At 48.1% G+C, this 70,713-nt stretch overlaps 3 protein-coding genes across 4 annotated transcripts in view; 1 reads left to right on the forward strand and 2 right to left on the reverse strand.

Moving 5' to 3' along the window:
* Positions 1-3,485, forward strand: part of EFR3A (EFR3 homolog A) — a 106,288-nt gene extending 102,803 nt beyond the window's left edge. For both annotated transcript variants that reach the window (XM_055314063.1, XM_055314064.1), the window contains one exon: positions 1,072-3,485. In XM_055314063.1, coding sequence (XP_055170038.1) covers positions 1,072-1,177 — 106 coding nt within the window. In that variant the 3' untranslated portion in view covers positions 1,178-3,485. The remainder of the gene's footprint in view (positions 1-1,071) is intronic.
* Positions 3,486-8,327: 4,842 nt separating this feature from the next.
* On the reverse strand, positions 8,328-37,975 carry OC90 (otoconin 90). Its single transcript, XM_055313907.1, has 15 exons — positions 37,778-37,975; positions 35,999-36,092; positions 30,957-31,022; positions 29,572-29,628; positions 27,382-27,556; positions 24,726-24,838; positions 22,330-22,458; positions 22,138-22,179; positions 20,873-20,923; positions 18,884-18,931; positions 16,947-17,000; positions 13,691-13,807; positions 12,629-12,800; positions 11,198-11,304; positions 8,328-8,629 (listed from the first exon to the last, which is right to left on the reverse strand). Exons 1-15 carry the CDS (start codon positions 37,973-37,975, stop codon positions 8,328-8,330), a joined length of 1,725 nt encoding a protein of 574 aa, XP_055169882.1.
* A 6,614-nt stretch (positions 37,976-44,589) lies between these two features.
* Positions 44,590-70,713, reverse strand: part of HHLA1 (HERV-H LTR-associating 1) — a 33,992-nt gene continuing 7,868 nt past the window's right edge. The window contains exons 7-16 of the mRNA XM_055313908.1: positions 65,054-65,137; positions 63,170-63,226; positions 62,973-63,065; positions 60,322-60,561; positions 57,862-58,080; positions 55,163-55,231; positions 54,742-54,816; positions 49,330-49,486; positions 45,930-46,012; positions 44,590-44,633 (exon numbers count right to left, since the gene is read on the reverse strand). Of these exons, the coding sequence (XP_055169883.1) occupies positions 44,590-44,633; positions 45,930-46,012; positions 49,330-49,486; positions 54,742-54,816; positions 55,163-55,231; positions 57,862-58,080; positions 60,322-60,561; positions 62,973-63,065; positions 63,170-63,226; positions 65,054-65,137 (1,121 nt within the window). The remainder of the gene's footprint in view (positions 44,634-45,929; positions 46,013-49,329; positions 49,487-54,741; positions 54,817-55,162; positions 55,232-57,861; positions 58,081-60,321; positions 60,562-62,972; positions 63,066-63,169; positions 63,227-65,053; positions 65,138-70,713) is intronic.

Consider the following 70,713-nt stretch of genomic DNA (forward strand, 5'->3'; position numbering starts at 1 on the left):
TGTCCATGGTTTTCAGGGAAAAGAGCAGGTATTATGTTCAGTAAATCTTGTTTGGACAACTACTAAAGACTGTTGACAAAGGAGGGAGGGTGGAGGATTCTTCACTATTTTTACCAAAATAGAAAATTTTAACTCTGTTTAGGAAACCGTGGAAATACTAGAATTTATATAGGAATATTTTTTGTGATTTTAGTCTAAGGAAAGTTTTCCTTAGCATATTACAAAGCTGAAAGTCATAAGAAAATGGTATGGATTTTTTGGTACAGTTTTTTTCGGCAAGACAAAACTCAAAATACAAGGTTCAGATTCAAATAGTACAGTTGTGGAAAAGCATTTGTATCATACAAAAAAAAATTAGTTTCCCATACTGATAAGATAAAAACATCGGAGTACAAATATAGGAAGTGGACTCAAATAGACAATTTGCTTTAAAAGAAACAGAGTGGATACTAAATCTTTTGTAGATATCTTAGTGATATATACTACTAGTGGTAACCCCAAAATTAAAAATGAGTGGTTCCCCTTTTGCCTGCCAGATTGGCAAAGATTAAAGAAAAAAAGAGAACAAGTGCACTCCGGTGTTGAAAGTATAAATTGCTAGTAATCTGGCAATATGTATCAAAGTCAAAATTGTGAGTATACTTCAAGAAATTCTGTTTGTAAGACTATAAACCTAGAGACAATAAGGATAAAAATGATGTGTGCATATATCCAGTGGACTAGATCAATGAACAGTATGAAATACTATGCTACTATGCTGTCAGCAAAAGGGATAATATATGTACACATGAAAGATATCTCTGCTAATGAAACAGAGCAAGCTTACCTGAATGGATGTAGTGTAATCCTACTATAAGAAATTGTACACACACATATTCAAAAGAAAATGTCTGGTTTAGACTTATGAACAGCTTGAGTACTACAGTCCTTTCCTCCATAGCCTTGTAGCTAACCAGCAACGATAACGATGCAAGGTGTGTCTCACTCTGCTGTGTGCAGGTAGGTAAGAGAATTCTCTGTGAAATGAACGACTCCCAGTGTACCTGTTGACAGTGACTTGTTCTCTTACAGCCCTCCTCCCAGTCCATCAGGAACGCTGACCATTACTTCTGGGCATGCCCAGTACCAGTCTGTCCCAGTCTATGAGATGAAGTTTCCAGATCTGTGTGTGTACTGAGTGGCTGGCTCATGAAGACCTCAGCATAGGAGCCTAAAAATTAAGGCCACACCGAGTTTTCAGGGTTTACTTAATGCGTGTTAACATACTTCTGGAGAATAATGGTGAGACTTCTCTTTAACCACATGCTTGGCGCATACCACATTAGAAATGGTGGAACCGAATGTGATGTGGAGTGCTTTTGAAGATGGATTTCTGCCCTGATAATTTCTGTTGCAGTTCCTGTTGGCTTTTGAAGTTCGACATGTATTGATCTCCCATTATTCCATAGTTAAACAGTGTATTTTAAACTTTTCACAAACATGTAATTTTTAAAAATTTGCCTTCAGAGGGTTGAAGATGTATGAAGTGTCTACTGTATTTCTTCAACATCTACACAACTGCTTAGAAATAGAAGTGCTTTTGTGTTCAGTTATCTGCAAAAGCAAATACATACAAATATATTGCTAATCTTGGGGCTGCAAAAGTGTTCTGTGGCTTGTTGTCCCCATGTTTTAGATGTTGTAAATATATAACAACATGTGATAGGCATTCCTCAACTTGTTTATGGTAATACTCCTAGAATATGACCAACCCTACAATCGCCATACTTAAAAGTGTCTAGTTCTTGTAATACTGTGTTTTCTGCCAAGGGTTTAAGCATTCTACTTGAGAGAAGCTTAGAGCTTACTCTTGGCATACCAAACTGTGCAATATTTTTTTACATCATGAGATGTATTAGTTTACAAACTATACTTTGAAATTATAGTAGTATTTTGCTGTGGCTCCATTAATTAAATGAGATCTATATTTAGTGTAGGGAAAAAAAAGACATTTAAAACAGCTACTAGTTCACCTGTGAAGAGTGTGTATGTTTTGATTTCTATCAGAAGCACATTATTTACATTTTTATATTGTGCATTGTTTAAAATCATAGTCAAAAAATTCTCCAAATGGACTTTTTAATTTGTAAATTTCAACTGTTAACCCATATGCATCTGTTTAGGATTTGTTCTATTACATTTGAAAAGAGTGCCTATGGCTTTAGCAGGCAAGCTAAGGATCCTCAGTGTAAGCTTCTGTTGATTTAAGCTATCAAGGTTACATGTGTTCTCTACACGTGTGCTCACAGGCCCTTAGTGTTTTCTTAAAATTATGTGCATTTTAGTGAATTCCATCACACAGCAAAAATGAACAACTTTCTTTGCAACTCTTAGAAAATTCTCGTAGGACATTTTTATAGAATAACCTGTTTATAATTATATTGCCTTTTCAGATTCAATTTCTTTTTACAAAGAACAAATATACATATCAAAATTTGTAGTTCAAAAACTTTTGTTTTTGTTTGAAAAATTACAGTGAGAATGGCAGGTTATAAGTGTGTTTATGATTATTGGGTACCTTTACAACAGAAAAAAGTCAGGAAGTGAGAAAAGAAAGAACAAGCGTACCCCGTATGTTTTGAATAAACAAGTACAGTATCTTGAAAAATCTTGCAGAAGATCCTGGTCATTTAAATCCATAAAATGGTACTCAGCCCTCCTTGGCAGTGTTAAATGTAGGTAAGCAAGAATAATAGTGGAGATGTTGAATGGCCTTCTTGCAGCTGTCAGTATAACTTTGCCTCTTGATCAGGTAAAAAGTTTCATCATATGATCGGCCAAGTTTTAATTTTTATTTCCCTTTTTTTCTTCTGTATTTTTAAAGAAATCTGTTATTTTTTTGTGCATTAAAAAAAGAAATCTAAGCAGGGGGACATGCAAAAACAATCATCATCCACTTGGATGTCATTTTATAGATTAACACTGTGTGCTTTTGTATGGAAAATATATATATATAATTTAATAGTATAAGTAAAGGAGATCTATATTCATTTGCACTCATGTAAAACAAACTTTGCTCTACAAAATGTAGAACTTTGTAGAGCAAATGTAGAACTTTTGTAGAGCAAAACAAACTTTGCTCTACAAATTTCTGTGCTTTAAAAAAATGCATGTATTGCATGTAAAGGAAAACCATTTGAATTAATGTTTATCACACCTTTCAGTCTGTTTGTAAACTGTTGTGGGGGTTTTTTCTTGTTGTTTTTAAATCACAGTAGATGTCTGTATATCCTAGATTACTGAGCCGGTCTTGTTAATGATTCCCCAGAAGTGGAGCTTTTCTTTGGTTTGTTCTTTCCAGGAGATCGCAGGAAATCCTGCCAGGTAATGGGTGTACTATATTAGAGCCAATTTGGAGACTGAAAGTTTAGGGTTTGTTGAAGTTCATCGTATGGCTATATTTTTGTAGATATTTAAAACTTAATAATAAAACTGTTATCATTCTCTTTTTGCGTATACACTTGCTTCATTTTTTCCCTTGACATTATTAGCTAACATAAACATTCCTTATATTTGTGTTGCCTTTGACTGCTTATGTAGAGTTTATCATTGGAGTTCGTCTGAATACACACATGCACACATGTGCACACATACACCGTTCATGCTCCTGAACTCATTATCTTTTAGAATAATACCACACTTTACCAGCACTTAACATCTCTCTTCATCCTATCTGAAAATGGAACTCATTTGTCTTACTTATGCCAATATATGTAATGTATCGAAGTGAGGTTTTTTTTTTGAAATGTAAAAATTCACTTTGCAATTCATGTGTAAGCAAGAAAACAAAATCAGATCACTTCTGTAGAAGTAGATATTTATAAGAACTATTACACTTACTAAATTAAGTTTAATATTTTGCTTTAGTTAAAAATGAAGAGCTTTTATAAAAAACCAAGCTGCCATGTGGATGCGTCTTCACATAGTGGAAGAATCAGAACGGTAACTGCCATCATGACGAGATGCAGTGAAGGTGGAGCTCATAGTTTGAGCAGGGAAAGCACAGGTGCCACCTCTGCATCCATCTCAACCACCCCCTATTGAATACATCATACAGAGCCTCTCTCAAAAACCAAAACAACGGCTCTAGTTCCCTCTGCCACCCTGGTTTGCTTATTCTACTTCCAGGAAGCTGTGGTATAGACGGAGCAGTCTGTATTATGTGCTTTGTCACATGCTTTCTTTCCAGCCTTAACTGGTCAGATCCTGTCAGCTGTTCTGATAAATACAGATTTCAGGCACCAAGTTCATATGAATGAAAAGGTAGAGCCAAAGTAGAGCATCACGTGCTGCCTCCTACTTCTATAAAATTTGACTTTCACTTGTGCTTTGGGTCACAGGCTCTGCCTTTGGAGAACTTGGGCTAGGACAAAGGCTTACATTCGAGGATTATTCTGGGCTGCGATCCCAGAAAATCCAGCCAGGGCCTGGAACTGTGAAATGCAAGGAGAAAAGGCTCATTAAGACGATTCGTGTATGAATTGTCCATCGCTGTAGGTGACTGGACGATCTCATAAGGAGGTTCGTGAACTCAGAACTGGCCACCCAGGCGATGAAAGCTTGGGGAAGTGTGTATCCTTTCATCCTCAAGGGGAGCCTGTGGGCAGCAACATTTCTGGGTTGAGTGTTTGTGTGTGCTTGAGCCTTGAGTGGTTTCCCAGGGTGCCCCATGCCTCCTTCCCAGAGAAGTCCTGTGTCAGAACACAAGAGGAACAGAAGTTCGGAAGGCAGACCTGTCTGATCCACCTCTATAAACGAGGCAGGGCAAGGCCCGTGTGGAACTGGTTATCACAGCAGTGTGTGGAGTAAAGTCCGATGATGTAGAGTCAGGTAAACAATGCCCAGCAGAGCACCATCTAGTTGGGCAATTAAGGACAAGACTAAAGGTAGGAGCATCAGATTTACAATTTCACACTACAGTCATCTTGCTTAATGAGTCGAGGGATTTTTAAAGATGGGAGATTTTAGGGCATGTTTGCATGCTCATTAGAGTGATACAGTAGAAGAGGATAAATTGGTTTAAGAAGGAAATACTGGGGTGCCTGGGTGGTTCAGTCAGTTACGCATCCAGCTCTTGATTTTGGCTCAGGTCATAAATGAGGGTCATGAAATCAAGCCCACATCAGGCTCTGCACCAAGTGCAGAACTTGCTTAAGATTCTGCAGCACCCCCTACCCCCATGCATGAGTGCTCTCTAAAAAAAAAAAAAAAAAAAAAGGAAATATATACAGGAGTCAAACCCTAGAGAATACAGTAGAGCATTATACACAGAGCCTAGTTGGAGGGATTGACCTTTGATCCGAATAAGGAACACTTCCTTGTAACAAGAGGGAAGAGAGAGACGGTAATTTTGTAGCTTTGGCAGCAGGAAGACGAAGGCATTGCCCCTGGAAACCTTCAATTTTCTCAGTTGGAATATTAGCTGAGACCACTGTTGCTAGACAATTCTCCGTGTGTCTGTGCATGTGGTGTGAGCATGCAGACACTAACAGCCTTTATTCTGGACTGTGTTCTCAAGAATGTTCTAGCAAACGGATTCTACTCTAGGAAGGTAGGAATGGTGTCGCCCCTTGGATCCAAGGGCGGACCTGCTTACTGTCCCATATAATGTGTTTGGGGCACCTGGGTGGCTGAGTCGGTTAAGCATCTGACTCTTGGTCAGCTTGGGTCTTCATCTCAGGGTCGTGAGTTCCTAGGATCCCAGCATGGAGCTTGTTTTTTCTTTTTTTTTTAAAAAAAAGTTAAAAAAATTAAAAGTGTTAAAAAATTTAAAAATTTTTTTAAAAAGTGTTCTGGGATCAAGCAGGCTAACAGCCAGTGTGCAGTTTCGGGTTCCTGAACTAACTCCCTGGCTTGCCTCAGGGCTGGAGGGACCCACGTAAATGCTGACACTCTGCCTACTGCCATTACTAGACAATAAAGTCCTTAGTCTCTGACCCTGGGGTGGGGGTGGGGGGTCTCCTGTGCTCTGGCGGCTTCCATGAAATGCTGACGATCTTAGAAGTCCTGCAGAATCGTGAGCTGAGTGCAAGTGGGAGGCGCGGGAGGTCTGCCGAGAGGAGGTAGAGCGCGGAACAGTTGGAGAGCAGAAAAATCAACTTTTTAAGAAGAGGGTGGGCATCCGCAGGACGTTCTGTGGTTGGGAACCTGAGTGAAGCAGGTCGGCTCGGCTGCTGTCTTGCTCGAGCACCACCTGGCCGCACGGCAAGGCGTGGAGAAGGCACGGTCACCGCACCCGTGGCCGGCCTGGCCCTGGGACTGCCAGTGGGGCAGGCAGCTGGGCCCCAGCTCCGGGCTGCGGGAAGCGGGAGCCGGCCGTCGCCCTCTGCTGCTGGCCGCACGCGGGCTGGCCGCCGGCTGCTACTCCTGAGGGTCTGCCCACGGCTTCCCCTGGGCTTGGAGCCTGCTTTGCGCCCGCCCGTGTGCAGGCCCAGAGGGAGGACATCAGGGTGGGGGGGCGGGGCGGAGGCTGATCTGATAGAGTCCCAGGCTCTCTCCCTTCCAGTTGTAACCCTTCGCTGACTGCGTCTCCTGTCCTCTGTCTCCCGTCTCCGCGCAGGGTTTCCCTCACTTGCCAACTAAACTTGCTCTCAAGAAAAAAATAAAATAAAAAAATAAAAAAAATAAACTTGCTCTCAAGTTCTTGGCGGGGGGCTCGCTTCTGGGAAAGCCCCAACTTAGGCTGTTATGGTACCTGGTGAAAAAGGTACCGATGTGCTGGATTCCATCAAAAAGGGCTCATCACACGAATCCCCTGGAAGGCAGGAAAGGAAGGATGGCAGCTAGTGGCTTGGCATCCCCACCTTTTAGTTTTTGTTTTTGTTTTTTTAAAGATTTTATTTATTCATGAGAGAGAGAGAGAGAGAGAGAAGCAGAGACACAGGCAGAGGGAGAAGCAGGCTCCATGCCAGGAGCCCGACGTGGGACTCGATCGCGTGTCTCCAGGATCACACCCTGGGCCAAAGGCAGGCGCCAAACCGCTGAGCCACCCAGGGTTCCCTCCCCCCGCCCCCGACCTTTTAGTTTCTTAACCTTGTTGCCAACTTGAGAATATTTCCTGCCATGAGGAGGTCAACGACACCAACCTCCAGCAGTTCCGCTCTCCCATCTGGCTGAAGAGCCAGCAGGGACTCTCACCATCTCACTCCCAGACACGCGGTTTATGGGGCTCAAGAACCAAGGATGTGATGCGAACCAAGGAGTTTGTGTTCCTCCCGGATATCGAGGGAGATACTGGTAACAGGCGGCCTTCCACCTGCTAACACCGGAGCATCTCTAACAGTAGGTGCGTGGGTGGATGGAGGGATGGATACCATTTGTTTATTACAATTACCCTGATCTTAATCTGCCTCTGTCAGCAAGGACATTTAAACCCCCAGAACTTCCAGCCACTGGAATAAACCTTATTAAAAAAAAAAAAAAAAAAAACTAGGGACGCCTCGGTGGCTCAGCATTTGAGCGCCTGCCTTCCATCCAGGGCATGATCCTGGAGTCCCGGGATCAAGTCCTGCATCGGGCTCCCCGCCGGGAGCCTGCTTCTCCCTCTGCCTGTGTCTCTGCCTCTCTCTCTCTCTCTGTGTGTGTCTCTCGTGAATAAATAAAATCTTAAATAATAAAAAGTCCAGGATCCAAGACAAGGGTGAGCAGTAATTCTCCGTGGGGTGGTGGCTATGGCACATGGCCACTTGTAATAACTAGAATGGCAAGTGTGTTTTTAGGGGCACGGACCAAAAAGAGCTGTCATTTCACCTCTTGGCATAAGTCCTCGGGTTGTTGGTGACTCGTAGGTGATCTCCTATGTTTGATTAAAATACTCCTTTTTTTTTTTTGTCCTAATAGAAGAAAAAGTAGCTTTCAGTGATTATGGAGTGGAGATCATTAACTTTGCTCCGTGGCGCTGTCATCTTACATTTGACATCTACTCACGCTCCCGTATCTACAGCATTTCTTCCAAACAAAACCAAAACCAACACTGATTGGAGGATTTATTGAGCTCCCGGGACACGCTGGAGGAGGCCTAGAGCCTCCCCTGGTCTGCCCTCTCCTAGTGCACGTGTGAGTTGACACACGTCGCGGTGCAGGGGCTGGCCGGCTCTTTGCCCTCTGAGCCTTTGCTGAGGACGGGAGGACGGAGGACGGGGATGGAGGATGGGGATGGAGGATGGGAAGATGGAGATGGAGGACAGGAGGATGGGAGGACGGAGGACAGGCACAGGGACGGAGGCCCAAGGAGCTTACAGGAACCAGAGGAACCTACTGCGGGTGTGCGGGCCATTCTCCGCAGGGGTCTATCTGGGGCCGTGCGGTCGCCTGGTCCCCACAGCACCAAGCGACTTGCCCAGGAATCTCCTGGTCCTCCTCCGGCCCTCTGGGTCGGGCACGGCCTCCTCGCTGTTCTCCTCGGAGCTGGAGCCGGGGGAGGCGGCGGTGGGCGCTCCGTGCAGGTGCTCCCTGCACGACGGCCGGTGGCCCTGGCATGCTCGTTTGCCCGCTGACCCGAGGCTCTGGTTAAAGGTGGCAGAGGCCATGCACTCGGCCGCCGTCTGGTCACAGGCACACAGCAGCTTCGCACACAGGCTCCGCCCCACACCTGGGAGGCAAGAGCAGAGAAGCAGCGGTGACGGGGGCACGCGGCCAGCCTGACTGTCCTGTCCCCTCCCTGCAGCATGGGGCCTCGTGACGTCCAGCAGCCGTGATCTCCCCCTAGGAACTGTCCCACGTTCTCCGCCTGGGGAACTCGTACCTGTGTGTCAGGACTCCCCCTGGCTTCCCAGCTCCCCCCAAAAGCCCCCGGAGCCCCCGGGTAAGGGGAGCATCTTCCCGCAGGCTCCCACCGAATCCCACCTATGGCCTTTCTGTCCCAGCAGGTTGAATGGTCTGCGTCGACCTCCCCCTCCGGCTGGCCAGAGAACCCTGGCGGCACAGCCCGTGTGTTCCGAGCGCCCACGTCCATCCCTGACCCCCATTTCCGGAGTTGGCACCCGGAGCATATTTGCTGCACGGAACCGCTACACCTCCCTTCTCCCCCTCTGTCAGAGGGAACTGGCTCCTGCCCCATCTACAGAACTTTGCCGGATGAGATGTGGGATGCCCAGTGCGACGGGAGTTTCCGATAAATATGTTCAAGTGAGTATGTCCCTTTGGGGTATACTTATACCACGCAATTATTTGTTGTCCGTCCGGCATTCAAGTTAGTGTATTTTTATTTGCGAGACCTGGCAACCCTCCCGACTTCTCGGATGTCTCAGTTGCATGCAGAGGGGGTGGGATGGATACCATCCGTGTGGCTCAGATGAAGTGATGTGTTTCCAGGTTCTTGGACACAGATCCGCCTTCTGCAAATATCATTCTTACCTACAGTTTTCAATGAATCTAAGGATGGTATTTGTTCTGACTTTTCCCCCCTCGTCTGGTCCTACCACGAAATGTTCATCGACCAGATTTTTTTCTTTTCTCAGCACGCAGACCCTCTCAACTTCCTCCACTGGCCTGCACACCAGCCCCAGACACACGTGTTGTGTTCCAACATGAGGAAGCAGAAGGAGGAGGAGGAGGAGGAGGGGACAAAGGCAGGACCCAGAGCACAGTGGACACACACACACACACACACACACACACACGAGCCCACTCCCCCCTGGGAGATTCTGGGCCTAGTGTCAGGACAGCACAGAGCACGCTCTGCCCTCCTTTCTCATTCGCCACATCTGGGATGGGACACTGCTCAGAGCTCATGGGGGCGGCGGGCTCCACTGGGTCGCGGGAGCCCCACAGGAGTTCAGACTCCCAGGGCAGTGCTCCTGCACTCGGCAAGGCTGCAGCGTGGGCGAAGGAGCCTTCCTCAGCTGAGCAAGTGATACCTTGAGGCACCATGACATCCGACGCTGACAAGAATCTGATCCTGGCACCCAGGCTCTAAGCTCCCACCCATCTCCTCGTGTTCCTGGTGGACGAACCTCAGGTGACCCTCTGGTGCCTGTCTAGCTCCCACCTCACCTGGCACCACAGCTGTCCCCACCCCCACGTTCTGTTCCCAGCCGGCCGGGAGCTCCCCCAACTGCCTTGATTTTCCTCTTTTCCCTTCTCTTGGACCGTCCACACCCAGCGCGGCCATCTGGGAGCCCGACAGCCTCTTGTAAGACCCCTCCTCGCCGCCTCTCCTGACTCTGCTCAGCTCCCCACCCCGGCACCCTGCTCTGCAAGCTCAGACACCCTCGGCGGCCCCCAGGGCACCCCCACCTGCAGGGCGCACCTGCCAGCCGGGGATGAGCAGTCACCTGCTGTCTGTGTCTGTGTCTGTTTCTGCACCACACACCCGCGGGGCTGTGAGGGGCTGTGTCTGCTCTTTGCCTGCCCAGCCCCTGGGAAAGCTGTGTGGGATAGATGGGGGAGTGCGCGCCACGTGGCCACGGGGTCCCGGGACGCGGCAGGTGCACGTAGTCCCACCCGCAAGGAGGCAGGGAGGCCCACGCCACTGCTGAGGGAGGGCGGGGGAAGGATGGGGGCCTCCCTGGAGGCAAAACGAGGTAGGGAACGAGGCCTCACACGGCTCTGTGACACACTCCAGGGAGCACGGCCTTGAACCCGCAAAGCCCAGAGCATATAGACTCGGAAAGCAGGCCCTGGGGTGTGTGAGAGCGAGGCTGGCTCATGGGGGGCCAGGGCTCAGACGCCTGCTGAGGCTCCCAGGACAGGGAGGAGCGGGGCTCCGCAGGGGGCTCCCTTGGGAGAAGGCTTCTGCTTCTTCGGAAGAGAACCACATGCCCTGAGCCCCCGGCCCGAGGCCTCGGTGCTGGTGGGAGGTCACGCAGAGTTCCCGGCCTCTGCTGAGCCTGGCCCCTGCCGCCTGCCTTGTGAAGGGAGGACTCGGGGCCTCCTCCCAGGTCCGGGGGAGGATGAACTCTGATCACACACCTTGAGTGCTCAGGCCGGCCCGAGGCGGGCACCCCATCAGCTCAGGCCCTTTCCGTTGTCTGTTCCTACCCAGCCCTGACTTTCAGAGGCTGACGGAGCCTCTCGAACTTGCGTGTCCTCAGCGGGCCTCACAGTTAGGGAGGGTGTTAAATCCCGTTACAGACGGGCAAGCATCGGGAGGCATGAGGCCTCCGTGAGGCGGCCTGGGCGAGGGGGAGCGCGCCGTGCACGGGCCCTCGGCACTTACACTTGGCTGTACCGTCCACGCACTCCACCGGTGACCCAGGAAGCCTCTCGGACAGGCAGCCTAGCCTTGTCACCTGCTCCACGCAGCAGTGGTGGGAGAAACAGCACCTGAGACCAAGGAAAAACCCAGCTGCCCCAGGACTTCCTTCAAGGGCTGCTTCTGCCACAATCCCTCCAACAGTGAGCTTGCACGGTGGGGCCGGATGGCCGTGAGTGGTGAAGGGAGAAAGGCCTAGGGAGGCAGGTGGCTGGGGGAGGGACACAGTCGGCCAGACCCCATCTGACCTGCAGGTGACATGCCCGTGTGCCTGCCATCACCTAGCCCGTGTATTAACTATAGTGAGCCTGTCTTTTCCTTGTTTCCAGCATCCGCTCTAGCGGCTGATTGTCCTTCAGCAACCCCACCATCCCAAGGGCCCTACGCCTTTTGAGTGCAGAGCCCACCGGCCAGGGGCCAGGACAGTCCCCACATGCGGTCAGGCTTTACGCCTTATTAACTCCACCCTCGGAATAGTCCTGCAGTTCCCGTCTAGGTTGGCTCCCCCCCTGCTCCCTCTGTTTTGACTGCTGCATTTATAGCGTTGGTGGTCTTTTTGTGGAACAGCCCATCTTGGGCACCGTGCAGCTCCTCTTGGGCACTGGCAGTTTGTTTCGATCTGCTTTGTTCAGGTCTAACCATTTGTGCGTCTCCACCACTGAGCATAGTGCCTGGCACAGAGCAAAAGCTCATGAAACATGGGCTGAATGGATACATGAATGAATGAATGAATGAGTGAATTCATCAATGCATAGGGTCACTGAAAATTCTTCCAAGAGTGGCAGATATAAAACTTAGCAGTTATACTTAAAAGCTATTGAGAAGCTGGGGGACCTGGGTGGCTCAGTCGGTTAAGGATCTGACTCTTGGTTTCAGCTCTGGTCCTGATCTCCGGCTCGTGGAATTGAGCCCCATGTCCGGCTCTGCGCTCAACACCGAGTCTGCTTCAGACTCTTTCTCCCTCTCTCTTTAACTCTTTAAATAGTTAAATAAATCTTTTTTAAAAAAAGTTATCAGGAGGCTAAGTTCCACGTGGCCACCTGCAGGGCAAACTGAGTGGGAGTGCGAATTTGCCATGTTGGTTGTTGCAAAACAGGCAGATTTGGGGTCTTCTGAAGGGCTTCGTGGGTGGACTCTCTGGGGCAGCTGGGTGGTACTTGTGGTAGAGCTAAAGGAGCTCTAGACCCCATATTGATGGGTCAGGGTCGCTCTGGCTCTGCCCCTTCATAGTCCAATGCCCGCAGACGAGTCCAGGCCTCTGCTGCCTGTGACAGTGCCAGCCGCCCGGAGTGAGCCACTGCTTTCAGCGAAGCCCCAGGCCGTGGCCCGCAGAGAGGAGGGCTATCACCCCTTCCTGAGGCAGCATGAGCACCTGCCACCCTCGCCTGTACCTACCTGTCCAGGGCATCCCTCGGCTCGCCTTGTCCTTCTTGCCCACAGTAACAGCCATAAGATTCAAATTCTTCTGGGCATCGGGATGTCAGACAAAAGAGCATCTCTGCAAACTGAGGCATCACCCGTGTGTCATCCCCACCTCCTGGGTGCAGGAAGGTGAACCTGTCACAGGCTGATGAGAAACAGGGCTGTCAGGAGAGTGGCGTACAGGGGGATAGTGCTCACACAAGCGGGCAGTGATCTGGATGGTTACTGGTCATCCGAGGAACACTGTGTCCTTGTTTCCCATTGTCATTCTTCTGGGAAGATGGCTACAGGCTGGTCCCCCCACCACACCTCCCCGTCTGGCATGATTTGTCTTTCAGAGGGAAGTCTTCCTCGCCAGGCTTCTACGGCTCCGCCCAGACTCTTGGTTAAACCCCCCTGAGGGGTGTGGGGCTAGTCAGGACTGAAGGGGCTCTTAAGCGACGTGTGATTCCTGAATGGAGTGATTGTGACCCACTGAGGTGCCAGCAGCGCCCAGCGTCCTGGGAGGCATCCCGGCTGTCCTCTCTGGCATCCTGGCTCCATCAGGTTAGCACACTCTGCTGTCAGAGCTCTGATTTTCTTTCTTTGCCTCTCCCCTTTCCTCCTGCACCCTCCTCCCCACCCGATTCCCCTCCTCCTCTGCCTGCACCTTTGGCAAAGTCCTTCTTGCAGGTGTGAGGCCTCTGGTGGGTTCTCTGGGGAGGACGAGAGAGAAGAGGGAGGGAGGGAAAGCCTGGAGGTTTCCTTCTTTCCAAAAACTTAGTGTGGACGGTGCCAAGCTGTCACCCTGGGGGCCAGTTCGAGGGGTGGGAGCACTAGGCACGCAGGCCCCTGTGCCCGACTTGGCAGTTGGGTGGCCACAGGCACGTCAGGTGCCTTCTATGTCTCACGAGCCACCTGGCAAGGAGTGTTCTAGTCGCACCAACACGAAGAGGTCACAGTGTGATGCCATGGCCTGAAGGCTTTGTTACTGTCCCATCCAGAGTGTCTCAGGGCCAAGAGAGAGCAGATGCTCCTCTGCCTGCCCCCACTCACCTTTTCCCGTTGTCTCCTCTAGGCCACTTTTGTTAGATGACGCAGCTAAGCCCAAAGACTTCAAGCCAGCGGGGGCCAAGGTTACTCCTTTTGTCGAGGCAACGATGTCTGCAGATCCTGAAAATGCACAACGTTATGGCTCATATTCAGCAAGCAGTTCAGGAAGAGATTTGCCGATGGACACACGGTCAAGCCCACATGCAGGCAGATATTTCAGAAGAACAGTGTTAGGTGGGTGTCCTCTCAGCCTGGGCTGACAGATGTCGGGGCTGAGTATCAGGGACCCACAAATGTTACATGAGAATTTCCAGATACTCTGATACAGTGAAGGAAACAATCCACTCAACTGAAAGCCTACGGAATGGGAGATGTTTGCACATGACATATCTGGTCAAAGGTTAGTACCCAAAATGTGTAAAGAACTTACCAAGCTCAACACCCCAAAAACAAATAATCCAGGTAAGAAATGGCCAGAAGACATGAGCAGACATTTTCCCAAAGAAGATATCCGCATGGCCAACAGACACATAGAAAGGTGCTCAACATCACACATCATGAGGGAAATAGAGATCGAAACCACAATGCACTTGTCAGAATGGCTAAAATTAACAGCACAGGAAACAACAGATGTCGACGAGGATGCAGAGAAAGGGGAACCCTCTAACACTGCTGGTGGGAATGCCAGTTGGTGCAACCACTCTGGAAAACAGTATGGAGGTTCCTCAAGAAGTTAAAAATAGAGCTACCCTATGACCCAGCAATTGTACTACTAGGTATTTATACAAAGGATACAAAAATACAGATTTGAAGGGTACATGCACCCCGATGTTTATAGCAGCAATGTCCACAATAGCCAAACTATGGAAAGAACCCAGATGTCCATCCACTGATGAATGGATAAGGAAGATGTCACACACTCACATGCATATGCGCACGCACCTCCACACACACACACACACACACACACACACACACACACACACATTACTCAGGCATGAAAAAAGATGAAATCTTGCCAATCACAATGACATGAACTAGTGTGTATTATACTCAGTGAAATAAGTCAGTCAAAAAAGGACAAATACTATATGATCTCACTCATATATGGAATTTAAGAAACAAAATACATGAACATAGGGGAGGGGAAAAGAAAGAAAAAGAAAAGAGAGGAAAGCAAACCAAAGGAGACTCTTAACTATAGAGAACCCACACTGAGGGTTGATGGACGGACGGGGTGGGGGTGGGCTAGATGGGGGACGGGCACTTGTTAGATGAGCCCTGGGTGTTATACGTAAGTGACAAGTCACTGAACTCTACTCCTGAAACCAGTATTACACTATATATTAACTGACTAGAATTTAAATAAAATATGAAACAAAAATACATACATAGAAGGTATTGTGCTAGAAAAATTAAGTAAATAAATGGAACATAAATATAATGAAAAAACCCCACACAAATACTCCATGATAAACTTAAATTGGACAGGAGCCCAGGCTAGACCAGCTGCATGACATCTCTCGACGGGCACTGTCCGAGCCCGCCAGGCCTCTGTGTACGTCATGTGTCCTACCATGTGCCCGCCAAGTGGAGGCCTAGCATGGTGTTCACGGATGAAGGGATAAGACTGGTAGAGAAATGAAGCCAACTCCCGGCACTTAGTAATGGAGGCAAGTACAACCGCCTCAACTCCCCAGAATCCTGGAAGACCTTCTCATCATAGTCTGAATGAAGTGCCAGGTCCTCATTGAGGCGGGTGATCTGGCCCTGCCTCCCACACACAGGCTCCCTGGTGCGGTCGGTCCATGTCTCCCTTTGCTGTGCATCGGCTGTCTCTGTTCTCTTGGCCAGAGGCAGCGACATCTCCAGCCCAGTCTGGTCCAGCCAGAGGGAGCTTTGTAGGCTCTGCTCTGCCATCTTGCAGACCCAGAGCACTGGGGCAGGCCTGGGCATCTTGGGAGGCCTCTTGACTGGCAGTCTCTTCCCAAACCTACCATATTGGTTTGTGTCATGCATCTGGGCTTCTGGGTCTCTGCTCAATGCTCTGTTCCCTGGGGCTTGGGAGGAGGGCTTTCATAGCATCATCCCCTCGGTCTCTAAGATTTTAAGTCTTTAAGATTTTATTTATTGATTTGACAGAGAACACAAACAGGGGAGCATGAGGAAGAGGGAGAGGGAGAAGCAGACTGTCCACTGAGCAAGAAGCCCAATGTGGGGCTCAATCCCAGGACCCTGGGATCATGACCTGAGCCTAAAGCAGATGCTTAATTGACTGAGCCACCCAAGGGCCCTGTTGGCTTGCTCTTAAATAGCAGTATGCAGTATCACCCATGGGATATGTATATGAGGGTAAGTTGTTTCAATTTTTCTCTAGGGCAGTTAGGCCACATATGGATACATACATATTGTATGGGTACATACAATGAATGTGCCCCCTGTGCAGTAATTCAACTTCTAGGCATTTGCTGTGACAAATTAATCAGAAGTGGAAGGGTATGAAATGTCTATTATTTATAAGAACAAATGTTAGAAATAACTGGCTAAATGTATTATGGCATTCCACATATTCCACACCAGAAACTATGGTACAGCCCCTAAAAACCCTGTGTGGAAAGATATTTCATGTCAGGGGAATATCATCTTATTTTTTGAGTGATACAGCTCAGACCGCAAAGCCGTGGTGCCAAGTGATTTCAAATTCATTTTAATTATATTCATGGATATGCTTGTGCAGGTGGGAGACATTAGAAGGAAGCACCTTCAGATATTAAAAGCGGCTAACTTTATAACACGGAAGTATGAGTGGTTTAAATAGAAAAGAAAACACAGTTTTCTATATTTTTCTAAATGCATCTCTTTATCAGATAGGCTTCCATTTCTTCCTACTAATGAATCCACCTTTTAATTTCATTTGTCTACTTTGGAGGGGGTGGTATAAAAGTGAATTGGTCCCAATGATTCTTCCATGTTTTATTTTTTAATTTTTATTATTTTTTATATAAATATTATTTATTTATTCATGAGAGACACAGAGAGAGGCAGAGACACAGGCAGAGGGAGAAGCAGGCGCCATGCCAGGATCCCGATGTGGGGCTTGTTCCCGGGACTCCTGGGATCACACCCTGAGCCAAATGCAGACGCTCAACCGCTGAGCCACCCAGGCATCCCTGATTCTCCATGTTTTAGAACAAACCTGATCTCATACCCGTTTAGGGACAACCATTATTCACAGGTGGGAGAAGCCAGGTGTGCTTACCTGGAGGGGATGCGGACCTCGCGGCTTCTGTGCCTTTTTCATCTTGACCTGCTTCTGCCCACAAAAGAAGAGAGATGCAGTGAGTGTTGACTCCAGCTTGTCCCACCTCGATATCTGGGAGCAGTTCCTATCCCACAGGCACAGGAGGCAACATGGTCATTGCTCTGACCCTTGTTGCCTCCCGGGGGAGATGGTGATGACGGGGTCACTGCCAATTCAAAAAGATTGCCCTTCCCAGACAGACGCACCGGCAAAGGCAGCTGCAGCCTGCTGGGCTAGAAGCAGGTGTATCTTTGAAATACTTTAGGAAAGCAGATCTGTCTCTCTCTCTCTCTCTCCAAATCACATATTTTTGAACAAAGAAAACCAAGGCAAAATTGTGGATTCTAGTGCCTTGGCTCTCAGAAGACTTCTGAACCCTGGTTCTCAGTAAAATGAGTTTGTGGCTGTTTAATTATTATTAACATTATAATAATGTTGTGCTGTAGACTGAACATCTGTCTGAACCTATTGTGCTGTAGACCAAATGTCTACATTTGGTCTGAACCCCAAATTCATGTGTTGAAACCTAATCCCCAGTGGGATGGTCTTGGGGCTTTTGGGGGTGATTAGGTCATGAGGGTGGAGCCTTCATGAATGGAATTAGTGCCCTTATGAAAGACCCCCCAAGGAGCCCCCTGGCTCCTTCCACCATGTGGGAACACAGCTAGAAGGCAGCTGTCTATGAACCAGGAAGTGGACCTCAGCCAACTTGACCATGTTGGTGTCTTGAGCTTGGACTTCCAGCCTTTAGAATCACGAGAGATGAATTCTGTTGTTCACAGGCGACCCAGTCTGTGATATGTTGTTGTAGCAGCCAGAACGGACGAAGACGTACGACATGCCCAGATACAAGATTAAGTGCTTGGCTTGTGCCACCGCAAGCCCACAAGTTAATACCATGCTCGCCCTCATTCAGAGATGAGAAAGCAAGTGGATGCACCGAAAACACAGGTCACTGGCCCTAGGTCATGGAGCTAGGAAGCGGCAATGCAAGTCCGGGCCCAAAGCTGGCTGCCCTAACCTCTGAGCTCACTGCTGCTTCACTTCAGGCTGTACCATGGAGAGGAGCAATGCTAACTCCCACCACGCTTGGGGAAGGAAGGAACTACCTTAACCTCAATGGGTCAAAGATCAAGATCACGATGCTGTTATGTGGAAGTCGGGCTTACAAGTTTACTAATGAGGTGAACTCACAAAACGTGATCCAGCAAAGAGCCAGAACCTCAAAGGTTCTAAGCCGGGCAGATGGTTCTCTTCAAAGTGAAATGCGCAGGTTCAGAACAGAATCCTATGCTGGGGTTGTAACCCCAGGCAAACGACTGCCTCTTGGAGTGCGTCCTTCATCTGCCAAATGGGCCTCCTAGGACCAGGGGGGCATCTCAGAGGATATATGGAGGGGCTCAGGAACATGCCAGCACACTGAGGTCCTCTGTGGTGTCCCTGCCTGTTCATCAAGGAATCCGTTTGTTTATTGTTCATCCTTAGTAACTGGTAAATGGTTATTATGAGTGATTAATACGCATTAATAAAGAATCCATGGTTCTTAATCACCACAAGCAAAGTAAATGGCTAGGTCACTTCTTCCGATGACAGCCTGGCCTACGTACATTTTTGGGTACGAGGCTGTTCCCCACGAGTCACTACCATATCATGGGGACAAAATGAATCTTGCAGCCTGAGGCCGGGTTCTAAAACCAGTCCAGCAGATCTCGTGCTGAACCACCTGTAACTTTTCACCTCCCAGAGCCTGGGTGTCCTACATCATCTGAAAAATGGGTAACCTGTTATCTTCTGAGCCCTGTCCAAGAGCAATCATCAGAACTGAACGTGTTTATGTAGAAGGTGTGTCTCCACTGGATCCCATGCTGCCCTCCTGTCACGTCTCCTTGGCTTACTTGTCCTGGAGGGACTGGTCGGTGGGTCAGCTGTGGTCTCAATAGCAACTGCGGAAAGAAACCACTCAACCTCAATTACCCACCCATCTCAGCACATAAGCCAGGCAGGGGTCACCTGTGATCAAGACAGTTTTGGGGCTGGGAGACCCAGGAGAGAAAGTCCATGGTGGTCTGATCAGGAACATTGACACATGGTCAGTGTCACTGACACTGGTTCCCCATTCAGGGGACAAGGGGCCAGATTAGCATCAGGCCTGTGTTTAGGTAGTGCGACCTCTCTTTGGGAGGAAGGGCCATTATGTCCCCTGCTAGAGTGGGTCCTTGGGGCATCGCAGCGTAAGAGTAAGTTCAGTCTAGCGGTAAAGGCAAATGCCATGGACGCCTTGCCAGCCGGCTCCCAATCTTGGACAATTTCTCTCTCCAACTCAATCTACCATCTCAATGCGGAGGTTATGGCAATGATTTCACAGCCTTGTGTGAGCAAGAAATGAGATCATGTATTTTAAGCAAGTTGTCCAGTGTCCAACATGTGGCTTAAGAGGGCACTGCTATTTTTTTACAGCCACACCAGAATTTCTGAAGACGATGTTGGTTCAGAGTCTTCCCATGCTCTTCTCCTTTAATCCCCTGCCACCCTGAAGGACAGGCATAACCATCCAGGGGCTGGTAAACCATGGCCCAGCCCTCGGCCTGTTTTTTGTAAATAATGTTTCACTTGAACACAGGCACACCCACCCAGTCTCTGGCTGTTGTCCTGCTACGATGGCAGACTTGGGTCATTGTGACAGAGACTGTATGATCCAGAAAGCCTAAAATATTTATTCTTTGGCTTTTTATAGAAAAAAAATTGCCAATCCCTGCTTTCCGAAATGAAGAAATTGAAGCTTCGAGAGGTCGAGCCATGCTTCCAGAGTCCTCCAACTGAAACACGGAGGAGTCTGGCTTCCATCCTGAAGCTGCCTGATTTCAAAGCATCATCGTTTCATTCCATGATGGTGAGAACAATCACGAGCCCTATACCTTTTTCTTTCATAATTTGTGTTTGTCCTACCTTCAGGCTGCCTCCCTTTCTGGTGGACGTTTGTGGGCACTGTTGGGTCATGGGTGTGGGTACGTGTGTGTTGGAGGACAAATGTGTGAGTGTACACACTTTCTTTCTCCAGTTAGACTAGATTCCTTAAGAAGCTTATTCTTTGCCCCGTTCCCATGGCCAAGCCACAAAATGATGATGGTTCAGGCTGAAGAGAGTGGAAAATGTGCCAACGTAGGGTTATTTTGTTATTGTCTTGTGGGCACGTCCTCAGTTGAGAATGAAAGTGGCCACTGTCAATCATGTGGGAATTGTTGCTGTGCGGGCAGGGCACATGGTGAAGTTTTGGCTTGGCATAGGTGCCACTTCTTCTTTTTCTAGACCTGGAACACAAGACACAGGCTGACTGTGAGCTGTCGGGGATGCGATGCCCTTGGACATGGAGGACAGCCAGAGATGAGCTGCACCGTGAGCATCTGCTTCTGTTCTCATAGCAGCAGCAGCAGCAAAGGACAGATATACACAAACTTCCGGGGAGGTGGTTGTGCAGGGTTGCCAAACTTGGCAAATAAAAATACAGGATGCCCAGTTAAATTTAGATTTCACATGAACAACCGATCACTTTTCGGTATAGGTATAGCCCACACCAATTCTGGGACATACTTATACTTAAAAAGTATTTGCTGTTCATCTGAAATTCAACGTCAGATGGTTGAGGGTGAAGGTCCTGCATCTGACAGTTCTACTGAGGTGGAAATAAGGGTGTGGGAGAAAGCAGAGTACGTAGAGAAGAGCTTTAGGAGTCAGGAGAAACTGAGAGTGGCTCTGGAATGATCTCGAGGTGGTATCAGTGCAAACCCAGGAAGGGGGCATTTTAGCGGAGCTAATTGCAGCAAGTAAGTAGATGGTACGATCAAAACGTGGGTACTTGGTTTATGCATCAGTCTCCTTGTGCTCACCTTCTCCTGAAAGGGCCTTTGCACTGGTATCTGTGGGCTCCGTGGGAACCACTGAAAAACAAAGTCCCCAAATCAGTGTCTGATGGAACACAGTGACTATACCACATGCTACGGGTCTCAAAGGGACCCAGCAGTCTGGGACTGCTGGAGCACAGGAGGAGGGGGCTGTGAGAGGTGTTGGCAGCCAAGGGCTGTTCGTTCTATCCCAGGCTTCCCCTGCCTCTCATGCATCTCCCAGGGCATGGGGTGCCCAGCAAGGCCCTGGCTCAGGAAAGACTCCAGCCCACGCTGGGTTCTGACCAGGAAGGTGACACCTGCAGACCCAGGCTGGGCAATGAAAGCCCCACAGGCCCCAAAGGCTTGTGGCTCTGCAATATGGCAATCTTTCTTGGGAATACCTCTGTTCCAAAGGGAGGCCGATGACAAGAAAAACGAGCTCTGGACTCAGAAGATACATAGAGGTAGAAGGCGCACATATACACACTCATACTCACGCATGTACGAACACGTGCACCAACCTACACCTGTGCAACATGCTCCTTTAACCAATGCCACAGCACTGGGGAGGAGACCCCAGCCCCAGGAAAGGGGGGGTGCTCTGCCAAAGGGCACCTACAACTTCCCGTTGGGTCTGAGAGATCGTGCGAACTTTCGTGACAAGGAACGACAGACAGAAGCTGAACCCTCGCTTTTTGCATAGAATGCGTGTTTTAGGGTAGGAATTCTCATTTGCTTCTTTCAGTTGACAGGCATTAAGAGCCCACCCTGTCTCAAAAGGAGGCACACAGAAAAGATCCTGCCCTCTGAGAAGCCACCATCTGGGTCCAGGCTGCCCTTTCTGCTGAAGGTTCTGGAAGGCAGAGGAGGGAGCCAGCTGGTTGGCTCACGGGTGGCCTCAGTGGCCAGGAGCTCACCCAGCCAAGACAGGCCTTTCTCTGTCAGAGAGTTAGGCTTTGTCCCGGTCACACCACACACCAGGGCCCTCACTGAAGAGCAAGTGAGAAGGAACTGGGGTCTGCCTCTCGACTGGATTCAGCACACACCTGTCCATGTGGCAAAGAACGTCTGCCTGAGGGGCATCTGCTGCTGGATGTTTGAACTGGGTCTATGAGAAGTAATGGCATCCCCTGGCCAGGGAAAGGTGGGGACATCTCCAGTGCCATGGGTTACTCCTGCAGGCCCAGGGGAGGGCGTGTGGCTACCGGCTCCATCCGTAGTTTGGCCCTTGGGATCCAAAGAAAAGCAGCTTCCCTAGAAGGCCTTACCTCTGGGTAGAAGCGTTGTCAGCTCTTCCGTGCTAGCTGTCTCTGCAAAGAAACACATTGGAAAGTTAGTTGAGAGCAGCGGGTTTGGGGAGCATCAGAAGGTGTTGGACTTGCATCTGAAGATACACCACCGCTACTGCTCCCATAGCAGCTCCTGGCCCCGACCGTCAGCCCCACTGCGGGTGCTCCCACCTGGAGGCTGAGCCAGACAGAACGAAGTGTCCAGATGGTTCAGGGAAGAGTTGATACTGGACCGAGCCAAGCAATCTATGGCAGCCTTGTTGCAGGTACACAGCAGGTGCTCACAAGGGTCTCCGGACTCTGCACAGAGCAAGGGCAGAGCAGATTGGAAAATCTCATTTGGAATCCCAGGGTAATGCAAGCTCCTGACCCCGATCTGCCTGCCGAGGCCCTGCTCCTCCTGCAGGTGTCCTATTGTCCACATCGGCTCCGTGAGCTTCGGCTGCATAGGCCCAACCTGGGAGGCATGGCCACCCACCTCTCACACTCACACCCAACCAGTTGGGCCATCCTATTGGCTCGACTTTTAACTTTTGACCCTTTAGAGCATGACCACATGTCCCCACCTCCACGCCCCTACCCTACACTGAGCCCCCCCCTCAGCTCTGCCTGGGTTATGTCCCTGGCCTCCTCCCCCTGCTTCCCTATCTACTGTCATCGAGGAGCCAGAACAAGGCTTTCAAGACTCAGGGCGAGCCATGTCTTTCAGGGGGATTCAGAACCCTCCGACGACTTCCCAATCAACATCAAAGCTGCTGCCCTATTCCTTCTCAGAGCTCGTCTCTTTCCTCTCTATCACCCCCTTTCTGACTGACTGGTCTGCCTCCCCTGCATGCGGGGCCCCTCGAGCCTGGGGGTGAACCCACCTCCCAGACAGCCATGAGCGGCTTCTTTCTCTGCCCCCAACACCTCAGTCTTTGCTCCATGGGCGTCTCCTCCCAGTCAGCCCTCCCTGGGCCTTGCCCCTGGTTCATTTCCCTCCACGGCTCTGGCCACTGCCTAACACACTCTGGCACTTTGATATTTTCAAGGTCTGGTGCCCATGAGGAGATTTCAGAAGGTCAAAATATCCCCAACATCTGGACGATTGCTTTGCACTAGGTGCTCAGTATGCATCTGGTGAATGAATGGATGGATGATGGATGGATGGATGGATGGATGGATGGATGGATGGTTGGATGTTTTCCATGTTCACTGTGTAGTGACTTATGCCCATGCCTCTCCTTACTCCTCTCCCCATGCACCACACTGCAGCCAGTCCTTGCTACCTGGACTTTGGGGTTAGTTGAAACCTGGGCTCAAATCCTGACTCTATCACTTAGCAGCTTATATGACTTTGGGCAAGTTATTTAATTTGAGCTTTCCTGCCTTCTCTGAAAACTGAGAATATCTCATAAGATGGTTGGGAAAGAGGCACCTGAGTGGCTCAGTAGTTGAGCATCTGTCCTCGGCTCAGGTCATGATCCCGGGGTCCTGGGATTGAGTCCCACATCGGGCTCCCTGTATGGAACCTGCTTCTCCCTCTGCCTGTGTCTCTGCCTCTCTCTCTAGGTTTCTCATGAATCAATAAATAAAATCTTAAAAACCAAAGATTGTCGGGATGATTGCATCTGCTGGCCATAAAGCCTTTGGTACATAATAGGTGCTCATAGAGGGAGGCTCAAACCGAGCACCCCAAGGTGCCATGTACCTCTTCCCTCTGTGCCTTTGCCTATTCTAATTCTTGCATCAGGGTTGCCCAAAGACACGAAATAAAATCCCTGGAGTCACACGGTGAGTAGGGTGGAGAGCTGAGATCTGCATTGACACATGTCTGATTCTTACAAACAGCAGCAACCCCAAACCTAATTCATCCCTCCCTGCCTCTCTTCCACTTCCAACACTGACTTCTTGACTTAGGCCAGTCCCTGTGTTAACTGTTTTACATTTAGCCATGTTTACATGTAACAAATGCACCACTGTTTTACACTGAAGAATTTATTTTTTTTAAGATTTTACTTATTCATGAGAAACACAGAGAGAAATAGAGGCAGAGATATAGGCAGAGGGAGAAGCAGGCTCCCTGCAGGGAGCCCAGTGTGGGACTCGACCCCAGGTCTCCAGGAACCTGGCTAAAGGCAGGCACTAAACCACTGAGCCACCCAGGCATCCCTGAAGCATTTATTTATTTTTTTATTTTTTACAAATCTCTGAAGCAGGTTTTCTCTTCCCCATGTAGAGGTTCCGACATGTGGATTAGCTGCCTTCCAACCACACAACGGGTCAGTAGCAAGCCATCTGCCCCCACAAGCTCCCAGGATTGCTACAGTATAAAATTGTAAATCAAATAACCTGCCAATCAAATATTCTTTCATTTCAAAAAGCATTTATTGTGCATCTACTCCATGCAAAGTACAGATGCCACAGATCTAGCCCTTGTGGGGTTCGGAGCATAGCTGATAATGTCCTCAGTGGTGGTGACGATGAGGGGGACCCCTGGGAGCCCTGGGTCTGGTCCAGGCCTGGGATTCCTGAACTGTCATTGCTATTTCTCAGCCCAGCCCCCGGGGACACCTGGGGATGCTCACCACACGTGATGCTCTTGCTGACACAGTTGACATCTATGCTGAGCTTGGCTGGGTCTTGGGGACAGTCCTTCTCAGTGGCCTCCTCGTAGCATCTTCGGTGCTGGAAGCAGCAGCTGGGGCAGGTGGGGGGAGGTCAAGGTGAGAGCATGGGGGAGGGTGAAGAGAGGGGAACTGTTGCGTCTCTGGATGATCCCTGGCAGTGACCTGTTTCAAATAGTGCTCTCTCTCACATACACATGCACACACACACACTATTTGAGTTCTATTACCTACACAGCAGATGGCTATTATCATTATGAGCCTTTACACACGTGGGGATTGAGACACATAGGGTTCAGGAACTTGCCAAGGTCAAAGTCGATCACAGAGCGAGGCTGACACTAACATGGGAATCAGGAAGCTTTTGCAGTGCACGCAGGTGGTCAGTGGAGACCGAGGTAAAGAATAAAAAAATATACAGGCAGATGATGGCCTTGGGCAAGTTACTAAGTTTCTCAAACTACCTACTCAAGAATTTTGGCAGATTTAAGAACACATCTGCTGCATTCAGGTTCATCCTTTCTCTTTTTGGACGTCACCAAGCTGACCCCGGGAGGCAGTTTGCTCATGATCCCAAAGGTAGGAAAACGCCCTTGTGATCAGAGGCAACTCACACCCTCTCGTGGAGATGTGGAAATGGGAGAGGTCTATTGCTTGATGCCAGAGCCATTATTCCTGATCCACCAAGGATCTATTGCTTTTTATTTAATTAATTAACTAATTAACTTGAAAAACAGTTGGAGGCGGACTATCTAGTCAGTCAGTTAATTTGCTGAGTTCCTACTATGTGCCCAGTGCTGTGGCCCACGCTGGGGGTGCAAAGAAATAACACAGTGCAGACCCACCCCCCTTGAGCGCATGGGGCGGATACCGTGTGCACCCACTGGCCCATGTGGCAGGTGCAGGACAGGGGAGTGCAGGTGTTTGGGGAGCAGGGAGGTTGACCTGGTGCCTTGGGGGCAAGGTGTCCTAATGGAGAAACGTCCAGGCCATCCGAGCTATTCCAAAGGGGAGTCTTTTTCCGCTTCGATGAGAGCGCACCCTCCATCACACTGCTCCGGGCACAGGTATCAGACCAGTGAGGTAGGGACTCTGGGGGTCAGTGAGGTAGGGATGGATTCCAGGGCACAGGGAGATGCAGGTTCAATTCCCCGCTTTCCCACTACTACTGCTGCTGCTGCCGTCACTATGGCTGCGATGACTGTCACTACTACCACTAGTACAGTGCTAGTAGCAGTACTATGAGCAGTACTAGTCCTACAGCTCTGCTAGTATTGCTGCTACAGCTGCCCGCGCTCCTGCTGCTGTGGCTGTTACTACCACTGGTACTATTCATGCTACTACAGCTACCGTGACAACTGTTGCCACGGCCGTGGCTACTATTACTTCCACGGCATTACTAACACTGCTACTATTGCTGCTAATACTGCTGCTGCTGTGGCTGTTACGACCATTGCTGCATTAGTGTTCATACTACTACACCTACTGCAAGTGTTACTGTGGCCATTGCTACTATTTCTTCTACAGCATTGCTAATATCGCTACTGACACTGCTGCTGACATCACTATTACTGCTATTACTACTACCCTTGGTATTAATACTCTGACGGCTACTATGACAACTGTTACTACCTCTATTGTTACTACTATTACGACGATGATAACGACGATAGCTCTACTGTGACTGCCGCCACGACGGCGACTCCCACTGTCACCACTACCGCTATAGCCCTACTCTTCCTGTCACTGCTGCTACCGATCACCAGTACTCTCAGTAAGTAAACTCAATAAACCGGACCGAGTCCCAGTCACAGTACGGTGTCCTTGCTCCTCACTTAATCTTAAATGATAATTCTATGAAGAAGGTATCACCGAAATGTGCAGCTTCTACCAAATTTTCCCAGCTGACCCTCCCCGCTGCCAGTATCTCTTAGGCAGATCCTTGATACCGCTCGATGCATCTCAGGTTTTCAATTGTGTCGCCCATCTCCTGTGCGAAGGTGGGTATCTCGTGTTCCTTTCCTCCCCTGTGTGCAGGGGGGGCACACATCTTTACCGGCCCCTCGTACCTACTCCACATTCCCCACTAGCTGTTTACCTCTTCGAAGCAGGGATAGCATTCTGCTTATATTAAGCCCAGAGTTCAAATGCTATTGGTGCATGTTTGTGGAAAATTAAACAGATGCCTTCAGAGTTGCTTTACCCCTGGTGGCCAGGACGGTCTGAAAAATGAATAATTCTCTTGTGCTTACGGGTCACCTGGGAGCTCATCTAAAATTTGGACTTCCAGGGTCTAGCTAAAGGTATTCCGAGTCAGTAGGTCTGGGATGGGTCCCTGGAATCTGCATTTAAGCAAGCATTCAGGTAGTTCTGATACCAGCGGGCCCAACTTCGAGAAATACCACGCTGCAGCTTTGCATATCAGACATACCCAGGCTCTCGACAACCCCCAGGACGTGGGGCGATCACAGAATATGCTGCAATTTAAGGCTGAGGCTACCTGTTGCCCTGCAGGTCAGGAGAATCAAGACACGTCCTGGCAGCTTTCCACATCTGTGCTCTGTCCAAGCAGCAGCCAGGCCTCCGACAGCTGCCCGCCCCCCCAGCTGTGGCTCACCTGTCAGCCTCATCCACGGGGGCCCCCTCCATCTCGAACCTGCAGGCACAGCCGTAGTCTTCGAAGTCCCGGGGGCAAAGACCAGCCACACACTTCATGCCAGTCACAAACTGGAGCAGCGTGGGGAAATTGGTGAAGACAGCCTGCAGCCAGGTGAAGTGGGAGCCCAGGCAGTCTGCAGGATGGCACAGCGGGAGGGGACAGCCGTGCAGGGACTGGGAACCAGGGTCGGGGAAGGAGGCCCTGGGCCCGGGGCTCCCCACACCTCAGCAGCCTACTGAGCCCCTACTGTGTACTCGCAACTGTTCCAGACAATTGCAGGGAGGCGGGTTTATAAGCTGTGGTCCCTGTTGGTTGTCCCCCTGACAAACGGTCATTTAAATCCTCCTCCCTCACCAACAAAGCTGAAAAGGACTCAGGGAAGCTAAGCCTCATCCCTAAGTCCCTGGGGATGTTTGACACTTGCTCATTCTCAGTTGGTCGTGCTAATCCCAGCTTCCGTGACAGTGAGTGACCTGGGGCTGAGCATGTGACCCAGATCCAGCCAAAACAGCTTAAGGGGAAGTCATTTAGAGGCTTTTGGGAATTATTTCTTTCATAATACAAATCAAAGGCATATAAGAGGTCCTTTTGATCTACATCTTCCTCCTTCCTTGAATATGGGTAAGGATGTGCTGGCTGGGACTACAGCAACCACTTTGGCCCCATGAGGCCCATGTCTAAAGTTGAAAAGCCAGTAGGCTTAGTTATAGCAGCAGAGGAGGAATGAGCCCGCTGGGCCTCTGATACCCGTGTTGAGCTACTGCAGCAACCCTGATGCTTTCAGCATCTGTGACATAATTAAATGTCTCTGTTATTTAAGTCCCTATGAGTCTGCTGAATGGACCCCAAATGATAGAGTCCCCAGCCCTGGAGAACTGTAATCCAGGGGGAAGAGAAGGGATACAGACACTAATAATTTGGGGACCCTACTATGTGCCACAAACTGTGCCGCATGCTTCAAACAGCACAATGGTTTAGAGTCATAGTGAGTCTAGAAAGCATTCACTTGGTCCATCACCCCATAAACTTCATGTTCGTCCTGCAAGGCTGATGCTATTCTGTGACTTGTATTTCGCAGATAAAGAAACTGAAGGTCAGAGATATGCCCGAGGTACCAACCAGGGGCAACGATTTACCCTACCTACACAAGAACGCTCTTGTGAACAAAAGTGGCAAGAGAACAATTTCCAGTTCCCTCTTCTCAGCCTTTCTGACTGGAGGACCATTAAGTGCTAACGGGGTGACCCCCAAACCCTGATTCTAATGCAGAGGGTCACACGTCGGGGAGCTTGGGAAGGTCGTGGAGTGGTCTGTGAGGACTCAGACTGTTCTAGTTTTTCCTGCCCCATTCAAACCTCCTTTCCCGTGTCTTGTTTCCACAAAGCCTAACCAGAAAAATGAAGACATAATTCTGTACTGAAGGAAAAACCGACTCTAAGGTTTGTGTGTGTGTGTGTTTATATAAATATGCATGTTCACTCAAAAACTTACCAAGCACCTGAGCTTAGGCGCATACCTGCCTTCAGTGCTGTTCTCTGGGCAGCACGGTCTAATCCAATAGCATCTCAGAGCTCCTTGCTCCTGTCAGTCCTATGATAGTCTCATTTGGGGGCTACTTTTAGAAAGCTATGGACCATAAAGGTGCCCGGCAGTTGATAGTCACATGATAGATATGTAACTGGTAAGTGGAATACTTGGCACTGTTTGGAATTCTTAGGCTTTATTATATTTCATCATATGCATTTACTGGTTGGGGAGAGAAAATCCAACAACTTTGGTGTTGGAGGCTAAGCTCTGGACACAGAGGGTGCTTCTGCCTTGTGACCTGGGCATGGCACGTAATTCCTGTCACTTCCTCTCCTGTGCAACGGGGGTGCTTTCTCTTCCCAGCCAGGTTGTGGTGCGGTCAGGGCTAAGGAAATAAGGACTAGGAAGGCACCTGGCCACTCGGTGACTCACCCTGCAATAAAAGACACCATGGCTCTTGTTGGACCTGGATCGCAGAGCTCAGAGCTTGCTGGGTTGGCAGGAGCGTGGAGCCCAGAGAACAGAGCCCGAGGTCCTGGTAATCTGCTTGGATTTCCCACACTCACCCCATGCCCTGACACCTGGTGGATGGAAGTGCTTTGGTTTTGGTATTTAACTTACCAAAAATGTCAGCCACATTTTCCACATTTTTAAACACCCCGTGGAAGGCTGTGATATCTAAGTGGAAGGCAGAGAAAACAAGTCAGAGAGCTGTTGGTTTCTCCCCTTTCCCTGCCCTGCTGCCTGGCCCTGCCCCACCCCTGTGAAGAGCAAGGAAAACCCTTTCTCTTCCTCTAAGGATAGATTTGACTTTGGGCTAACTTTCTAGGAACACAGGTTACCATGGAGACCCGATAAGATGAGCCAGGAGCTCTGTTACCAAGCAACATTGCTCGGTGGTACAGAACACCCTGGATGGTAAGGTGTGTCTGGACTTGGCAGGGACCACGGCTGAACTGTAAATACCTGGCGGGAAGTCATCCCCTGGGGGCTTCCCTCAGGGTGACACCTCTTGCAGCGGAAGCATGCCTTTTCTGGGCATCCCAGAGATTATAACTATGAAATTGTTGCTAGAGGTAGTAATTCCAATAGAGACTAAAGCTTCTAGTCCAGGGCAGGTCCTGGGGCTGCTTCATGTGAGCCCCACCCCCTTGTCCCAGAGTTGCTACCTGGGGGCTCCAGGCAGATGTGCAGATCACACCGGGGCCACACTCGTTGGGGAGGTACGGCTGGCATGGCCTGATGGCACATGGGGCTTCCTGGCCTTGATCCTTCCAAGTGCCATGTGTGGCCTATGAGTCTTAGCATCCACCAGAAGTTCTCCTTGGGCCACGAATCGCACTTCCCATGGGGGTTATGGCATTGCGAGGGAGGTCAGACGGTCATTTGGGTCTGGGTGGGACTGATCACTTTGCTTGCATGGACTCAAGCACAGACAACTTGGTTGACTCAGGTCACCTCTCTGCAAGTGGGGAGATGAACCCTAATTTCGGGGCTTAGGTGACCAGCTGGGTCGCTGTGCATCGTGTTCTTCAGCAGTACCCAGACAGGAAGCTGCTTGAGAAATCTTTACGGTCTATCACCAGGAAAACGTCTCCTTCCCAAGGGAACAATTATGGGTCCTCCTCTCTTATAAGCAGAGCACTGGAATGCATTGTCTTTCTCTTTTCGCCTTGCCTTCTAGGAGGCTCCACGCTCAATTTGAAGCTAAAAAACCCTGACCATATAACCCTCACAATCAGCCCATTTACTTCTATCCCTCTTTCAGCTGCCCTTTGTGTTTTGATGGAAGTCATAATACTTTGTCACTTGCGGGGGTGGGGGGGTGGGGTTAGACACAGGGGAGACTGTGGAGGGGGAGGGCTTTCGAGTCTTATTTGAATCACTCTGCCTACAAGAGCCACAGCAGTGAGCAGTATATTTCGAAGGGGTCATCCTCCCTGCCAATATCCTAGACAACTCTCTACCCGGCTAGGTCGCCCAAGGGAAGTTCAAAGGATCCTTACTGATATTTTTTGAGAGTCCTGGAGGCAGATCCCGTGGAAGGTGTGGGGTGTCCAGAGGGTGGGCCCCTATAATCGAGGAGGAGAGCAGGGTTAGCAGGAGCAGCAGCCAGGAGGTGAGGGGACGTAGGTAAATTCAATTCCACGTGTATTTTTCTAGGACCTGCCACATGCCGGGTCTCTGATGACAATAAGGTGGCGCCAGTGTTTTAAAGAGTAGCCTTCTGGTGGAGGATAGAGAGGTTTGGGGACTTTAATTTTAGATCGCATGTTTGTTTGGAGTGCCTTGCGATGAAAGATTGGTGGAAATAAGTGCGGGCAAGGAAAGGCCCCCAGGTCCCCGGGAGCCTGGAGTCAAGGACAGGGCTTTCCCACACCGTCAGCAAGCAAAATAGCCAGTGGCTCCTGGGGATCCACGCGCTGAGACGCAGCCCCCGACCCTGCATCTATCCTCAGTGGAGACACGGGGAGAGGACGCAAGGTTTGAACTTCAGGAGATATTCCAGCAAGGAGTCAGTGGGACCTGGTCCTGCCCCAGCCTTGGTCACTGGCTGGGCTCCGTCCCCAGGGGCCCTGAATGCTCATTACGAAGTAGGGCGTCTGCAGGGAATCAGGAGGGTCGGGCTGAGGATGGTGTGATATTAGATGAACTTGAACATGCAATTCTGACAGATGGGGGCCCCTGGTTAGTTAAGCATCTGCCTCATCTTTGGGTCTTGGTCCCAGGATCTTGGGATCAAGGCCCTTGTCAGACTCCCTGCTCAGTAGGGCATCTGCTTCTCCTTCTTGCTCTCTCTCCCTCTGCTCATACTCCCTCCGCCCCACCCCGTCTCTCTTTCTTTCATGCACTCTCTCTCTCTCTCTCAAATAAATAAATAAAATCCTAAAAAAAAAATAAAAGATCTGATATTACAGGTAAAGAAGCATGTGAATAGTAGAATGAATGGCCCTGGCAGGTGTGCAGTGGACACGCCAATGTTACGGCAGCCATGCATCGTTATTATTACTACTATTATCACCGACTTGTGCCTCTCCCTGCCCCCTTCCCCCTCCACACCAGCACGTGGTTGCATTGCTTGGACCTCACCTCCTCACCAGCCTCCTCCTGCTCACCATGGACTTATCTCAGGGACACTGATGACTTTAGCAGGTGCTTGTCTGTGGGAGGGGAGCCTCCCACCCTACAAGCCCCGGCCTCCTCTGTCAGGCCCTCCAGGGACGGGTCGGAGGGGGGGGGGCGGCTGCCCTCCTGTGTACGGCCCTAGCCCTTCCCCGTGGGCCTCCCTCCCAGCCAACGTGCTCGGGGCCGTGGGCAGGCGCAGCCCCTCTGGCCCTTCGATTGCTTACTATTCAACACAGGGCGATGGGCCCACCGAGGCACGTTCCCTCCTGCCTGAGAGCCATGGGCTGCACGGGGAAGTGCCCTGCAGATGTCCCGAAGGTGGGGAGACCCAGGTCCTCCATTGGCTCCAGGCGAGCCCCATCACAGAGCCCGCATAATGGCTCTGGCACTTTCCATATTTGGTGTCATCGCCTCCGGAGCTATCTCATCCAGCCCACAGCTAAGAATGTCTGCTGCCCACTTGGGCACCAGCGGGGAGATATTGCCTGGTCCTCCATCGGCTCTTCCCTGGTATCACCTTGGCCCCCTGGCAGGTGGAGAAGCAGTGCACAAGTGTGTGTCCCCGCGCCCCCCACTCCTATTCACATCAGGGTGTCGACACCCACACATCTCATTAGCAGCTAAAGAAGCCTCCCTGGTTTTTACACTGTTTATCCCAGAGGTCTGAGTTGGCTCGTTCACAGAGTCCAGAGGTGGAGGGTCCGGGGGGACGGGGAGCCCTGGCCCGGGAGGAGCACTGCTCTAAGGGAAGGGAACTAGCATTCCTACCGTTCCGGGCTTGCTCTTGCAGGCATCCCCTGATATCCAGGGCTGAGCCCAGTACCACGCGGCACATCCTTACCATTGCCATTTTATGGATAAGGAAGCCGAGACCCATGGGGGAAGCTCTAGCTTTTTCTGCCCCAGCACCTAAGGCTTCCCTCTCTCTGCCCCTGCCAAGCTCTCCCAAACCATCTCCCTCTTCGAACCTAACCTAATGCTTCTGGGATGCTTATCATTTCCCAGACACCAAACTACTTCTAGCCATCCTGGCTTTACTTGTGCCATGCCCTGAGCCTGGGGAGCCTGCCCCCTTTTTGCATTACTGACCCTCACGTTTTGGGATTCCGTGCAGAGTTCGAGAAGCCCTACCGGGACCCCACCTTGGGTGGTGTTAGGGGCATCTGCTGGGGCTCCTGTCATGCTGGGACATCCTTCTCTCACTGCACTTATGACCTCGTGTGGCAACGATCTGTTTATGTGACCCTTTCCCCCTCTAAACTAGAAACGTGTTGAGGGTAAGCACGCTGACCCACTGAGTAGGGTGCAGTAGATGTCTCTTTGATGAACAAAGAGCATAGAGTGGTTGAACTTCGCCATCAAACGGCCAGTGTATCAGCCAATGAGTGATGGCCCAGTAGAAGCACAGAACCCCAGCCTCGTAACATTTCAGTGAAACTGGGAGACGTCATCTTGAGATAGTGGAAAGATGAGGTCTACCGGCGGCTATGAGTGGTATTTCCCAGTACCAAGTACTCTACCCAGAAGATCAACCAGGAAGGCACCAACCCCCCCCCTTGGCCCAGCCCCCTTTCCCAGAGGTTCTAGAAGTTGGACATGCAGAGATCCATGGGGAGTGAGAACAAGTTTCCCTGCGTGATGTGGGCCAGTGTAGAGCTCTCCGATAAAGGGAGCATGTGGTGTAGACCGAAGGTCCAAGGGTGTCTCCCTCTCCTAACACAGACCTGACCACCATCCCACCGCCCAGCTCCTGCAAGAGCCAGCTGTCAGTGACGAGAAGAGCACCTGCCCTGGGTGTGCTGAGGAGGCAAGATAGAGGCCGCTCTTACTCCTGGCATGAGGACAAAGAAACACCCCAGAGAGGAGCCAGGTAGGGCACAGAGACTCTCCACATTGTCCACACACCCAAAGCCTTGCCTTGAAATCTGAGTCAGAGAGCACTGGGGGCACAGAAGTAAGGGTGCTCTGAAGCCCAAGGCAGGGCTTGCACTGGCTCCCAGCCAGTGACTCAGCAGGTATACTGCAGTGGACCACTTCCTGGGGGACATGGGGCTCTTCTGATGGACTCCCCCCTGGTGGCCTCGCCAAGTGCTCCTCAGACCCAGCAGTGATCAAGGATGCCCTGCCTTCACTGGTACACATCTGGTCTCTCCCCCTTCCTGGTTGCTGTCTCATTTTTCCCCCCAGATGTGTGTCCTCTAATGACATCTCCAGTCCCAGCATCTATTTCTCAGAGGACCCAGACTAAGACACCACTTGCACCTCTTTGAGACCAGGCAGGCAAGCAGAGAAGCCTTAGAAACAGACCTTTCCCCCTATAGTGCCTGGATCAAGAGCTGGTGAATTTGTTGGGGGGGCAGTGTTAGCTCTGTGGTGGTCATACCCTCACCCCTGTGACATTGAGTCTGCAGGTGAGGTACATTTAACTCCACACACACAGAAATAAATAAATAAATAAATAAATAAATAAATATAAATAAATAAATCCACACACACATGCATGTTTGCACTTAAATTTTCTATGGTGATAATTTTTGGACTCTAGGTGTTTGTATCTGAGAATAAAACCTCCCAGGACAGATGCACAAATGCTTGTGACAGTTTAGAATAACAATTTTATAGAGAAATTTTATACATAAATAAAACATTTAAAGAGATGTGTAGAAGGTGTTTGGGGGGCGGTGCTGAAGGGGTCATTTTGGTCAAAAGCAAATTCAATGCATTGGAAAAGAAGAAGGACAGAGAAGAGAGTAAGTTTGAAAAATTAGAAGAACAGGTTTTGGCGGGTAAGATCTCATTTTAAAGAGTAGGGAAGAAATTGAAAAGCTGCAGGCTATTTCACAGCCTTATCGTCCAAGAGCAGGCAAGTCGAGACCATAGTTGGCATCTGATCAAGACAGTCGAGGTAAAGGTGTCCCACCTGCGCTATCCCTGAGAACCCAAGTCACGACAAAATGGTTTTAATGAGGAAAAAATCATCCACGAAGGAACTAAATAATCAATAGAAGCCCAACAACTCCTGGAAGTGGGTGTCCACTCTGTCCTGCAGGGAAGGTCTGGAGTCTTCTGTGACGTGCTGTGATTTCTGCTCACAAGCTTCCGGGGACCATGTAAACCTCCGTAAATCCGCTAACTCAAGTCATGGCCGCAATAAATTTCAGTAATCCTGGTGGATTCACAGTGGCTCACCCCACTCCCGTGTTCAGCACAGAGAGGGGCGCTCAGTGTGTTGGTCCCAAGTTGATGTGAACAGAAGGAGAGAAGGGGAAAATGTCTGGATAAATGAGTGGTGTCAGTCGCTACAGAGTCTGGGCAGTGGTAGGAAGGTAAGACGCGAGTTGGGGTGTTGGAGAGTGGCACCAGGAAAGGGAAGAGGAAGGAGCCAGAAGTCTCAGATACGAAGCCCCGACTCTGCAAACTTGAGACAACTACCCCGGCTGCCAAGGAGCCTGCTCAGATGTCTCCAGGCTCCTACAGGTGCGGGCCCCTACAGCGTGGGGTGGAGGTGTTTGCCTCTACACCAGACACACCTACGCAGGGGAAAGGGAGCTGCTGCATGTCAAGAAGGCTGACACGCTCGCTAGGAGGAAACCAGCCAGACCTGGGACGGTGATCCATGAGCAAAGTGAAGAGGACATGCACTCTCAGGTGGAGGCGTGATTGCCGACTGGCCACCTGCCTTTAGCTGTCCTTGGACCTCCACCTCATGGCCTATGCCATCCACCCTTCGTGCCCTGGGTGGGGGGGGGGCTCAAAACATCAGCTGAACTAGCCCGTAGCTTATCATTACTGTGTGATTCCCATCACTCCTAGGCAAGGGGATAAAAGTAATAATAAGCAAATCAGATGACGTTTGCCAACAGTCCCCAGTGTTCATAGTGATGATATACCAAACCAGACAGCATAAAATACCGTCACTCACCACCACGCGAGGCCGTCAGCATACTCAGGAGGAGAAGCACGATCATAGCGGGAGGCCAAAGGCTGGGGGCTGAAGCATCAACTGGAACAGCCTCCTGGGAGAGAAGTCAGCGGAATACGATGAGGATTCTTTCAGAGATCCCAGGAAATAAGAACCACCAGGAGCTTTGTCCCACAGTGCCGTGCGGTTAGCAGGAGAGAGTCCCCGAAGGGTTTCTGTCCCCGCTTTGCTACCAACCAGCATTAAGTAATGACAATCAGGACATCATGTTCTCTCTGTGAGATTCAGTTCATCATCTGTAAGGTGGAAACCTGACCGGGCTCTCCTTGCGGACACAGATCTGGTCCTGTTGTGTTACTCATTTTCCCGTGCTCGTTGACTGTGTCAGGCACGTTTGCAAGGATCCAGGGATGCAAAGTGAGGGGAAAACGCTCCTTATATGTGAGCTGTTCACAGACTAGTGGGGAAGGGAGACGGCCTAACAAGTGCTATGGCTTGACTTTTGTAGGGTGAACTGTAGATAACCCACCCGTTGGACTCTAGCAGGATGCCCACTACACCTGCAGCGGTCTGACTCCAGCCTTCCTACCATCACCTGACACAGGTGCACATTTGGCGACCGCATGGTGGCGCTGCCTGCTAGCAAACAGTGCTTTCCTGCAGGGGCTCCACCTTCCTTTCTAGTGGCTTCAAAGCACTTTGAATACTTGGTTTCAGTCCCCAGTGTTCAAGAGACAGTGCTTCTGGGGACTGCCATGGCGGTGGTGGGGGGGGGGGGCCGGGAGGGGGGTTGGAAGGCAAGGGGGCAAGGACCTACCACCTCTCAGCCGTCGCTGCCCTGTGATCAGAGCAGCTCAGCAAATATTTAACTTGGGGAGGCGCTTAATGCACTCAAGGAGGTCAACCATGTATTTAATAGGGAAGGAAAAGCATTAAAGACCTGAGAGATTTTAGAATAATTTTAGCTCCCCGGGGAATATAACTCCATAAAGAATGTCAGAGGCTTGGCTGACTTGTGCATATTCTGCTGTGAAGCAGGGAATTGTGCATATTCTGCTGTGAAGCAGGTTTTTTAGAGCCAAGTATGAATGATAATACAGTCTGATCAGGCTACCCCAGTTGACACACACGGCTGCTGGACAGGGTTGTACATGCTGCGCACTGTGCAAAGTTGTTGCACTGAGGGGCATACAAGGGCTGAAATGCAACCAGTGCTCAACCCCCAAGGTTGCCCTCTGCAAGGCTGCATCAACCTGGGGGAAGGAGGACTCTGCAGTTGGTTCTTCCAGAGGCAGAGCCTGCCCCATGTTCTGGTGGCCCTGCAAATGTACCCGGGGTCACAGTGGGCCACTCTACCTTGTGGGCAGGGAAGGTGTCCCGGAGGAGAAGACATTTGTAGGTCATTGGATCACTACTCTGAACCTTCCCCAGGGCCTAGCACAGTCTCTGGTGGCTGTAAAATAAATGTTGAATGAATGCAGAGGACAGAATGTGAGTTCTTGGAGGTTCTCGCTCAGCTCAATCATTTTCTTATACTCTGGTTATTATTTTTTTTTTAATTTTATCCATTCATTTGACAGAGAGAGAGAGGGCACAAGGAGGGGGAGTGGCAGGCAGAGGGAGAAGGAGAAGCAGGCTCCCCGCTGAGCAGAGAGATGATGGAGGGCTCGAACCCAGGACCCCAGGATCAAGACCTGAGCCCAAGACAGGCACCGAACTGACTGAGCCACCCAGGTGCCCTCTGGTTATTCTCTGATGGGCATAATGCTCTGCTTTCACCTTTTGCAGTCGCATAAATTCCGACAGCAAGTTAACATTAGAGGTTAGGAGGGCTCTCTGATTGTTCTGCAGAGATTTAGACCCGAGTGACTGGATCAAGGCCGTGGAACCAGACTGAAAATGCAGGGCGAGCTCTGGGACGTCTCCAGATGGAGAGTGGCTGCCCTGGAAACTCCACGGGGGAGCAGCTGATGGCATTCCAGGGGGTCCTACTCACTGAAGTCATGCCCACAAGACTTCAGCCCATGTCACCACCTGGCACCAAGTCCTATTTGCTATTGTCCCCCAGCACACAATGAGGGAATGCTGGGATGCCTGAGCTCGGAGAAGGTGCTGGAACCATCCTGTGTAAACTCATTTTGTAGATGAGATCACTGAGCCTAAGAGACCGGCAAGTTATGGTCAAAACGTGCCACTTCCCAGGTCCAGAGCTCATTCTGATAACAGTACTGTCTCCGAGGCTATTGTAAGGACCAAATGAGCTCACCCACCCAGGATGCTGACAACAGTGTCTGATGGACAGAGGTGGCTCGGAAACGTTTGTCATTGCAGCCACTGTGTCTGGCACACAGTAAGGGCTCCATAGACAGCAGCTGTTACAATAGAGCCCCCCTCCCCCAAAAAATTAAATAAATAATAAAAAAAAATAGAGGCCCCAATACCCCATTCGGGTGGAAGCTCCTGTCTGGTGAAATGAAGGAGGGTGGTCAGTTTTGTGCAGAGGATGCTCCTCTTTTGTTCCTGCAAACTCATTTCAGGGAGGCCCTCCCCTGGGTTGTCCTGACGCACGGAGAAGACAGGCTGAGGGTGTCGCGTATTGGAATTGCAAATATGTTGATTGGATTTTCAAGCATGTATTTATTAGAAGGCAAATGAGCAAGAGTGACCTTAATACCGATCAAATCTTGACTTGGCTCTGATTTTTTTTTTTAAGTAGGTTATGGGGAGGGAGGATGAGGGTCATTGTTGAGTGGGACAGGGCTTCAGCTGGGAAGACGAGAAGGTTCTGGAGATGGACGCTGATGGTGGTTGCACCGTACTCAATGCTAGGGAACCGCATGCTTACAAGTCGTCCAAATGGTAAATTTTACGGTATGTGTATTTCACCACAACTAAAAGCGAAGTAAGTCATACGCTCTTGGACCTTGCTCCTTTAAACACCGCCTTTCATTTATGGGGTCATTCTTTGTGTCAGGTGCACCACCGAGCATGCGCCATAGACCGGCTCCTCAGGACTTTTACCAGCACATCTCATTTCCCGTGCGGGGAACTGAGGCTCAGAGAGGTCCCGCAAGGCTGTGGCCACCTCTGCAGGGACACCACGGAGAACGGGACGGAGTTTTCAAACTGAGCCGGCCCGTCCTATGGGCGTCTGTGCCACATGTGTGGCACCCACCCAAAACTGCCATCCTGATCAGAAACCCTGAACAAGGGACACCTGGTGGCTCAGCAATTGAGCCTCTGCCTTCAGCTCAGGGCATGATCCTGGGTCAGGGATCGAGTCCCGCATTGGGCTCCCCACGGGGAGCCTGCTTCTCCCTCTGCCTGTATCTCTCATGAATAAATAAATAAAATCTTAAAAAAAACAAAAAAAAACAAGCAGCCTGGCAATCATTCGCTGTACAAGTGTCATTTTTTGGTAACACTCGCTTGGCAGGCCCCTCAGGGTATCCAGCCGCTGGCTGGGGTGCGGTGTGATGCTGAGAACCAAGAGAGGGAAATCTGGGTGCCAGCCAGAGGAGGCAGTGCACGCTCAGCCCCGCGCCACGGCGAGGGAGACCCGCATCCAGGGCACACACACTAACTAGGGTCTCCAGGTGGGAGGGCACAGGGCCACTGCTGACATCCAGCAGCCGTCTGTTGGCCAAGCCAGGGGCCCTTGGGTGTGGAGCTGTGTCCCCCTGGAGGAAGGCCCGCCTCTTCCTAATTCACCCAAGGAGGCCTCCTGGGCGGCAGACACCTGACAGCCCTTGAGGAAGTGAAGGTTCCCCCGGGCTTGCCTTGGTCCACGTGCACTATTTGGGGTGCTGGCTCGTCAAGCTGCCCCCTGATGACCGGTTCCGAGGCAGCGTGGGAAGTGTCTAAGAGCAAGGGCTTCCTAGCGGGCAGGCCTGGGTGGGCTCGGCCTCCTGCGTACTGAGCGGCCTGAGCCAGGCACTGGAGCTGCTTGGAACTCATTTTCCTGGGCAGTAAAATGCCCAGATGGTGGTTCTTCATCATGGCATCGTGAGGGTTCACTGGGGCCCCGTGTCTGGCTCGCACTAAGTGCTCGGGAAGGCTGGCCTGTAACTGATGATGACTTGTGTTCCCACAGCAGGTGTGCTGGGGAGACACATGGGCCTGCACAGGTTTGCAGGGCCCTCACTGATGTGGTGCAGTGGATTTTTCTCCAGGTCCATTCGGCAGGTGCTGTCCCTCCGGCATCGCTTCTCCTCGTCCGTACAAGGGCTCAGGGCGCCTGTGGTTTCTAGCTCCATCCTGCACTAGCATCCGAGTCTCAGGCACGGCCCTGAGAGCTCCCCCATCCCTCTCTCTCTTCTGCCATCCATAGCTCCCCTCCTCCATCCTTCCATCCACACCTCCCTCCCTCCCCCGTCCCTCCCTCCTGCCCTCTTCGGCTCCCTACCCATCGGGAGAGAGGGGGTGCCTACCGTGAAGGTGCCACTTGGAAGCAGGTGGATGAATGATGCTCCGCTTTGAACAAGATGGTGACTGAGCCCTTTATACCCCCAAGGGAAGACCCTTAGTCACGTGATCCCCCTCCCCCTCCTCACCTGAAGAGGATGGGCTTTTGTGCAGGTTGGCAGGTGGGAGGCCTCTGAGGGGGAGGAGGACATCATAATGCTACGACTTGGAGCAGGTGAGGCTCTGTATTAAGAGGCCCATCTTGAGCCTTCCAGGAGACCCAGGGTCTAATCAGAGAACAATGGCTCCCCTGTTCCCCACCTCCCACCGCCCCTCAAAGGCCTAGAGGCCCAGGGATTGTGTCTCGGGGTCATCAGCTCCCAGAACCGATGAAAGTCACGTGGGCTCTCCCACGGGGAGAAGGGCTGGCTTTGTCTGGTTTAGTTCATTCTTCAGCAAGAGGATCTCTGGGGTGATTCTTATATGTTCCTGGCCTCAGGCCTGGGAATTTGATGCCTCTTTCCTTATGGGGTTTCCAGCCCCAGCTGTGGGGTGAGGTGAGACAGGGATTTATAATCAGACAGGCAAGGATCGGGTGCCAGCCCTGCCACTCATTAGCAGTGGGACCCTGACCTCGGGCTTGGCTCCCCCATACTTTTCATGGGGATTTTCCCACTGGGACTGTGTGAACAAGGCAAGCCAAGGGCGGTGCGTGGTGAGGCTCGTGATCCTAGATGCCTCCAGAATTTCAGGTTTCCTTTCCAGGGCTTAAGAGGGAGAGCAAGCATCAACTGAGCGCTAATTAGGCGCCACATGTGTTTTTACAGGATTGGGTCCCTCTCTCCCCGAAGCTGCCCTGGTAATCCCACAGTCGTGACAGCCCGCACAGCAAGGACTCCACTTCACAGACAGGACACATGGGGTCGGCGTGGGGGCTTTTGTCCGAGCTCACGGTGATGAGATCGAGCTTGGCTGACAGGTTGGCCCAGCGGCGCGAGCCCTCCGAGTGGTTCACCTACCACCACCTGCTGGAGCACAGGGGCCCATCCGACGATTAACTGCGGGGGCTGAGTCTTTACAGGGTCCACCAGAAGGCTTCTGCAAATAATGAGTTGCCCTTGTGCATTGAAGCTTTCGTTTATAGATCATTAGTTCTTGTTCGGGGTCTCTTGAGCGCTGATGATGAACGAAGCCACGCTGCCCCCATCTTTACCCACCGGCGCAGAAGACGCTTCGTCTCTAAACCGCGAGGTCAACAGGCTGTGTGGCTCGGCGCCAAAACTCCTGCCTTCCCTCCCTCCCCTGCCCTCCTCCCCCCTGCCCTCTCTCCTGCCAGTTTGGTTTGTATTTCAGGCATGAATGAAACAGACAGGAATGCACCTGCGCCTTTGCCTTGCGAAGAATCCCGTTTAGTGATGTTGTACCTGTAGCCGACTCCTCCATCAGCTCACTTACCTCGTCAGTGAACCTCTGGTGGCCACATGGGCACACAGTACCAAGAACTCTAGTGGGGGGAGGGAGCACCCCCTCAGGCCTCCTCATTGCCCCAAGCATCCTCCAAATTGGGACTTGCTCAGCTCAGAAAGGGTCAAACCTCTCCTCTTAACCTCCAGCAGACTGTGGACTCCAGTTTGCTCTTGGATCCTGTTTTCCTCCTGCCACGCTGCTGTTGTGACCCGAGAAAATGGGTCCCGTGTGGTCCTCCAAGCCTCTGTCTTTGCTGCGATGTCAGATCCCTACACACGCCTCCGAGGTCCTCCATATGTGGGCTTTCAAAAGTTAGCCACGCTCGGCCGTCATCGTTGTGGCGTAGGATGGGTGGGCCCACTTGGGCTTTCCCCCCAAGTGAGGAACCAGGGCGTTCCGGCCGAGTCATTAGTCCCACCTTCCCTGATGGTAGATTTCTCTTTGGGGAACTTCTGGGATCCTTCTCTGCCAAAGAGCCTTCGTTACTACCAACGTTATCCATTAGAGAAGGTCCCCTCAGATTAACCCACACCTGATGAATGGTGCTGTTTTCTCCATTCCTATCCAGACACTGGTCCCTTTGCACCAGCAGATTTCCTGTGTCCTCCTCAGCTTTGCAAACTAGAGGGTCCTCTGCAGGCCTCAAGAGTCATGACAACAGGGATTCCCCAGCTTGACATTTGCATAACTTTGAGGCTCTCTCAAGAGTCCTGGAGAGTAAAAAGAAATCTGTGTGTGATCAGAGAGGGAAGTGCCTGGCTGCTTCTCTCTCCAATTTCAAGTTCTTACCTTTCCAAGAGCCTTGTGATTCACAGGGAGTCAGAGCAAGGGCACTCAAGTGTCTTCCAATGGGGGAAAAAATAGGTTCTACTTAGACTGCAAATGGAAAGTGAATTTTCTTACCAGGAGGTAGTCACGGATCACAAAGGTGGGGCTCTGATGTCAGAGCAGACATCTCATCACTAACATGAGAAAGTGGAGCAGGAGATCCAGGCACAGGAACGAGGAACTATGGGGTCAGCACAGGGCCATTGGAAAGAGCAAGCCTGCTTGGCAATGGTCTGCACGGAGACTTGGCATTCACAGGGGTGTTGGGACTACTGCAGACTTGGAGAAAGTTAAGAGGGGCCTGAATTAATAAAGGACACACCTGCACCCGTGGGTGTGCAGGAAAGGGTTGACTCAGCAGGGCTAGGGCATGTGAACCCTGCATCTGCCAAAGAAAAGTCTAAGCCCTTAAACAGCTCCCGGGAGCTAACCTCTGAACCCTTGGAATCTCCTGCCCGATAAAAGTGTCCATCCACCTGGGCTTTGGGCCACGCTGGACAGTCTAAGCTAATAATGTGATTTTTTATTTTTGAAAATTTTATTAATTTATTTGAGAGAGAGAGCAGGCATGAGCAGGGTGAGGAACAAAGGGAGAAGCAGACTCTCCTCTGAGCAGGGAGCCCAACCCCACATTGGGCTCAATCCCAGATTCTTAACCTACTGAGCCACCCAGGTGCCCCTAACAATGAGATTTATAGCGGGTGCTTTGGGTTACACCATGTTGCCTTGACCTCTCAAGAGCCTGGAGATTGAGTAATTGAGGTCAGCCATGTAGGCACCTCATGCCTAGAGGCTGATCCCTAATTGAAATCCATGGCTCGGGGGATCCCTGGGTGGCTCAGCGGTTTAGCACCTGCCTTTGGCCCAGGACGAGCTTCTGGAGTCCCAGGATCGAGTCCCACATCGGGCTCCCTGCATGGAGCCTGCTTCTCCCTCTGCCTGTGTCTCTGCTCCTCTCTCTCTCATGAATAAATGAAAAAAATCTAAAAAAAAAAAAAAAAAAAAAGAAATCCATGGCTCGGATGAGCCTTTCTGGTTGACAATATTCCTTATGGGTTGTCATATGTCATTACTGGAAGAAACCAGTGCTACCCATGCTGCTTCACTGGAGACCACAACTGGAAACTGGTGCCTGGGTGCTCCTGGGCCCCTGCCCTCTGCCCCTTTTATCTTTGTTGACTTTAATCTCTGTCCTTTTGCTGTAGGGAATGTGATTATAGGAGCTGTTCCGAGTTCCATGAGGCCTATTAGTGAATCACTGACCCTGAGAATGCTCGTGGAGGCCCCTGAATACCATAGGATCCACAGATGAGGAATCAAGACAAGAACTTAACAACAAAAACCCCACAACTCTCTATACTTCTTCCAAGGGAAGATCTCCTCACCTTCTACTTAGGGGTGCTTGGGGGGTGATATGGGTCCTATAGTGAGCAACTCTGGTGTGTACATAACTGAGGGTGAGTTAATGGTATAGAGAAATCCTAGGTGAATCTCTTCACAGCATGGGCTCACTTTTCCTTATCTATCTTGTTCTCTTCCTACAATCCCAAGTTTAAGTCGCTTTGGGTCAGGGTCTCGGGCCTGGACTAGTTTCTTCTTGCTAGAGTGACACCCCTCACACCATCTCTCCAGTCTCAGGATTGCTGTGAACATCATGGGGGTTTCTTGAGCATGGATTTAGGTTTCCGTGCAGCTTCTAACACTTTGGCCTTCCACCTTCCCAGGAGTCACAGGAGAGAGAGAAATGCTACTTCCAAAAAGAACCTCTTTCAGTTAATTGATGACCTAGCTGGAGCCTGGCAAATTTTGCAAAGTCAGCCAACTTGGGCCAGGGGCCAAGGTGAAGAGATGTCGTCCAATTTATCAATAGGTCCCATCGCTTTTTCAAAGCCTCACACCGACTGGCAGATATTCTGGAGGCATTTTTGTTTTAAGGCTGGAAAGAAAAAAAGAAGAGGGAATTCAAGGGAGTGAGAAAGAAAGGAACACTACAGGGACATAAATTCAGGTAGCACCAGCCATGGGCCAGGGTCCTCTGGAGGGCAGGGGTGTGGCCAAGCAGTGGCCGGGGACTCAGGAGTCTGTGTCAGAGAAGGGGAAGGGTGTGGACAAGACCCTATGCTGGTTAGAAGCCATGTGGAGAGGGAGGTAGCATTCAGTTCTCCACTCTCCGCCCAGTGATGGTTTCCCAGTCTCCCTGGTTTGCAAAAAGCTAATCTAACCTTGTTAATATGTTGTGCAGCAGATGTAATATATTGTTTGAGTCGAGACTGCAGTGTGGCAGGGACCGAGGAAGAGCTGTTTAAGTAGAGGTTGCTTGCAAGATTTCCTGCTCCCTCTGCCCATACCAGGCAAAGGAATTTCTTTGACTACTGAGCCCTCCACCCCCAAATGCTTGACGTTTACGCTGCAGAGTGAAGGTAATTTAAGTTCCATATAGTTCCACCAGTTTTAGAAAGTCAGAGTCCTTTGACTGGGAAGTCCAGGTAGATGGCCAGACCATTAGCTTGGGGACCAGTTAGGCCAGATCGGCCACTTTGTCTGCAGGAATGGGAGAAAAACCAAAGGTCACACCTGGCCTCTCTGGGAGTAAATGGGGGCTTTGATGCCATCAGGATAAGGAGAGGGGTACTGTATACCCTACTCCTAGCACCTCAGGCCACCTTCTTCGTCTTGGATTATTTGGGGGAGCTTGGCTGGCTCAGTCCATAGAGCATGTGACTCTTGATCTCAGGGTTGTGAGTGTGAGCCCCATGTTGAGCATAGAGATTACTTAAAAGTAAAATCTTAAAAAACAAAACAAGAACAAGATTTTTCTTGGATTATTTGTGCTCATTTTGCTTTGGTCAGGAATTTGAGCATTTCTATGGGATCTGTCTTTTGTTTGATTTTTCTTTGTTCATTTATATGTTTACCTTACATGGGAGTCAGGGAGGATTCAGAAACTTGCTGGAGCTCACACAGAAAGCAACACTGCTTAGTTGGACTGACTCCTGCTATTTTTCTTTTCTTTTTTCTTCCATGCCTAATTGCAAACATCAAACTGTTAGGTGAAGAGTAATCAGAAATACCCTCCACTTTTTTTTTTTTTGGTCTAGAATTAATGAGGACTGCATGAGCTGCACCTACTGTGATTGGCCCCCAACGAAGGCAGGAGCAACCACTGAGTTCTAGAACACTTTCATAGAAGGCATTTATGATTAAGTTATAACACGGTCAGGTGTTTACTTACTCTGGGAGTGAGGCATCTGTTTCACCCTCTGACAGATGTAGGTGGCATTCTTCAGAAACCAGGAGTAGTATTCAAGACAGTACCTAAAGATTCCAATTAGAGTGGAAAGCAGTCACCATCCCTTGTGGCTAAGGGAAGATTATCATCGTTTAAAAAGTCAGAGTATGAGACGCTTGGGTGGCTCAGTGGTTGAGCATCTGCCATCGGCTCAGGGCGTGATCCTGGAGTCTCGGGATCGAGTCCCACTTCGGGATCCCTGCGTGGAGCCTGCTTCTCTCTCTGCCTGTGTCTCTGCCTCTCTCTCTCTCTCTCTCTATCTCTCTTATGAATAAATAAATAAAATCCTTAAAAAATAAAAAATAAAATAAATTAAAAAGTCAGAGTGGCCAACTCTTCACAGTAAGAACCCCCTCTCCATCTCTACAAGGTGTGGGAGGAGAGGCAGGGGATGAGGCTGAGCAGGGAAAGGCTTAGACCTTGGAGTGAGAAAGCTATATTTTTAGTTCTGGCATCATTCTTGACCAGGGATGTGTGACTTCAGGCTGAGCACTCACTTCTCTGGGCCTTAGATTTTTCATCTACACATGAAAGGGCAATGCTAGAACCTACCCTCACAGGTCATCGCGAAGATTAAGTGAGCTAACGTGGACCAAGTTTCCAAACAGGGCCGGGCTTGTATGGTGCTCAGCAAATGGTGATGTTCATTTATTTGTTTGTTTGCGTGAGGTGGGGTGAGAAGAGCGCAGGGCTGTTACAGTTAACAAGGCCGCCAGTACTTGCAAAATAATTCCCAGCTCTCAGCTGGGACTGCAGGGATGGCTTCGGAGGCCTTCAATGAAAGAGCACCGAGCACAATTTTAGGAAGAAGAGCTTTCTGAGTGGGCGGCTCACTGTGGGACTCTGGGAATTCACCGGATACGTGATGAGGTTGGGTCAAACATCTTCCCATTTCTCTCCCGTCTCCACCGCTCTGTGATTCTAGCATTCTCTGGGGAGCCACTAACTGCTCAAGTAAAGCTGGCTGTAAGGATTCCCCAGGCTCTATCACTCTCAATTTATAGGACACTGAGACATTAAGAAAACTAGGGCACAGAGATGGTCTGATTTGCCTGAAGACTCACTGTTCTCAAGAGGCAGTGTGGGATTTTTACCCACGTAATCTGCTTCATGCCCAAGTGCACTGCCTTTCCAACAGGGCTATAGTCATTTTGCAGAAGAACAAACTGAGGCTCAGAGAGATTACATGACCAGCCTACATAGCGTGTACACAGCAGAGCCTAAATTTAAACCCGGGTCTGCTTGGTTTCAACTCCCATCACCCGCCCCCCAATCATACAGCACAGTAAGCTACCTACTAGCTTTGAGGGTGCGGTTCTGCGGCCTAATCCCTAATCTCCCCTCACCTAGCCTGAAGTGGGCCAGCTTGACAAGATTTTCTTCTAACAACTGCAAACAAAATGCTTAGAAAGCTTCTAAAACAGAGAGGATATCCTACTACCCTGGGGAATGGGTTCAATCTGTTCTGAATGAAGGAGGAAATGCACAGCCGGGAGGAGCAGCTGGAGACCAATGGGAAAAAGTCCAGACTTGTTTGCCAAGAGCTCGCCAGGTGCTTGAAGACAGCAAGGCTCCCCTGAAAAGGGACCTGTGCCAGGGCCACTGGCCGATCACCTTGGCTGCAGCCATCCTGCCTGTCCCGGTGATGCTGCAGGCTGCACCTTGCTTGTCCGTCTTTGCACTTGCTGCTCCTTTAGCCTGGAGTGGCCTCTCCCACTGCCTGCCCTGGAAGCTTCTGTTCCTCCATCAAGCCCTATCAGTGGCCCTGGTACATACTTGGGATCTGCCACAGTGCTTGTCACACTGTTTTGTAATTTCTCTTTACGTGGCCAACTTCCCCAGTCAAGCATGATTTTTTTGATCACGGAGGCTGTCCTATTCAACAAACACAGAGTCCAGCCAGCCTCCCACTCTATTAGTCCTAGCCGGGACTCAATGTTTAGTATGAAATTATAGAACAGTTAGCTATTAGGTTAAAATACAGGGATAAGCTCAGATTCATAGACGCTTTATCTCCCTAAATTTTCACTTAAACCCCTTTCTGGAAACTTCCTCCTTCCTCATTTATCCTTCCACCCAGCACTTGCAATACAGATTTTTTAAATGTGATTTTTTTTCCCCCAAGGGGATATGAAGAATAGGTTCTGCCTCTGGGTATGGCTTGGTTCTGTCCCTCACCCTGTCGTATTTTAATTTGTATTTAGGATCATGAAATCCTCGGTTTCTGGGCCTGTTTCTGATTCACCTCTCAATTCCCGGGGCTCGGCATGGTGCGTCACGCGTAAATAGGAGAGACTCAACTCGTGTTGTTGATTTGAAGAGCTGTTGGAAGTAGGCTCTGATGGTGGGATCCTGTGAGAAAGCATGGTTGCAAAAGTGTTCTCTTCCTTAGGATGAAGGGACAGCATGCATGGTGGGGAAATGCCTCCTCAATGCTCGCTAACACCCTTGGGTCTGTGGACCTTGGTCAGGTCTCTCCCTGGGTGGAGGAAGAAGCATTGCTGATGGAAGGATCCAGGACAAGGATTTAATGGAAAGAAGCTTCAAACCCAGACTGGGGGCTCAGAGCTAGTGGATGATGGAGGTTTGAAAAGCCAAAGAGTAGGGGCGCCTGCCTGGTTGACTCAGTTGGTAGAGCACACAATTTTTACTCTCAGGGTTATGAGTTCAAGCCCACATTGGGTGTAGAGAAGAGATTGCTTAAAAATAAAATCTCAAAAAGCTGAAGGATCATGAGCGGACTTTGGAAGGAACATTAAAGATCTTTGGGATTGGCCCCAGACCACTGGAGAAGACGTGTTCATCCATGTTTGTTTGGTTCTGGGTTTATAGCCGAGACTAAACCCCAGAAGAAAGGATAAAATGTCTGCACTCAAGGGTGAGAAAACCTCCATGCCTAGAACATCTAATATGAAGCACAGTCTGCCTTCTAAGTGTCTTTTTACGATCTTCTTATTAGGCCAGCAAATAACTGCTAGGGATTTAGAAGGAACTGGGATTTCGATGGACATGTCCTCTGGTTGTTCTCTTCTGGCAAATCTCACCAGGTAGAGGCCAAGTCTACCAGGGGTGACTCAGCCAGGCTCAGTTTACACCAACTCGGCTCACCTCCGCTCGACTAGATGCATTTGCTGTGTCAGGCCTTGCACTGTGTTCCAGGGACCCAGAAATGAATGAGGTTCCATTCCTGGCTCTCAAGGAGATGATGATCTAATAGGAGACTCACCAGAGAGTCTAATCTGTTGCCTGTCTGTTCCTGGCCGCCTGTGGCCTACAGAGCAGCCACACAGCGTATACAGACCCTCAATACTGGCTGTGGGAAGGGACAACTGGCTCAGGTTACCTCACGGCCTCCGTCCTCGGGTCTCTCTTCCTGCTCATGCAGAGGCATTGCTGGAAAAAGCGGCACAGCTCCATCAGGCAAGGGTTGAGCTTCTGGATGGCCAGGGTGAGGGGAGCAGCTGTGATGGCCCCTTCCTTGAGGAGCAGCTGAGGACACCCTAGAAGAGGCAATCCCAGGCCACCGAAATCACCAAGGGTCAAGCAAGCATCTTCCCTCTGACAGGTACGATACTTGGTGAATAGAGTCTCACCCCTGATCTCAGGTGGCTCTGGGACAGAGAGGTAGACAAACATTGCTTCGTCAGTGCCCAGGAAAGCTGCTGTGAGAAAACAAGAGGCAGGTGGAGAAAGGTGGGGTCCAGTTCCCAGAAGAAATCAGAGATGGTTTCACTGAGAGCAAATATTAAAAAAGAATCCAAAAACATTAAACAGAAGTGGATAAGGTGGAGGCATCTCCAGAGGAAGAGGTAGGGTATGTGAGGACTCAACCTCATGCAAGGGGATGGTTTACTGATAGGGAAATGGAGCATAATTGGATGGTACAGAGGGTGTGGGGTATGGTGAGTGTGTGTGTGTGTGTGTGTGTGTGCAGGCATATGTGTGAGCATGTGCACACATGGGTATGTGCACTTTGCATGGGTATGCGGGCATATGTATGTACACGTGTGAGACTGGGTAATGTGTATGGGTGTCTGTCGCCTGACGACCACAGGGAGGATTAAAGGAGACAATTTATGCAAAGCAAACTGCAAAGTTCCTGCTATGGAATAAACAATAAATAATAGCTATGATTACCGATCTATTAAAAATGTATTGAGCAGAGCAACTGGGTGGCTCATTCGGTCAAATGTCAGACTCTTGATTTCCACTCAAGTCATGATCTCAGGGTCCTGGGATCAAGCCCCACATCAGGCTCCCTGCTCAGCGTGGAGCCTTCTTGGGATTCTCTCTCTCTCGCTCTCCCTCAGCCCCTCCCCTTTCCCCCATGTGCATGTTCGCTCTCTCTCTCTCTCTCTCAAGTAAATAATCTTTTTTAAGAAGAGGAAAAGAGGCTTCCTCTTACAGAGCTCACCCTTCAGTGTTTTGAAGACTATATTAGGATATTGATAATAATCTTCCAAAAAAGAATTGCTAGTTACTATCAAGAAAGATGATCTAAAACCTGGAAGTAAGTTCTGGGGATTGTCTAGCAGACTCGGTGGGGGATTATCTGGTTATATAAGGGTATGTGCCTTTGATTGATCTATTGAGTAGGTGATTTTATAACTCTGAAGACATTAGCTGATAGTAGCGTAAATGACTATCATCTGAGAGCAACACAAATAATTCTTGTCCATAAGCAATGTAAATGAATTATGTCTGGGCAAGGTGCAACTGTTTTTTTTTTTGTCCAGTGAGAAAAAAATAACTTATTGCAATACGATATCAATTAGTAAATTCCCTTCCAAATTCCTGGGACTATAAAAATCCCTATTCCTCACACTCTCCATTGAGCCAATTTTAATCAATTCATTAATTAATGGGCAAATAATATCTCTGACATGTGTTTGTTTCATATTTTTGTGAGTCATGTTTTATGAATTGAAAGTTATAATTTAGCAGCTTTAGATTTATTTTTATATTTTCTTTTTAAAAATTTAATTCCAATGTAGTTAACATACATACATATATAACATAACAAACTAATATTATTTTCAGGTGTATGATATAGTGATTCATCACTTTTTTACATCACCCTGTGCTCATCAACATGCGTGCACACTCTTTATCCCTATCACCTGTTTCACCTGTGCCCCCAGCCCCCTCCCCTCTGGTGACCAGCTGTTTGTTCTCTATATTTAGGAGTACAGTATGCTTTTTGCTTTGTCTCTTTTCCCTGCTTTGTTTTGTTTCTTAAATTCCACATATGAATGAAATTATATGGTATTTGCCTTTCTCTTACTGACTTATTTCACTCAACATTATACCCTCTAGCTCCATCCACTTTGTGGCAAATGGCAAGATTTCATTCTTTTCCATGGCTGAGTAATATTCCATTGTGTATATAGATAGACCACATTTTCTTTATCCATTCATTTATTAGTTATATATGTATTAAAGTGGAGAGAAGGCTCATAATGTTAGGAAAAGATTTAGTAAAAAATATAGGCAGGAAATGTATTTTGAATTTTATCCTGAGTCAATTAGAACAATAAACCCTCCAGAGCATTTATCAATTTTTGTAAGTATGCTATGGCTTTTTTTCTTTAACATGTATTGCACACCTGCTATGTATCAGCTACTTTCCTAAGTTCTTTACATACCTTGTTTCATTTAATTCTCATAAAATATCTATTTTATAGAAGAGGATACAGAGAGCCTGAATGATCCTGTAGTTTGATCAGTTATATAGCAGGTAGTGGCTCTGACAGGACCTGAGTCTGGAGCTCATAACCAGCACACTTTACTACTCAGAGCATCCTTGACATTTCTGAAGCTTGATTTCCATGCCTCTCTCCCCTTCCCAACCTCTCCCATGCTTCTCCATCTCTGGAAATGGCTCTTTACTGCTCAGCTGTCCAAACTTGGGTGTGATGTTTGGTTATGTCTTGGGGGATCACTCCACCATCGTCACATTTCTTGATACCTGAATATCACTCAAGTCTTCCTATTGAGTCAAGTCTTCCCCAGCCAACTCCTAGTTCCAGCCCCCATCATCTCTGGCTATGGTTAGTACAACACTCTCATATCCTCCCCTCTTTAGTCTCCACTTTGCAGTCAGAGAAGCCTTTCTGCACCACAAATCTGACCATGTCACTCCCACTTGTCTCAGGAGAGGTCCACATTCCTTCTACAGCCGTGGGACAGCGCCCTGTCCCCTTGCCAGCCTCTGCTCCCTCACTCCTCATCACTTTCCTGTAGCATCAGAATTCCAGCCCCTGGAAAAACATCTGTCCTTTCCTGCCTCATGCCTTTGCATAAGCTGTGCCTCTACTTAGAATGCATACATAGAGGCTACCTTGTTCTGACGCGTTTCTTTCTTTCTTTCTTTCTTTCTTTCTTTCTTTCTTTCTTTCTTTCTTTCTTCTTTCTTTCTTTCTTTCTCTTTTCTTTTCTTTCTTTCTTCTTTCTTTTTCTTTCTTTCTTTCTTTCTTTCTTTCTTTCTTTCTTTCTTTCTTTCTTTCCCCTAAAGATTTTATTTATTTATTTATTTATTTATTTATTTATTTATTTATTTATGAGAGAGAGAGAGAGAGAGAGGAGGTGCAGAGGGAGAGAGAGAAAGGATCTCAAGCAGACTCCACACTGAGTGCAGAGCCCAATGCAGGGCTCGATCCCACAACTGCAAGATTATGACCTGAGCTGGAAGCAAGAGTCAGATACTTAACTGACTGAGCCACCCAGGTGTCCCCAGATGCCACTTTCTGGATGAATGAAAACTTCTTGAGCAATCCCTCCAGATGGAGCTAATCTCTTCCTCTCTGGCTGCACATAACATTTACTGCTTTTTCTCTTAAGAACTTAACCATGAAAGATTCCTAACTCTGGGAAATGAGCAAGGGGTAGTAGAAGGGGAGGTGGGCGGGGGGATAGAGTGACTGGGTGATGGGCACTGAGGGGGGCACTTGATGGGATGAGCACTGGGTGTTATACTGTATGTTGACAAATCGAACTCCAATAAAAATATACATATAAAAAACTTAATTTCTTCCTCGAATTGCAATTATTTTATACAGATGGAGAATCTTGGAACAGATAACACAGAAGAGTGGAATGAGCACAGGCTTGGAATTAGACAAATGTAAGCTCAAAATTTAGTTACTTTTTAGCTGTAGCATTCACTGAAATTGCTTAATGAAGATAATATTACCTATCTTGCAGAATTATTGCAAAGAAAGGGTAAAAATAGGCTTAGTACAGTGCATGGGAAACAGCAGAAGCTCAATAAATATTTACGGAGTGGATGAAGGAGTCAATCTCAAAAGACTTTGTGGCATGATTTCTTTGTGAATGGGAAGAATCAGTCACTGGAAATTGTCAAAACCCCTTTATTTTGTACTTACATTTCTTATTGTATGGATGGATGAACAGAATGACAGAGATAGATAGATAGATAGATAGATAGATAGATAATAGAGAGAGCTATATAAGTAGATACAGATACAGATAGTTTATATAGTCAACTTGTTTTCCAAAACTCAGTCTGACAACTGCCCCCCATCTGCACCAACAGTGTGTTTCTTTAGAACCTCTGGGGGAAAATGGCTATAATTTCTTTTGGCAGTATAATCATGGCTTTGTGTCTGAAAGGCCCATTCACTGCAGTTTGGGAGTGGGGCTGGGGCAGATCTCCAGTGTCTGAAAAAAGAGACTGTGTAGTCTCCAGGAATTTAATAATGCCCTGCTGACATATGCCTGGATAGTCCAGGAACATTCTGGAAACTGGCATACAAAGGCACCCAGGAGTGGGAGGGGCCTGAGGGGCTCCGCCAGCTTTGAAGGGCTCACTTTGTATCAATTTCTGTCTTCTGGAGCAGAAAGGAAGAGAACGAGGCATCCAAAAATGGAAAAAAACGCATCACGAAACCCAGAAACTGAAGCGCCGAGCCTCTGTGAGGAGTCTCAAAAACCCAGCCATAAGCCCAAGACATGGTTTCCTCTACAATTCCATAGAAATTAAGGGTCAGGGATGAGAGAGGCAGGGTGTCCTTTCAAACACAACAAAAGTAGGGGTGCCTGGGTGGCTCAGTTGGTTAAGCACCTGCCTTTGACTCAGGTCATGATCCTGAGGTCTTAGGATCAGGTCATGGTCTCAGGGTCCTGGGATCGAGCCCCAGGTCAGGCTCCCTGCTCAGCAGGGAATCTGCTTCTCCTTCTCCCTATGCCCCTCCCCTGCTTGTTCTCTCGCTCTCTCTCTTTCTCTCCAATAAATAAGTAAAATCTTTAAAAATAATAAGTAAAATGCAACAAAAGTAAGTTGCATCCAGTGAATGGGGGTTGAATTTGGGAGTCACCTGTTCCTCCTTCCGCCGCCTTTGCTGACATCAGGCTCATGAAAAGAACAGCCTCTGTTTGCAAAGCGCACAGCGCCTCACTCAAGGGTGTTCACTCGATAAAAGTTGATTGGATTAAGTTATGCGGAGCTCTGTAGTTCCAAATCACTTCCACACACATTATCTTACTCAATACAAAACCATGGGAAATAAAGACAGTTTTAGTGCCCACGATAATTGTTATTATTCTTGCTTCCCAGTCGAGGAAACTGAATTCCCGAAGCTGAGCGCTGGAGCCCGCCTCACCAGTAAATAGTAGACCTAGGATTTAATCCCAGCACTCTGAATCTAAATTTATCTAGCAAACCTCTTTTTATTGCACTACACCACCTCCTTCCAAATACATAAGGGCGACAGAGCGGCAGGCTGCCGGGACGTACTTGAGACGTGGTGGGGTCCTGGGACCAGGGCTGGCTCTTCTCCAGGAGTAGGTGGCCATGCTGCAGGGAGGTCCCCTGCAAGGGGCAAGAGTGGCCGCACAACAGTCAGCACAATCTGGCTTTGGGTGTTACACACAACTAAGGAATAATAGCACCTTAAGGATAAAGCATTCTCGAAATCTAGAGGGAATTGTAGCCAAGAAAGAGGGAGTGCTTTATGCAAATCGCAGGGCAACTTAGCAACATGGCAAGGCTTGTAAACGAGTTCTCCTGCCTCTTTTCCTGCTAGAACTGATGAAGTATGATGCCCGGCTTGGTCAGCTTACTGGCTCCCTTGTTCCCACCACCCCCCACCGCCCAGAGCCCTACCCCAAAGCCATGTGGTACTGGGATTCCCTTCCTAGCCGCATGTTCTTCTTACCTGTCTGTGGATATTTTGGAGCTGGTGCCTTGGTCGGACTCGGGGTCTGTGTGCCAGGGGTGGAGGGTCCTGGGAGGAAGAGAAGGAGGAGAGAGCCCATGTTTTTTCTTGGGGTGCATGATGGGGAGAAGAAGCCCCATGCCACCAGTCCTGCCCTAGTCAACCAAAGGTGGTGCCTTCATGCCCATCCTTGTAAATTGTCTGTCTTCTTTATGGTAGAGCATGGGCTCATCTGAGCAATTCTTTTCATCATGTTCATAAAGTCCTGGCTTAAGGACCACTTCAGGATATGAACCTTGCTGTCAAGAACCTGGTCTCTGGCAAAAGTGGCAAAGCAGCCTCCTTGGAGGGGGTGAGGGTGAGGGAGATGGGATGGGCCATTTCAGTTGTGTGGTGAAATGGAAGCAAAGGAGGGTGAGGCTGACCTGCACGAGAGCAGAGAGGATGGAGGTTGGGGACAGAGGACATGTTCTCTGAGATGCAAACATAGTGGTTAGTGAAGAGAACAGGCCTTCCAGGCAGAGCAAAGAGCTTAAGCAAAGCCCCAGAGAAGTGAGTGGCAGTTTGTTTGCTACGACTGGATGGCTGGACTCTCGGGGATGATGTGGAGTGGTGAGGTGGGGGGGAAGCCAGCTGCTGGTTCCTTATGCTCCCCTGCTAGGCCATGGGTGTGGCAACATTGCATTAGATGCTGCTTCTGCTCCACGTGGGCCACTGCATTGGTACCCAAGCTGGGCAGCATCACACATGTGCAGACCACTATGGTCAGGGGGCCCACCTACATGGGGCAGTCTTGCCATTTTCTTAGAGGCGGTCAGCATAGGACTGTAAGCCCCCTGAACCAGAAGGTGTCAGTTGATGCTTGCTGGCTGGGTGCAACAGAGCAGCTTTAATCACAACCCAAACACAGAGTTTAACTAAATGACTGTAGAAATTATAGAGGATTAGAGCTGAAAGGGACTTCGGGCAAAAGCAGACCCAGGCTCTCCTCTGGTGATGTCCTGCTGGCCACTGCCCTTTGCGAAGTGGGTCCCTAGGAGCCGGCCACCACGCTGTACTGGGGGTGCCGTGGGACAGGTTGATAGGAGTTGCCAGGGACTGAGTGGTTCCCAGGTGCCACATGCTGAGCTGAACGCCTTAGTGAAGCCACCTGATTCAATCCTCACAGCTGCTCCAAAAGTTAGCTATCCCTGCCCCCAGTTTTGAAGATGAAAAAACCAGGACTCAGAGAGATCAAGAGAAGGGTCTCAGGACAGACAGCAAAGGTGGAGTCGATTTCAACCCTGCTGTGTCTGGAATAAAGACCAGACAGAGTAGCCTCAGGACTGTGCTGGCTGCTGATGTCCTGTTAGCCAAACCCAAATGTGTTAGCTTTTATTGTTCCTATGCCATCCTGTGAGGTGTTTCTCCCATCAATGGCAGTTACCAAAATTGCATCCCCAGATCTGTTGGTGCAATTGAGATTTTGAGTCTCAAGGCAAGACTTCGCATGTATACCTTCCATTTCTTAAAGAAATGCAGGTGGTCCTGCCAACTTTTCCTGAATGCCTGTTACGTTCCAGGTTCTTGAGGGGGGAGCATGGCCCACAGGCAGGAAGGTCAAATTAATGGACACAAAGCACAGACATGACGAGTCTTCTGATCTCCAGCTGTGGTGAGCTTGGAAGAAGGGCCACTGGCAGCAGGTGCCAGAGGAAGTGATTTTTTTTAAATCATTTTTTTTAAATTTTTATTTATTTATTTATGATAGTCACACACACAGAGAGAGAGAGAGGCAGAGACACAGGCAGAGGGAGAAGCAGGCTCCATTCACCGGGAGCCCGATGTGGGATTCGATCCCGGGTCTCCAGGATCGTGCCCTGGGCCAAAGGCAGGCGCCAAACCGCTGTGCCACCCAGGGATCCCCAGAGGAAGTGATTTTAAAAATAAATACAGTAAAACTTTTTTGTTTGATTATAGGAGGATAAAGATATGGAAAATTCATGACAGTGGAGTGAAGAAAAATAAAAATCATATCTACTTCCCAGATATAGTCAAGGTTAATACACTGTGAATTTCTTTTCAGTCTTATTTTGGTTCACTTTCTATTTTCTGTGTATTATTTATTACACACATACGTAAACACATAGATACATGAAACTGAGATCACATTTGACAACTTTTTTCTTGTTTTTTGTAACTCAGGCTTTCCTGATAGCACATGATTACATATGAATGCACATATCATTTTATTTGTGTATGTAGTTAACTAGTATGCCACATTATATTGCATATACATCGTGCATATGTGATTAATGAAATAACATTAATACCTATTGATCTTACGCCAAAAAGGCAGTTGAATTGGCTGGAGGGAACAGTATTGGCTCCTAGTGGTCACTTGCTTTATGAGCAGTGAAAAAGAAATTTTTCTGGAAATTGGAAATTTCTAAGTTCGATACATAAAACAGAGAGAGCATGGGAGACCCTGCAAAGAGGGAGTTTCCATTCATTCATTCATTCATTCAGGGTGAAAGAAGAGGGTTGGAGTAAAGAAAAGGAAGAGAGAGTTTGCTTTATGATTGTTAATTATGGTGCTAACTTAGGTTTCATTACTTTCCTGTGCATTGTATTTCAAAAATTTAGAAAATGTTTTAAAAACAGACAGGGCTAAATTTAGCTTAAAAATGGGGGAAATGAGAGTGAACACCTCCTCTTACCTGAGGTTGGGCTGGTCTGGGAGGAGCTGCCCAGTGTGGCTGCTGTCCTAGAGGGAGGCCCAGAAAGGCTCCTTGTGGCCGTGGCCTCAGCAGGCGATGTCAGCGTGGAGGACAGCATTTCCCAGGGAGGCCCTCCGGGTGCCAAGAACGTAGGCAGTGTGGGAGTCTGAGCCTGACTGTCCGTTGTCACCCATGGGGTCCTGGCCAACCTCCTGGTAGCTGATCATGAGACAGTAACAGGCCACTTACATTCTTGACCGATTTGATTCAGACATAAAATAACCAAAACACTGAAATGCTACCAAAGGGGAAATGCAACATGCATGCATAAAACAGGTAACTCAGGGATTTAAGCTCTACCTTGAACTGGAATGAATAGAACAAAGTAAACTTTATTTTCCTAACTACCAATTAAGAAAGGAATCTCTAAATTCCTTGGACATCCGAACAGTGGGCTCTCTCAAAGTTCATCGTGTGACCCAGTGGAAAGGTTATGGGGTTCGAGGTGAGGAGACCCTGAGAGGAAACTGTTTTTGCCTCCCTCATGTTATGACATTGAGAGCAAGTGACTTCACTTTTTTTTAGCTTTATCATTAAAATGGGGATGATGATAAAGCTAATAACGGTAATACGGTATCACAGGGTTGTGACGAAGCCCAATCATCCCTCGCTGGTCTTTTAAGTAATTCTATCTAGGTTTTCTCTTATTCATTTCCATGGTAGGCATGAAAAATATTTTTTTCAAGTTTTTAAAACTCACAGAGAAAAATTTAAATATAACAGTTAAGTTGGGGATCCCTGGGTGGCACAGCGGTTTGGCGCCTGCCTTTGGCCCAGGGCGCGGTCCTGGAGACCCAGGATCGCATCCCACATCGGGCTCCCGGTGCATGGAGCCTGCTTCTCCCTCTGCCTCTCTCTCTCTCTCTCTCTCTCTCTCTCTCTCTGTGACTATCATAAATAAATAAAATTTAAAAAAAAACAGTATTTCTAAAAAAAAAAAAAAGTTAAGTTGGTGGGACGCCTGGGTGGCTCAGCAGTTGGGCAACTGCCTTTGGCTCGGGTTGTGATCTTGGGATCCGACATCGAATCCTGAATCAGGCTCCTGCGGGGGGCCTGCTTCTCCCTATGCCTGTGTCTCTGCTCCTCTCTCTCTCTCTCTCATAAATAAATAAATAAATAAATCTTTAAAAAATAAAAATAGTTAAGTTGCAAGTTGCAAACAACTTCCATCTTTAAAATATTCAGATTTCTCATCCAGGACATGGTATATCACTTTATTTATTTAAATATGCCTTTATTACTCTCACTAAAGTTTTATAGTTTTTCTTATATAGAACCTAGCACTTTTCCTGCTAGACTTACAGCTAAGTATTTTATGGTTTTTCTTGCCGCTAGCAATCACATCTTTTTCTTTTTTTTTTTTTCCTTCATATTGTTCTGGGAAACTTTCTAATTATGTGGGATTGTCATGATACCAGCTAGCATACTAATGACTTTCTGGTTAGTGAAGTTGATTCCTTTTCCTCATTCTTGCTTTCCTTCCTGCCTGACTCCCATCAGTTTTTACCTCCTCCAGGAAGTCCCCTCGCTGGGCTCTCCAGTATAATAGTTCTTTGTAGGATAGATAATATCAGTTTACTTGCCCCATGTCTCCTCCCTGGACCGTAAGCTCAGGAATGAAAGGGAACATTGATAGAGCTGTGCTTTTAGCAGCTAACCCGGAGTCTGGTATTAAAAACATATCTGGATGAGTGAATGAATGAACGAATGAATTCTATAACTCTCGTCCCTTGTCGGAACTCATCAAGACAGTACTGGCTTTTAATGAAAGTGTTATCTCTGTTGTATCTTATTTCCAAATAGCATGAACATATCCTTTCATCTTCTGTGACAACAGTACTGATGGTATCTACAAAGATGGTGGCACATGATGTATGGCAGCTTTCCATGCTGGCATCAAGTCATCAACATATTTTTGGCATCATTATCCAGCCAGCTACAAATTAACCTAACCCTGCCATGAAATGTTGACCTCATTCCACCACATACTGTTCATTTCAGGAGAGATATTGCTAAGTGCTTTGCTGAAATAAGAATACATCATGGTACAACATACTTCACTTAGGTAAGATACTCCTATTGGGAGATGCTGGGTGAAAGATATCAGGGAGCTCTCTGTACTATTTTTTGCAATGTCTTGTGAGTCTTCAACTATTTCAAAATTTTAAAAATCATACAAATAAATGTCAGCAGGACATTATGCCAATGATACTTGGTGCCTTTGCTTGTCTGCATCAAACTCATATTGACTCACACCAATCTCTTATTTCAAGGATGCTGAAGGAGAACAGGGTCATTGGAGAAGGGATAGTGGAAGGGTTTCACTTATTTATGTGAGCTTAGGGGGGGAACAGGTGGGAGAAACAGGACAGGAGGGGAAAGGGAGAGAAAGCTTCTTACCCAAGGATGGGAGGGTGGGTGAAGCACTGCCCTGCGTGGCCGTGGCCCTGGTGGGAAGCTGGGCAAGCCTATCTGTGTTCCTTGTCTGCTCTCCCTCTGCAGGAGGAGTTGTCTCTGTCCATGGAGAGGTTCTTAGAACAGATGCCCTGGTGCTCTGGACTCCGCGCAGGGGACTTGTCCTCGGTAGCATTTGCTGGCTTGTGGGCATGAGCTTTGAAGTCATGGCTGTGCTCCTGGTAGCTGTACATTCAGTGAGATGGTCAATGGCAGATTTAATATGCTTGACACTTTGAGCAAAAAATTGTCAAGCCACTGAAAGATTGTTGGATGCAAATGTACCAAACACAGAGATCCAAACCTTACTTGGAACAGTACCACATGTCACAAAAGAGGAGGATTTCTTTTTGAATGGCAAATTAAGCTAAAATATCAATTTCCAAAAACACTATGTGGAGAAGCACTGTGAACAGAATGCAAAGCTGTCAGACTGCAAAGTATCCGACAACCGACAGGTTTCCTGACAGAACCTGAATCCATCAGAGTCCTCACCCACCTCACAGCCCTCAGCAGCTTGATGGCTCCAGAACTTTTTCCTAGAAGGGGGACAGGCTTGATCCATGTGTCCTATGGGTGCAACTAGAGACCGGAGGTGGAATTTGGGGGCATCAGAAGCTGCCAGGAAGAAGCTGCCTGAAAGATGGGTCCCCACTGAAATAGCAGGAAGGCTCAATTCGGAGGGCGATCTACACAGTGCCCTTGGATGCTCCATGAAGACAGGGAAGAAAAGACTCAGGTGTTCATTTTTACCTTCTAGCTCCTTTTGGGCAGCCTTTAGTGGTGGAAGCTGCATGTCAGGATGACAGGCTCCTATGAGCATTGGATCCCTTCTTCTGGGTTGGATTTCAGCCCTCACTTGCCCCTTTGGCAGGTCACTGTACAGGGCACATCCTGTACAAGGGTAAGACATGGTCCTGCAGCCTCATCTCTTCTCTCCTGTTTTACTTCTGGGATCAGTAGAACCCACACGCACCAGAGGCCTGGTGCTTGTTTCCAGATCAATTGGACATAGGGCTAAGTGCCTTCCTGGCTATCACTCAGCCAGGTGACTGGCTATCAAGCACATCAACCTTGCAAATACGTGTCAACTTGTAAACATGTTCTCTCTTCCCAAGCATTTGTACTTCATAAAGGAAGACAAAGGGTAGATATAATTAAGATGGTGTGGGAAGGTCTTGGGAGGACTCTCTAAAGAAGTGAAATTGACCCAGTCCTTGGATCTGCCCTCAGAATCAAGTAGGCAAAGGGAATCCAACAAATTCCTACTTCATCGTCTCATCAAGCAGCCTCATTCCATACAAGTTGAGGTTCCTTCCTCAGCATAACTAAGATACATAAACAGAACTGTTATAAAAGCAAATCAAGGCAGTCCCCTGAAGTAGAATTGGAGATTTATTGTAAATTTCATTTCACTCCAAGAAACGCTGTCCAAGAGCCTCCTATGGACATGATATCATGCAAGGCACCAGGGGGAAGGCAGATTGTGAGGCTGAAGGAGACTTGGTGTCTGCCTTGAAGGATCATTCAGTGAGGAGACACACACAGAAAGTCACTTGTGTTCCAACCTGGAGTAACACAGAGTCCAAATGATGAATGAGTGTCATATTAAGAAGTCATAGAAGATAGAAGAAAAATATTGATTGGGGGATTTTTAGGAAAAAGATGGCAGCAGCTGAGCTGGTGATTGACAGACATAGTGGGGCTCTGAAATATGGAAAAGTAGGAAGGAGCTCCAGGCTGAGCAGAGCGACACGGGCATGCAGAGAGATGCCATCTGCAAGAAAGGCAGGAGTTTCAATGTCATTTTAGCAGAAGGTTCAAGGAAAAAGAGAGCAGATGAGGCTGGGCATGATGACAGAGCAATGTATGCTCCAGGCTAAGGGCTTTGGACCCTCTGCTACCGACTCTGTTCTGAGCAGTGATGAGACAAAACCCAAATGTATTTTAAGACTATTGCTCTATTGGCAATAGAGGGATATTTTAAAGAAATATGAAAGGAAGACTGGTTCAGAGGCTATCCCATTTCAAAGGTAGATGAGAAGGACTGGAACCACAGCAGCAGCAGATAATCTTGGAGGACCAGCCAGATTCCAGAAACTTTATTCAGCTACAAATGATCGTTAAGTGTAGGGGTGAAAGTGTGTTCAAAGGTAGTTCCAAAAATGCCACTTGTGCCACGGAAGAGAGAGGCAGATGGGCAGCAGTGTGCGCAGAGGGGTAGAGGATGGTTGGGAGGGGCTGTGTATTATAGGGTGACAATGTATACAACAGGGTCACTAATTCAATTACCTACAAAATCCAGGTAGTTAATCTGAGAAAAATGTGTCAGGTGATAAGGAACAGAGAAGTCTATGGAAAAGAGGAGGATGGTGTCCCTCCTAATGGGAGGAATGGAGACAGTGACTACTCAACTCCAGTGGAGTCATCAGTTCTTCTTTTGTAAGAGAATCCAGAGATGAATTTTCTTTAGTGGTGAAACCCATTGATTTTAGCACAGTGTAGCTAAACAAAACACCCGAGGGCAGCATTCAGTTTTCATTTTGCTACCTGGGAACCCTGGCCTGGAGCCTCTAGTAGGAGCGTTGGGGGTTTACACTCACCCAGAACACCAGCCATGCTGCTGGTGAACGTGTAGTTGATAACAGGAGACTTCTCCGCCATCTCCCAGAAGTCAGAAAGATTCCTTCCTACAAAAACCACACCAACAAGATCAAATCCTGGGTTCGCCTGCTGGAAGGTTCTGTTTAAGTCTCAACTCAGAGAACTTGTCAAAGAATGGCGGGTAGTTCACCTGACTTTCCTGTCATCACACAGATGAAGATGCAGTCGGATTCATTCGTTTGGCTCACTGTAAGACAAACCAGTACACCAGACTTAGCAGTGGGTCTAAAGCTGTAGGTCTTTGGTTGAAATGAACATTAAACTGGAATCCCTAGCTTAAGATGTTATAGGAAAAATAAGGCAAACTCCTTTTTAAGGCAACTCTGATTTTCTGGGGATTTTTTTTGGGGGGGGGAGGTGCAGGACAATATAATGGCTAAGGGTACAGACTCTAGGGTCAGCTGCCAGTGTTAAAATATCAGCTCTGCTGTTTACTAGCAGAATATGTGGCCATCAGTGAATTACTTGACCTCTCTATGTCTCAGTTTACCCATTTTAAAATGGTGAACATTTGAATTCCACAGTCCCTCATGGAGATCACTGTAAGATGGAAGGTTTTATATGAGTTTGGTACCAGGACTTATTTGGTCGCAAATCTGACTTGACAGATATGAGGCTAGTTAGTCTTCAATTTGTCTCATTTAGTGTAAAGGGTCATTTTGCCAAATGAATATGAATGTGTTTAATTATGGCAGGATGCTGCTGGCAATGTTTTATCATGTGTGGTATAGGTGTCTTACTAGACCTTCAAAAGTCTGGAAACTAATGAATTCCTAAACATCCTTGTCCCTTAAGATGCTACCCAAAAGAGGCGCCTGGTTAAGCAGTAGGTTAAGCATCCAACTCTTGGTTTTGGCTCAAGTCATAATCTCAGGGTCATGAGATGGAGCTGTGGTGAGTGTGGAGACTACTGGAGATTCTCTCTCTCCTCTCCCTCTCCCTCTGTCCCTGTCCTCCTTCTTTGTGCCATGCACTCTCTCTCTCTCTCTCTAAAAAAAAAAGTTTTTTTGTTAAAAAAAAGATGCTGCCCAAAACAATGTGGACGTTTGCTCACACATCCTTCGAAGGATGGCTGTGATGACCCAGTAAGATAATGTGCATGGTACCTGGCAGATAGAAGAACTCAGTAAATAGACAAAATAATAATAATTATCACTATGACTGCAGTCCTGTTATTATATATATTAGCATAATGAGCAAGAGCATGGAATTTAGAGCCAGATCACCTGGGTTGGAATTGCATTTCTTCATAATGACCTTAGGCAAATTACTTGACCTCTCTGTGCCGTGATTTCCTTACCTATAACACGTGGATACATATGTAATTATTCCACAAGGTTATAATACATGGAAAGGCCTTGGAAGAGTCCTGCAGCTGATGTATCTAGTACTATTTCTCCTTCTCCCTTCTCCCTGTTTCTAACACAATAGTTGCTCCATGGTGCAGCACCCCAGCCTTCTGATGAGGCCATGTGTGGGCAATTGACTAGATTTGTGCTTTCCAAAGTGAGTCCCTGGGGGAATGTGACTTGCTTGGGGTTATGTGAAGCCACTGTGTAGTGAGGCAGATCTTCCTCAACTGTACATCGAACATGGTCTTGGGCTGCAAATAGATGCTCATACTAAACTCTGAACTGACCTTCAGCAAAATAGGCAACCTCTCCAAGTCTCAGTTTTTCATCTTTAAATTGGGATTAAAGCTATCTAGTAGAAGCTGTTTTCTTGAGTCTGCCTAGATTCCCTTAACTCTGAGCCTTGGATTCTTCCTCCAACATTTTAGATACCAGGAATAACTCTGGTTGGAAGACGGAGCCTTCAAATACTAGTGGTTGAAACTGGACCACATTGATTGTTAAAATAAAACTTACATAGAGTTCCTGGCAGCCCAGCATGTGGCAGGGCTTGGGGTGGGGATTCCACTAGCTTTGGTTATATATCCAAAGTTTGGATAAATTTGGATAAGTTGTATATATTTGCCAAATCAATTTTCTAAGCATTTTCAAGATGAACACACCTGAGAGGATGGAAGTTGACTTAAAAATCTCTGTGAGGTAGCTGGTTGAATTTCCAATGACATCCACCAGTAGGGCTGTGAAATCTGCAAGAAGGATTGAGGAGATACAAATTTCTGATCCAGAAAGTTGAGGGGAAAGGTACAGTATATTTGGACTTTTGGGAGTAGATTTTACAAGTTCAATTTTGTTCAGTGTGTTGAGGAATGTTAATCATCATATAGAGAAATATTACTAGTTACAAACATGCCTTCTTTTCAGGCAAGGAGAACACTTCTGGATACACAGTCATAACTCCCTTCCTCCTCCCATTGCCCTCTCCTCCCAAATCCCTCCATGCCAACACCAAATGAGTGAGAAAAGCCACATTACTGAATAATGATTTTTCCCATTTGTTGTCCCCTGTTATTTCATCCAATTGTTTTAGAATACCAAGTCCATCTGACAGGAAGCAGCTCACAGTAATGCAACATAATTTTACAATAATTTTGTGGGTTTTTTTGTATATTCTTTTATTGGAGTTCTATTTGCCAACATATAGCATAACACCCAGTGCTCATCCTGTCAAGTGCCCCACTCAGTGCTCATCACCCAGTCACCCCAACACCCCCCCACCCACCTCCCTTTCCACCTACCCCTTGTTCATTTCCTAAAGTTAGGTGTCTCTTGTGTTACAATAATTTTGGATTTTAATGTGATGTCAACATTAGTGGTGGGTTAAAAAGAGGCAAGAACCCTATGCAAAACAGAAGCCTGATGGGAGGGGATTGGGAAAATTTCACAACATTTCAGGCTATAAAATCTTTGTGAACTTTCTCTCTGAGCAGGATTTGAGTAGGACCATTGCTTGACATGGTGGGTGCCATTGACCAATGAAAGCTTCCAGTGACAATGCACTTCCAAGCAAACCTCCTTCATTGTTTATTTATGGTTTTCCATGATCCAACACATTTTTGGCTTCCAGGGCAAAGGATGTGAATTCTTGGAGCCCCAAACAGGAAAGAAGAATCTTCTGGTGTCATCCAGATAATTTCCTGTCATGCTTTATAAAAACACTTCTTTTACTAATGGGATGATGAGTTCAGGTGTGGGGTTGGGGGCAAGCAGATTTGAAAATATAGAATACAGAGGACTGAAAATGCAGAGCCCAGAGAGGCAGGAGAATGTCATGTTATAACCAATGGAACATGCAGCATGTGAAGCCAACAGGAGAGGGACACTTCTCTACATGAACCAGATCCATGGTGTGATCTTACCACACCTGCATGGACACATGGTCAACCTCTGGGAGGGGAGACATTGATGCAGATGTGGACACCTGGCCATACAGAAGGAACACTAACTTGAGTGTACTCCTTTTCACATCTCTTTAGACCAGTCTGAAGAAAGGTAGTATTTCATTATTTCTTCCATTTATTTTCTTCCTGCTTCTCAAATTTCTTTTTTGTTCATTAATTCACTTATCTAACAAACATTCATTGAGTGTTTGTGGGGCACCAGACACCTACTCAGTACTGGAGGATTGCATGAAACACAATCTCTGCCTGCCAGAAGCTGAGATTAGTGGGAGAGAGAGGGAGACTAATAAACTGACCTATAAACTGAAATTTGCTACTAACACTTCCCAGAAGCCAAGACCATGGCTCTGGAGCAGGACACCAAGATGGAGTCCAGGTTGTGCCCAAGTTTCAGAGAGACGATGGAACTTTCCCAAGGTCACCCAGGATGTGGTGAAACCTGAATTTGAACTAAGGTCTATGTTGGGCCAAAGCTCCCACTCTTCCCAATGTTCCCACTACTGTTCAAGCAATGTCTTAACACATTGTGTGAACTCTCCCTTCAGAATGGCTTTTACAAGGCTTGGAAGAAAACCAGCTATCATAACCCCAGAGTCGTCCCTTGTTTTGATGAAAATTTGGGTTATCCAACTTACTAGCAATACCGATACAGAAGTGATTTCTGATTATCTTTTTTAAAAAAGATTTTATTTATTCATGACAGACACCCAGAGAGAGAGGCAGAGATACAGGCAGAGGGAGAAGCAGGGTCCATGCAGGAAGCCCGACGTGGGACTCGATCCCAGGTCCCCAGGATCATGCCCTGGGCTGAAGGCAGTGCTAAACTGCTGAGACACCCAGGCTGCCCCTATTTCTGACTATATTTATATATAAATAGAAAATAGGGGAGAAAAGCCCTTTTGCCTATATGGTTGGTAATGATTTAAGAATGTGTCTTAGTACTTTGTGTTGGCAAGGGTGTGGAAGACATGAGCTCTCAAAAAATATTGGTAGAAGTGTAAACTTAGGCAAGATGTCTTAGAGGAAATTTTAGCAGTTTGAATTACCACAAGATTATTTCCCTGTCAGACAACAATTCTATTTCAAGGACTGTATCCCACAGCATAATTAGGCAAGTACACCAAGTACTCCAAGCACACAGGTATTCATCATAGCATTGTTTATAATTATAACAACACTGAGAATAAACTAAGTTCCCATCAAGAAGAGACACATTAAAAACATTATGGTACATTTTTTCAACAAATATTATGGATTCATATGAAGAACGAGGCATATTTGTAGTCATTGGAATAGAATGGCTTTTAAGATGCACTGATTAGTTTAAAGATGGATTCTAAAGCTGCGTGGAAAACTTGGTAGATATGGGTGGTTGTCTCTGAATATCCATTCTCCTACCTTCTTTTAATAAGAGAACATGAGGGCAGCCCGGGTGGCTCAGCAGTTTAGTGCCACCTTTGGCCAAGGGTGTGATCCTGGAGACCTGGGATCAAGTCCCACATCAGACTCCTTGCATGGAGCCTGCTTCTCCTTCTTCCTGTGTCTCTGTGTCTCTGTCTCTGTCTCTGTCTCTCTCTCTGTCTTTCATGAATAAATAAATAAAATATTTTTTAAAATAAGAGAACATGAAATTTCAGTTGGGCACATGGTGGCTTAACATAATTGAAAAACTACATTTTTTGAGCCTGTTTGCAGGTGGGTTCGGCCATAGGACTAAATCCTGGGCAACAGAGTGTGAGAAGCCATGTAGAAGGTTTCCAGACTGTGAGTGGGAATGTCATCAGTTTCTTTCTCCTCTCCCATGTGGCTGGAATGTGGATGTGGACTACAAGAACAAGAGCAATCAATCACAGGAGGCAGAGCAACAAGCTAGAAGGAACCTGGGTCCCCTAAACCATCAAGCAGAGCAGCACTGATAGGTTTACCCAGATGGTCACACATGAAAGCTACCCCCTTCTACCCTCTGTCAGGCATCTTATTTTGGGGTCATTTGTCATAATAACCTGGCTTGTATTCTAAATAGTATAGAGAATGTAGAGTAGGATGGGTAAATAGATGGGAGGATGGATGGAGTAGGCATCCATCTAGTTGGCATCCATCTGACAACTAGTTGACAGATGGCTTAGGTAAGTAGATTAGAGAGGTTGCTTAGATCACCTTGGGTGACGTGATTACCTATGGATGTTGGGATTTCAGATGTTTTTGATTTTTTTGATTATAATGTCTCTGTCATATGGCATTTTGACATCACAATACATTATTTTTTTTAAATCAAGAAAATGTAAGCAATTTTCAGTTAGAAAAAAAATATGCAAATATACCCTCACAGGAGGGCTTTAAAGAGTTGAGACTATTCAAGTGAAAACGATCCAGGTCTGAAGAGAATCCACAAATACATCTTCCCCCCCGGTACTGAGCAAGCTGTCCTGTGTATAGCCTCTCATCGCAGTGATTTGAGGGGAGTAGACATCAGCACTTTGTGATGTGTCCATTGTGAACCTTGTGAAAATTGCTGTGCCTTACTGGAGGAGTAGCATGCTATTTTATCAGTGGTAATGATCCATGGATCAATTCTTTTCAAATAATCATTTCAAGTATGTGGAAATATGCTTTGGCTCACCGAGTAGAATTAGAAACTCTTTTCCTGCAGATGTGACTCTGCTTTTTACATCTTATTTTTATCTTTTATACAATCAAGGCAAGGACTCAGTGCCCACACAAAACTAGGCCCCCAGCAGGGGCTAATGAGAGGCTGAGGAAGATGTGGTTATGGACAACATTTGTCCTCCCACGTGTAATTTGTTGATAAGGGCCAGTTAAACAAGATAATGGCTGCAAGGTACTTGCTGCAGGGTCTGGCACACAATACTCATTAAACATTACTAATTACTCTCCTTAAAATGTTCACAATATTTGTTCCAGAAATTCCACTTCAAGGAATCTATCCTTTGAAAGCGATCTGAAACGGGAAAGTTTTATGCACCAGGATGTCTAATACAGGATTTTTTTATGTTAAAAAAAGCCTAGAATACACCCCAAAGTCACCAGCATATGGCTAAGAAAATACTGCTAACGTTTACAGGCTATGTAGTCATCACAAATGTTTGCAGAGTTTATAATATCCTGGAAAATATTTTAAGATTGGGTCAAGTGATAAAAAAGACCAGGAGGCTTTTCCACCTTTACTCCTTACTTCTCTTACAATCTATTTTTTTAAAAGAACAGCCAAAGAGATTCTTTTAAAACATAACTTAGATCATATAACTCCTCCTCTGTGTGGACAATAACACCGGCTTCCTTCTTATTCAGAGTGAAAAATCAAAATCCTTGAGTGGATTATAAACTTCTACTTGATTCTCAACACCCTCCCTACTTTGCCCCTACAACTCTGAGCTCATTTCCCATGATCGTCTGCTGTGGCTCACTTGCTCCAACGATGCTGGCCTCTCTAGTCCTTACCCTGCTGCCCAGGCTTTTGCCTGGAACACTGTGTACCCAGGTACCCCAGGGCTGCCTCTCCATTTCCTGCCTCATTAGGGAAGACTTCCCTGGCCACCCTACACATAACAGCCATGCCCGCCACCATTTCCCTCCTCACCCTTTCCCTTGCTTTATTGTTCTCATGGTCATGTTATTAGCTACACATAATGCATTTTTTTATTTATTCATTGACTCTCTGTCCCTCCCTAGTTCATGAGAGCAGGGTGTGTGTGTTCACTTTGCCCAGCGTGGTACCCCCACACCTCTAAGAGAGTCTGGCTAATAGTATGTGCCCAATAAAGTATCATTGAATGGGTGAATTAGTGGTAAGAGAGTAATTTTCAGTTTTACTTTTCAGGATTCTCTAACTAGAAAGAACATCAAATAATTTTAATTTTCAGCTATAAAAGTAATACATGAGTATACTAGCTTTGAAAGAAACATCTGGTGACACCTTTGTACACTGCAAAACACGCATCACGATCTTCTTCAGAGGTAAACAACTATCCGGTGTCCAGATATGTATCTCTTCATCAACGACAGTGTATTCTACACATTATTTTGTCTAAGTCTGTTTTTCTAATTGAAAATGACATGAGGGGAGCCCTGGGTGGCTCAATGGTTTGGCACCTGCCTTCGGCCCAGGGTGTGATCCTGGAGTCTCAGGATCGCGTCCGATATTGGGCTTCCTGCATGGAGCCTGCTTCTCCCTCTGCCTGCGTCTCTGCCTTTCTCTGTGTGTCTTTTATGAATAAATAAATAAAATCTTTTAAAAATGCCATGAAAATGTTTTCATATTTGGGGCAAATCTGGCCACACCCATTCATTAATGCATGGCCTCTGGCTGTTTTCCAATGTATAGACTATTTAACCATTTTCCTGAT

The sequence above is a fragment of the Nyctereutes procyonoides genome, unplaced genomic scaffold (genome assembly GCF_905146905.1).
Source record: "Nyctereutes procyonoides isolate TBG_1078 unplaced genomic scaffold, NYPRO_anot_genome, whole genome shotgun sequence".
NCBI lineage: Eukaryota > Metazoa > Chordata > Mammalia > Carnivora > Canidae > Nyctereutes > Nyctereutes procyonoides.

Excerpts from the sequence above, each read along its gene's own strand:
- OC90 (XM_055313907.1), bottom strand. The coding sequence starts at position 37,975 with ATGCCATCAGCTGCTCCCCCGTGGAGTTTCCAGGGCAGCCACTCTCCA. Across the intron at positions 20,924-22,137 it reads GACAACGCTTCTACCCAGAG|TGGTTCCCACGGAGCCCACA; the intron begins GTAAGGCCTTCT and ends TTTGTTTTTCAG. Across the intron at positions 18,932-20,872 it reads AAAGGCCCTTTCAGGAGAAG|TTGCTATTGAGACCACAGCT; the intron begins GTGAGCACAAGG and ends TTCTTTCCGCAG.